This window comes from Xenopus laevis, chromosome 6L, assembly GCF_017654675.1.
Source record: "Xenopus laevis strain J_2021 chromosome 6L, Xenopus_laevis_v10.1, whole genome shotgun sequence".
Classification (NCBI taxonomy): domain Eukaryota; kingdom Metazoa; phylum Chordata; class Amphibia; order Anura; family Pipidae; genus Xenopus; species Xenopus laevis.
Window position 1 is genome coordinate 63,027,472 of NC_054381.1, and position 72,089 is coordinate 63,099,560.

Sequence of the window (72,089 nt, forward strand, 5' to 3'; positions counted from 1 at the left end):
CAGCTGAGATGAAGTGGAATAAATTGACAGAGGAATAGTGCCCAACCTTATTAAAGAATATTTCACTGGTGGGTGCCAAAATGTTGAATTCCATTAATGTAAATCAGAAAGTTTTTTCTCTGGGCTGGCACCGCTGGTTCAGAGAAAATTGTACCAGCCAATGGAAAAACGTAAGTGTTTAACCCTTTCACTGCCAGCCAATTTGTCTGATTTGGTTCTTTTATTGCCAGACCATTTTGAACATTTTGTGCTCCACAAAACTGCATACTTCTGATTTCAAGGCCAAAAAATCCATTAACAGTAGGTTTACCGTAGAAAACTACATTACTGGAAAGCACAAATTTTGACGAATGCAAAATGGGTTGCCAATATGCCTTCTGTGACAAAGCCTCCTGACTGCATATTATGTGCCACAAGACCCCCTAGCAGTATAAAGACTCCCCCAGACCATGCTTTTGGAAAGTACACATTCTGACATGAATCCAAAATGGGTAATTGTGTCTTTCAACTCCAAACTGCAATTCTGTAAACAAAGCCCCCTTGTTGTATATTATGTTCTGCAAGACCCCCGAACAGTACAAAGCCCCCCAATAACATATATGTTTGTAAAGTACCCATTCTAATGAATACAAAATAGGTAATTATATCTTTGTACGCCAAACTACCATACTGCAAAGCTAAACTAAAGGCATCGTTTTTTATGACATTTCTAAAAATTGCCTAAAAATATTGCAATTTGATGCATTTATTTCACACAATTTCTTACATAAAATTGGAAAAACACCCTAAATGTGAACACCAAGGGTCTACTGAACAGTTTGATGCCCAATATGCATAGATATACCAAGCAGCTGGCAGGTATGGATCCAAAGTGAAAATAGTGCATATGAATTTTCTTGGCTGCCAATTTCCCTTCTGTGAAGAAAGCTCCCTGACTATTATAATGTATTATGTGCTGCAGGAACCCTAACAGTACAAAGACCTCCATAAACCATATATTTTTGGGAAGTGCACATTCTGACGAATAAAAAATTGCAATACAAATATTGCAATACAAAATTAAATACAACTGATCAAAACAACAGACAGCATGGTTAGTGGTCAGAATGCTTGATCCAATAGTCACGCTGTGAAATCAACAGTTTTTGGGGAATAGGTAAAATTATAAAATGAAGAACTGTTCTAAAAAGTCTAAATTTGAGTTTGTAAATATGTGCAAAATGTGCAAGAGTGTACAAAAGGAAAAAAAAAGCCAGAAAAGCTACCTCTCTGAAATAAACACAATAAAAAGCTTTCACAGTTCATGCATTAAATCAGAACTGCTCATACAGTTCCACATATACACAATCATTTATCAAGTACAGGTATGGGATCCGTTATCCAGAAAGTTCCAAAATACGGAAAGGCCATCTCCCATAGATGACATTTTAATCAAATATTTCAAATATTTCTCTGTAATAATACAACAGTAACTTGTACTTGATCCTAAATAAGATATCATGAATTCTTATAAGAGGCAAAAGACTCTTATTGGGCTTATTTAATTTTGAAATGATTTTTTAGTAGACTTAAGGTATGGTGATCAAAATTATGGAAAGATCCCTTATTGGGATGTAATGCTAACTTGGCTAAGCAGACCAAAAAGGGGTTAATGTCCAGCTAGCGCTTAGAGCATGGGTTACATGTGACTCAAACACCCCAGGCTAGGGCCTTCGCTAAATGGAAGATTCACGGAGTGGTGTAGTGCAACTGCAACTACCACAGGCTACTGTGCTTAAAAATAGGAATAATGGGCGCCAGGAGGTTCTTGCAGTATAACAGAATAACTTTTATTTGTCCAAGACAAATAATCCACAGGTTTACTTACATCAGTACAATGGCATTGGCAGCATATATAGGCACACCCCGCTCACACACCTGCTCACACAGAGCTTCCAACGTAGATGCCGGGGAATTTCCTCCAGAGACAGCACAGTGGAACTCCCTGAGGCGATAGCGTCCACCTGGATAGAGCCACCCTCATGATCTCAGCACCTTGACCTGGATCCTCACACAGGGGATCAGGGAACTCACTAGACCTAATCCCTATTAGGCTGTGTCCCTATCTACAGGCCAGTCTTGCCTGAGAGAAGAGCTACCTCCTTGCTATCCCTCCTAGTTGGAGCCAAGCTGCTCTTACTATCTGTACTCTCTATCTCACTCTCCTAGAGAGTCTTTTACAGATATATCCCTGCCAATCACTAGCCAATCACAATCCCAGACTCCCTGCTCCCCGACTTATCTCTAGAGGTGCTGGTTCCTCTAGAGCACATGGCTTTTCTGGGTCTTGCTGTACATAGGCTCCCTTGGGCACACCCAGCTGGATCAGCAGCCAGCAGCCAGAGAGCCTAGACCCACCCCTTCTCTCTCACTATACCGGGTGTGGTCACAGCACCTCCTGGCCAATAGCACACCTATGCAAATCACATCTAGCTACATGGGCCTCTGCCCAGCAACTAGGGAAATGAAGAAGTCTAGGGAATTAAAGCCATAGGGGACACGTTAACCCTATGGGTCACTACAGGGAAAAACCCAGGTCCCAAGCATTTTGCTTAACAGGTCACATACTTGTATTATATTGGGACCATAGGGGATTGGTGGTCTTCTAATCCAATTGCATATGCATCCAATATCGTTACACAAGTTTTATCATATTTTTTTATCAGGCATCATTTAAAATGTTTATTGGAACACTCACTGAAATGTAGGACAATGTAGATCTCCTAATATGGATTTCCTTGGGTTGTTCTGGTTGCATTGTTTTATTAGCAGCCAGAGGATTACACTGCACATACTGGAAGTTATGCATTTCTAAATTAAACATTAGGCTGAAAGAACTTGAATTACAACTTCCTCTGTGTAAGAATGTGACTAAACAGTTCAATTTGTTGAATGGGAACATTCCCCACACTTTTAAGTGCAGACATTTTTTAGTTGCACTACTTCTAGATGCACGGCTAGTGCCACATCACATAATATTCCAATTTAAGTACAAAAAATGAAGTAAACCACTTACCTAGTACTTTTTAAAGTGAATTCTTCAGCAGTGAACAGAACATGGTTGGGGGGGGGGTTCCCTGACGAGGAGAAAGTTTTTGTGACCCCCTTAAAAGGTTGTTCAATGTTCACTGTGGTAAAAAGTGGCTGAATAAATCGCTTCAAGCTGTACTAGGTGAGTGCTTTACTTCATGGCATAGAATGTGAATAAAAGCATCATTAGGGAATGTATACCTCAGTGGAGTAACTAGTGCCATAACAACCAACCAATCCAGGCCGGTCCACCCTGCGAAAATTCTTTGAGGGGCCCTGGCACTGACTGTAGATAGGGTTGCTACCTGGCCGGTGTTTTACTGCCTATTCTGGTAAAAATTATGGTTGATCCCAATGTTATTAAAGGAACAGTAACATCAAAGAATGTAAGTGTTTTAAAGTAATGAAAATATCATGTAGTGTTGCCCTGCACTGGTAAAACCGATGTGTTTGCTTCAGAAACAATACTATAGTTCATATAAACAAGCTGCTGTGGAGCAATGGCGGAAATTGAAAAACGGCTATATGGCACAGGATAACTAATGGATAACAGATAACACCATTAGACAGACAGAGCTTAACTACTATCTGATGTGTAACCTAAGCCTTTTCTCATTTGAATGGCTGCCCCCATTGCTACACAGCAGCTTATTTAAACAATAGTAGTGTTTCTGAGGCAAACACACCAGTTTTATGAGTGCAGGGCAACACTGCATTATATTTTCATTACTTAAAAACACTTTTATTTTTTGACGTTACTGTTCCTTTAATAGAGAAAAAAGAGAAATATATAGGAAGGGCGGTATTTTTTTCCAGAATAGGTGGCAACCCTAACGCATATCTCCCAACTGTCCAGTTTTTAGAGGGACAGTCCCTCTTTTAACAGCTCAAAACGCAGTCCCTTGTTTGTACTGGAAAGTCCCGTTTTTCTCTGCACTAAACAGCCAGAAAAAGAAACAATGTTTCTAACTTAATTGGCTTTTGGCAGAGAGCCCAGAACAGCCAGAGCAGCAGACAATTTCAAGATAAGCAAATAAGTAATTGTAACAATATAAAATAACAGGTCACTTGGTGAAAGTTAGACTCACAGCTTAAAGGGCAATTCACCTTCATTAGCAAAACTGTAATAACTGAAAAAAACCACAGAAATATGTTCAAACTTTCATAACCTGACAAATTTTTTAAAATGAACATGGTAATTGGGTGTGGCCACAAAAATGGGCCTGGTCAAAACGTTTTTGCCAAGCTACGCGTGCCAGCTTTTTTGTCCCTCTTTTTATTTCCAAAATGTCGGGAGGTATGCCCTAACTGCAGGGAGCAGCTTCCCCAGCTCTCCCCTCATGCCCGCTAACAACTCTGGATCGCCCCGCCCCCTGGCAAAAAAATCATTGAAGTGGCCCATCGCTGACTGCAGGGAGCAGCTCCCTGGCTCTACAGTCCCTCCTGCTAACAACTCCTGGACGACACCCCCCATGCGCGACAAAATCTTTGAAGGGGCCCGTGCTGACTGCAGGCAGCAGCTTTCTGGCTCTCCCCTCCCGCCTGTTCAAGAGCACGCGTGCCAGGGCTGGAACTAAGGGGAGGGCAGAAGAGGCAGCTGCCTAGGGTGCAATCATTGGGGGGCGTTTGGCAGCTACCTCTTCTGCCTACCCCTAGACCGAACCCACCTGGACCTTTGCTTGCGCTATGCGCCCCCACATGCGCGCTCGAGTGACATTACGGTGCATGTGCTTGTGATGTTACTGGGTATGCATGCGTGAAGGGGGAAAGGAGGGGCTGAGCTGGCTGGCTGGACTGCCTAGGGTGCTTGGTCTGCTTGGCCTGTCTCTGACGAGTGCCTTCCATCGCAGGCTGAAGCTGACCCCAAACTATAGAGGAAGCTGACCCCAAGGTCTGGGCCCCCTTTTCTCCAGGCCCCCAGCGACTTCGGAGTCTGCTTCCTATATTGTTACCCCACTGGACATAACTACAGAGGAAGCAGGGGCCCAGGAGGTATAGCATCCCCATGAGCTCCTAATTAAAAGCAATTTCAACATATATTGATAAAACAGGAAAGTCTCTGGGTATATTGGGGGAATGAAATGAATTCGCTGTTGGACCCAGTAACATCTAGTTACACCACTGGTATACCTCAAGGAAATCTCAAAGCTATAGAGTCAGTACCAAGACAAATATTCATTCACATGTCTATGTATTTTTTATATTGATATTCTGATACTAGAATATGCTAACTACAGATTATACACTGATTATATTAGTGGTATATTTAGAACGTTTCTTTTTAATTCCCCGACCAACACCTAGTAACCTCAGTGACACAACAACCTCGCTCATTCCCCAAGCGCTTCTGGTACTGTACAACCATCTGTGACGCGACGTCACATAACAACAGAGGCCACCGAGGAGCTGCAGCAGTGGGACGTGCCGTACGATGGTGACCTGTGGGAAGGTCACGGCAGCTGTCAGATAGCAGAAACAAACGAACCACAATATGGCAACGTGATGTGCATGATTAAAACATTAGCATTATGAATGCAAACAATGCGTGGATTAATTGGTTCTTATCAGGGATGCAGTTGGCTGAGCTGTAGAGCTGCGGGACGTCACAACAAGGAAAAGGCAACACACAGCTGCACGTACAGTAAGTACATGAATGCAACCTTGTCAACTGATGGGACATTTCAGTGGGCGTGGTTTTCCCAGAAGTATCAGGGATAGGCGAACAAACACTGCATAGGTTCTGCCCTGTTACTACAATTCTGTGCGCACCGGGTGCACCTCATTCTTGTGACAAAACCGCCAGCCTCGCCCGGAGTACCTGCCCTGCCTGCTAGATAGTAACTACAGTACCGAAGAGCAGAGCCAGCAAGGAGGGAGTGGGAGTCGGCCAGGTAGCAAGTGTCCCCAATAGAACAGGTTTGGAAGCAGCAGCAGCTGGAATTTGACTTCCTTGAAGAAAGGTAATTTTACTGGCCAAGCTGTAGTGTAAAAAGTCCTTTCGTATCCTGCAATTTGGGACAGATATATACTGTTAATATTCATTGTTACAAACTGTAATTGAAATGTGTCCAGCAATACATATAAAATATCATTTTTAGTTGAATGGGGGGTAATAATATTTTACTAATACATATTTACTTTATGGTTTTTATGGTGTTTATGTAAAAGAGGTGCTGGATTTATATTCATTAAAGGTATTGATGACAAGCTGGTTATAGGCCATCACCACAGGCTGTAAATGGGGGGCCTGACTGAGGATGTGATTGGGGGACGTGCTTATTTATTCCTCTGGCTCCCCTTAACAGTACACTGACAGTTTATATATATATATATATATATATATATATATATATATATATATATATATATATATATATATATATATATATGTGTTTGTTATGAGCTATGCAGCCTCAAATGTTTCACTACAAAGGTACAATGTAATTCTCCTACCGCACACGTGTAGTTCACCAATCCTGCAGTTGGTGGTGCGTTCCTTCCGTTGACCCGGCCGGGTCCCTTAGCAACCAATGTGTATAAGAAACGGATCCGTAAACACACTGATTAATGCAGTCGGGAATATCCCCTTTTATTCAACCACCAAACATCATGATGTTTGGTGGCTGAATAAAAGGGGATATTCCCCGACTGCATTAATCAGTGTGTGTGCGGATCCGTTTCTTATACACATTGGTCACTACAAAGGTAGACTTGACTACCAAAGTCTGAAATCCTCACCTATACAAAGTTCTTGTAGCAGAAAATACTGTATTAGGAAACAGGCTTCTTTAGATATTCTGATATTTTTCTTTTTGTTTACACACGAACACAAAGATACAAATTTATGAAAAGGGTAACAGCAACACGTAGCCTTTAGGGCAATGGCAGACAAAGAGATTAATAGCCCACGATACATCTCCTGCAAATGCTTTCGCAACGGCAAAAAAGTAAATCGCTAGTGGAAAAATATGTGACACTTAATTTGTACAAAGTTGCCCGAAGCTGCCTTGTGAGCATTTACTAGTCATCTGTTTAGAATTTACTGCTCCTGGGCAAACTTGGCTCCTTTTATTACATATAGCGGTATGGGTGCGAAATCTCACCCCATGATGCTCATATACAAAGCACTTTCATTTGGGGTGTTGCTGTGCTCTGCATCTTGATTTGGATGAAAGGACAGGGCTCCCTTCATCCTGTACCCCCTACTTCTCCCTATATTACACCAGCACTGGGCCGCCAGTCGTGGCGCTGAATAGGTGCACACATGTATGCGCTAATAGGCGCTAGTCCAAGGACAGGTAGAGAAAACTAGGGGTAGGAGGCAGAGAAGATACGTGCGTGGCACCCCCCCCCCCCAGCTTTGCACCCTAGGCACGAGACTGTCTCCCCCTAGTTCCAGCCATGTAAATGAAGTACAGGTTAGGGGCAGATAGGGGATGGGGACACTTACACGCCTCCCTCAGCCTACCTCTCATGAATACAGCACTGCTCAACACAAAAAAGTGCTTTATTCAGGAAAGTGTAAGGAACGGAGAGCAATGAAAATGAAAAAAATATATATATTTAATCATATTAAAATACATTTTAGAAATGTAATCAAATATAAATTCTGTACTGTCTCTGAAATAATCACATTTATGTTCACTATCCCACTCTCAGCATCTGTTTCTGTTCATTCCGTCTCCATGCAGGATTTGGATGTCAGATTTTCATTGAGCGTTAGATCGAATATATATTTTCAGGGGCTCCCCTTTTCCTAGCAGATGTATTAGAGCTCAGTCAACTGATTACAGTACAAACAAAATCTAGCAAAATAAAATCTTTGGCACAACTCCTGCATGTAGAGATTTCTGGTGAGCTCTTAATACATCTACTAGGCATAAGGATTCCCCCTAAAAAGATATGTTGGATTTAGCTGTCATTCAAAATCAGACTCCCAACTCCTGCATTAGGAGAGACAGATTCTGAGAGGGGGAGAGTGAAGAGTAACTTGATTATTTAAGAAACAATTCAGAATTTTTAAATGATTATATTTACAAAATGTATTATTTCAGTATGATGAATCTTATATTAAGAGGCACGTTTATCAAAGGTTGAATTTTGAATTCATGTCAGGAACTCAAAATTTGACCAATCGAAATTTATTATTGAAATCAAATTTTTTAAACTCGGGTGAATAGGATCAATTTGAAAATTCTATTCGAGTTTTAACTCTGAAAAAAACTTGAATGTCAGGAAGGCTCCAAACAACTCAGAATTGATCCCTGGACATCTCCCTTTGACTTAAACAGCAATTTGGCAGGTTTTAGGTGGTGAATAGTCTAATTTGAGCTCTTAAGGGCCAGAGTATGATAAATCTTGTATAACAAATTATTTTTTTTTTTAAAAAACTCAAATCAAATTTTGAATTAAAATTTTCAATTCTACCCTTGATAAATCTGGCCCAAAATGTTCATGATAGTTCCCCTCATGTTTTCTTTGTGTGCAGTGCTATTGCTTAATCTTGTTTAGTCAATATGGCTGTCGATGACACATGTCAGGTGCGGCAAACCAGACCGGAAGCACCAAACTTTTTAAACAAAATAAGCACGTTAACTACACCTTAAAACAAACACGTTAACTACACCTTAAAACAGCTTTAAGACTAACAATTACTGTATTGCAAGACTGAAAATAATTCTAAGTGGCTTCATAATTGACTTTTGGAAATTGAATACTTGAAAGGTCTTTAACTTACTGCTGGAAATTCAAAAATGACAAAAGAATGGTTTATTTATAAAACTGTTTCTTTTCTTTTAAACCGTCTGACCACTGTATTTTGTGCACTTATTTTACACCGTTATATTATGGTGTACCCCATTCAAGTCTTTTGGAAAACTGTGAAAAGCAAGTAAATTCCTTCAATAAAAAAAAACACTATAAAAAGCCTTTTTTTTTCGCTGTAGGGTCACTCTTTTTTTACACAGCATTTTCAAGCATCAGCTGCTTTTAATGCTGGAATTTTACGTGGAATAACTTTACACAGAAAAAAGATGCCATTTTTTACATGGCTATGCCTGTTGGTCAAATGGTGACGTGTGGTTTATTTGGTCACAGTTTATTTGCACAGCCTGTGAAATAGGTGCCAACATGTCTATAGAGTTAATGTGACAAACGAAAAACATTAGTAGTCATATCAATTTATAGTGTATAATACCAGTTATTTAAGTTTGGTATTGTACCATAATACTATACCCTTAAACTAGGGAGAGCACAATGAGGGCATTCAGTTATATTGAATTTCAGCTTTTGTACTCCTCATTCAGCAGATAAATAGAAGAGGAGGAGTTGATGTGAGTGGTAGGCACCACTTGTTTAGTTCGTATTTGGCATGTGAGGCTCTTTTGCCATTTTTAACAGGCTTCAGTTTTTTTTAGTTGTAGCTGCTTTTCATGTTTTTTTATTCATCTTACCCCAGCTTTCTAGCATTCCACCTGTTCATATAACCATAGTGGTCTTCTCCCCTTGTTATATGTTTTAAACATTTCATTAAAAGCCGTGAGATCCCAATCTGAACTACTTTGAAAATGAAAATGTTATGCTCTAAATTACAGTAGGGCAATCTCCCACAGACTCCATTTTAATCAAATAATTCTATTTTTTAAAAAAAGATTACCTTTTTCTCAGTAATAATAAAACAGTACCTTGTACTCGATCCCAACTAAGATATAATTAATCCTTATAGGTGGCAAAACAGTTTTGTTGGGTTTAATTAATGTGTAAATGATTTTTTGTACTGTATACTGTACTTAAGGTATGGAGAGCCAATCTACCTGTCAGGAAAACCCCTGGATAACAGATCCCATACATGTATGAACTTCATCTCATGGAAAAAAGAAACTTTCTTTCTATATGTCAATTTAAAATTCTGTATCATTTTGAAATAATTAAATGTCTCTTAACTATGCATTCTCAGCAATCTCGCTCTGTTTTGCAGGAGAATACAGGAATCAGAGTTTGACTGGCAGTTCGGGCAAATATATCAGTTTGTTCTCTCTGCCTAGACAAGTAACTTGAAGTGAACTTGATAGTGAAAAATAACTTGATTATTTTAAAATTGGTGTAGAGTTTTTAACTGATCATTCTAAAGTTTCTCATTTTCAAGGTGAAGTTTATATTACATTAACATTTTTACTTAAAGTCTCTAAATAGCATCATGTGTCCATTTTTGAGCCAGCATCCACCCTACAATGGGAGACTGGGGACAAATGGTTTAAATAAAAAGTTGGATCTGTAGGCACTCACTGATATATAGTGATGCCTAATGTGATTTCCAAAAGTGCAGTGATGGGTCAGATTTGCAGTATGATGCAAACATCAGAAATCACATCTAGCTTCAGGTTAAAAAGTAACACATCTAGAGTTTTGGACTGCCCCTCCACAGAGGAAATTTTGTGCCCCCCACCTATCCGTCTTCTCGCTCCAAACTAAACTAACTATGCACTAGTTGAGAGGAAACAGTAGATCCTTCCTATCTGGCTCAGCTACCTTCCTATTTCCATTTGGGCACAGCCACAGACATCCGGACTCCAGCATGTTGCCATGGTTCCGGATGGCGGCTGATGGGTCTGAGCGGCAGGTGCGGTGGGCTAGGATCTGCTCAAGATCTGGGGCAGTAGGGGCTAGGGTTGTAAACCCAAATATAACATATATATAATATTTTAAAAGCAAATGTAATTCTAAGCAAATTGTCAATATGTATTAAATAATTGTAGTAGTGTTATAAAAGTTAAGTGTAAGTCATATTGGTATTGAAAGCAATGTCTGTCTGTGCCATATATTCTGTGCACTGCTGGTTCTCACTGAATCTTTTATGTTGGATCTCATGCAAACTCTGGTTCTTACCCTCAACCGGTGTCCTGGCATACTTAGTGTGCCTATAATGGCTGCCTTGATTGCTGTTTACGTGCCTTGAGTCCCCTGGAAGAAAAGAACTATATAAATGATTCCCTTTCCATTTACACGTGCATTTGCGTAATCTATGCAAAATGTTATTTTTTGATTGTTGTTTTATTTGATTTCAACACAAGTAGTTTCAAAATACTGTGATGATATCACTTTCCTTCAGTACCCACTAGGAGGATATTGGACTGGGCCGGCGGGACACCGGGAAAAAACCTGTTGGGCCCCGGCTCAGACCCGCACCCTGGATAATCTGCCTGCCGCAACCTCCTCTCTGGGGTGTGGCAAAAAAAGTGCACATGCGTCAAAAACACGTACACGCATCAAAACCCGCACATGATCGGCAGGCGGCAAGGGTCCGGAGGAAGGACCTGGGACAGCAGCACCAGTGGGCCCGTGGCCTCCAAGTCCGGCCCTGGGAGGATTTATTGTGTCAGGTGTATGGAGAGGTAGTAGTGAAGGTGTTTTAGTAATAATGAATATAGGGATGCTAGAATTTTTAAAGGAAAACTATACCCCCCAAACAATGTAGGTCTCTATTAAAAGATACTGAGTAAAACAGCTCATGTGTAAAACCCTGCTTTCATGTAAATGAACCATTATCATAATAATATACATTTTTAGTAGTATGTGCCATTGGGTAATCATAAATAGAAAATTGCCATTTTAAAAAATAAGGGCTACCCCCTGAGATCGTAAGATTCACTGTGCACACATAAAACCACATGTAAGGTCACATGAGCCAATTAACAGACAGAGTTCTGCCTTTTGCTTCCTCACTTCTTCCTGTTACAGTTAGTGTTGTAGTATTTCTGGTCAGGTGATCTCTTAGGCAGCACAGATAGAGTCACGAAATGGTGGTTCAAGGCAAGAGATGTAAAAGGGCAATATTTATGTAAATATATATTCCATTTTGGTAAAATTCTTTAATATGTCATTCAATTTGATATAAACTATCTGTTGCTTAAGTATTCATTTTGAGGGTATAGTTTTCCTTTAAAGAGATCCTGTCATCGGAAAACATGTTTTTTTCAAAACGCATCAGTTAATAGTGCTACTCCAGCAGAATTCTGCACTGAAATCCATTTCTCAAAAGAGTAAACAGATTTTTTTATATTCAATTTTGAAATCTGACATGGGGCTAGACATATTGTCAATTTCCCAGCTGCACTTTAGGAGAGAAATGCTTTCTGGCAGGCTCTGTTTTTCCTTCTCAATGTAACTGAATGTGTCTCAGTGGGACATGGGTTTTTACTATTGAGTGTTGTTCTTAGATCTACCAGGCAGCTGTTATCTTATGTTAGGGAGCTGCTATCTGGTTACCTTCCCATTGTTCTTTTGTTTGGCTGCTGGGTGGAAAAGGGAGGGGGTAATATCACTCTATCTTGCAGTACAGCAGTAAAGAGTGATTGAAGTTTATCAGAGCACAAGTCACATGACTTGGGGCAGCTGGGAAATTGACAATATGTCTAGCCCCATGTCAGATTTCAAAATTGAATATAAAAAAATCTGTTTGCTCTTTTGAGAAATGGATTTCAGTGCAGAATTCTGCTGGAGCAGTATCCCTTTAAAGACTGTAACAAGGTTCATTATAAGCAAGACTGAACAAAAATTGCATAGGCAAACTGCCAGTTCAGTGCTGCATGGAAAAAATCCTAATTCTTTATATTTCTGTGGATGTCACTTGTTTCCTCCTGTAGTGTCTTAATTAAGACACATATACTGATTATACTAATCTTGTGTTTTGTACATGTTCTTTATGATATTAACGTCTGTTCTAGGACATAAATTTCACTGTGCCTATGTAGATTTAATGCAGATCTTAGCAGTACTTAACATCTGTAGGTATAATCACTCATTTAAATGTCTTTCCCCTTTTCTAATACTAAGGGGCACATTTACTAAGGGTCGAATATCGAGGGCTAATGAACCTTCGATATTCGACCGTCAAAGTAAAATCCTTCGACTTCGAATATCGAAGTAGAAGGATTTACCGCATTTCCTTCGTTCGTACGATCGAAGGAAAAATCTTTCGATTGAACGATTAAATCCTTCAAATCGAACGATTCGAAGGATTTTAATTCATCGATTGAACGATTTTCCTTTGATCAAAAAAACCTTGCAAAGCCTATGGGGACCTTCCCCATAGGCTAACACTGATACTCGGTAGGTTTTAGGTGGCGAAGTAGGGGGTCGAAGTTTTTTTTAAAGAGACCGTACTTAGACTATTGAATGGTGGAATAGTCAAATGATTTTTAGTTCAAATCGTTCGATTCAAAGTCGTAGTCGAAGTTCGAAGTAACCAATTCGATGGTCGAAGTAGCCAAAAAAAACATTCAAAATTCAAAGTATTTTTTATTCTATTCCTTCACTCGAGCTAAGTAAATGTGCCCCTAACTCATGACATAAATTCTGGCTGAAATGCATGCTGAACATATGCCCATGAATCAATTAAAAAATTTACCTAAAAGTTGAACCCTGGTTTGTACTATGCTTTTCATAAAACCCATGGGATTATTTTTGTTGTATAATTATACTAATACTAATACAAAATGATGCTACTCTATGGCAGTTTTGTACAAATGGGACTTACATATTTTTACAGAATGACCCTGTAGGTAATTTGGAGATTTCTCTGCACAAATCTGAATATGAATTACACCAATCTGATGTTGTCTACATTTTCAGCAAACAACTGAGTAAGTTCACTGGAAACATAGTGATTGGATGTCTGTGACTTTGAATGATGGGGGAATTCACTACCATTCAGTTAAACTGAAGAAGCCTCTCAGATGAGCGGTGAAATGTTTAAAAAAAAACTCAGAAAGTCCAGTTGTTTTTAGACTTTAGTCTACTAAAAATTGTAGCTCATGACCTGAATGAATGAAAATTATCATACAGGTATGGGAGCTATTATAAAGAATGCTTGGAACCTGGGATTTTCTGGATGATGGATCGTTCCATAATTTGGATCTTCATACCTTTTCCTGGGATTTTCTGGATGATGGATCGTTCCATAATTTGGATCTTCATACCTTTAAGTCTAGAAAATAAATTTGTAAACATTAAGGGGCAAATGCATCAAGGGTCGAATATCGGGGGTTAATTAACCCTTGATATTCGACTGGGGAATGAAAATCCTTCGGCTTCGAATATCGAAGTCGAAGGATTTTGCGCAAATACTTCGATCGAACGATCGAAGGATTATCCTTCGACAAAAAAAAGTTAGCCAAGCCAATGGGGACCTTCCCCATAGACTAACACTGAGTTCGGTAGCTTTTAGGTGGCGAACTAGGGGGTCGAAGTTTTTTCTTAAAGAGACAGTACTTCGACTATCAAATGGTCAAATAGTCGAACGATTTTTAGTTCGAATCGTTCGATTCTAATTCGTAGTCGAAGGTCAAAGTAGCCCATTCGATGGTCGAAGTAGCCAAAAAAACACTTAGAAATTTGACGTTTTTTTTCTTCTATTCCTTCACTCGAACTTAATGAATGGGCCCCTAAATATACCCAATAGTCTGGTTCTGCTTCAAGTAAGGATTTATTATATTTTAATTTGGATCAAGTACAAGGTCCTGTCTATTACACAAAAATATGTTGTACGAAATGTGAATTAGGAGTTTAATTTAGTTAAATACCTATACTTTATACAACTAAGAAAGGTTCTGAGCATAGGTTTGGGAACCACTGTTCAAAAATGTTTGAACAGCCCATTTGAGAAAACCATATATAGTGGTATTGCAAAAAGTTTCTCTGTGAAAGATGAATACGAGACTAAACATTCAAAGGTTTAAAGATGTAATGTGACCCTTGTGGCAATCTGTGGCAGCTTGCACAGGTAACGTTGGGGGAATTAGTCAATGGTAGGCAGGCAGCATAGTATAAAGGAACAGAAAAACAGGGACACAGGCTTCTTTAAGGAAAACACAGGTTTATTTTCCCACTTTTAAACAAACACAGTCAATTATGCACAGAATCAGGGATGGCCATTGTTACCAAACAAACAAACCATAAAAATAAATCCTTGCCCACTGGGCACTAACTTCACACTTTGAAGCAGTCCCTGAGTAGACTGGGCTCCTTGTGGACGACCAGCACAACAAAGCAGTATTGTTTGGCTCACCCCTTACTCACAGGACTCTTTCCTGTTAAAGATTTCAGCTTTCTGGCTTCCTTCACTCTTGTAGCCAGGCTCACCAGCTTTACCCACTCACGGTCCCGGGTCACTTTCTGCTTCAGGCAGTCACAGGCAGCACTTCCAGCTCCTCTGGGAGTTCTTTACACAGCCAGGTTTCCTACCTGCTTTGCCCTGCTGAGAGACACACTCTCCCATTCTAATTAACTTTATATTTTAATTAACTATAAATAGTCTTTCCACAGAACAGTTTTCCTGTGGAAGGTGAACTCCAATGGATCTGCGGAATGGAGTCCCTGGTTACGAAACTCTTTAAACAGAGCACTGATTCTCTGTTTAATAACTCCCTTCCTGGAGCCTTTCTCAGTCCCTGGGGATAAACTAAAAGCTAGAGTGACCCTTTTCCTCCTTTTCCTTGTGACTCTACCACACCCTATATCTGTTATATGCAGTTAATCTTGGAACATGCATATTTTAACACATGTAGTACATTTTCTAAACACACTCCTTTTATTCAGACGGAAAATGGGCAGAAGCAGGTTCTAATGAAATGAAAATTACCCAATTTTAGTGATAGGATTTGTTATACCTTGTAATATATTTTATAAAGTGGTCCCTTAAGTAAAACATGATTGTGTGTTTTCATTCAGAGATCTAAAATGGCACCTGTGCATACTACCAAGAAGACCGAAAATGACCAAGCAACATCAAAGTAAGTGCTGTGTACCAAAAAATAATCATGCACTCACTTTCTCAGCTTTTATATTATAATATAGTAAGGCTTTACATCTTGTAATAGAGAGTTGCAGACGTATTTTCATTAAAATGTTAGAAATTATAGCATTTAAATTTTTTTTAAACAAAATATACAATATGGGAACGCTGGTGATGCCTTCAGCTTAAAAGGGTATGCACAAAGTGTCCAGCTAGTAGGTAGTTGCTTCTTATTTTTAATGGAACTGCTTCCCAAGGGGGTGGGTTTCTATATATGATTTTTGACTGGATTATAGAGCTACCACCATTCACTAGCCACTAGCCTATATTTATTGAAAATGCTGTTTAATAAAGGAACAGTCTATACAGTACTGAGTGGCATGCAAGTACATTCCTGGGCAAACAGTTTTATAGCTCATATTCCAGTTCATCTAGCAGGGCATGTTTAGAGGGGAGTAGTACCAAAAAATAGTGTAGCACTGTCTTCTTCTCCACAGTGCACAGTGGCTCATGCTATTGTAATAACTGGAGTCTTGACTCCAGGGGAGCTGACTACAACTATAAGGCTTCAATGTTACATATTTACATAGTTAACTTGGGTTGAAAAACTACAAAGTCCATCAAGTTCAACCCCTCCAAATGAAAACCCAGCATCCATACAAACACCCCTCCCTACTTTTAATTAAATTCTATCTACCCATACCTATACTAACTATAGAGCTTAGTATCACAATAGCCTTTGATATTATGTCTGTCCAAAAAATCATCCAAGCCATTCTTAAAGGCATTAACTGAATCAGCCATCACAACATCACCCGGCAGTGCATTCCACAACCTTACTGTCCTGACATGTAGTCAGGATAAACCCACAAATAATGCTTGCAGTAGTAATCACATTTACAAAGTATCATTGAAAAATTAAAATTATTGTAAATAGTAAAAATCCTTAGAATTATATTTACACTCACAATGCTAAACTTTATATTTGGCTCACAACCCCTTTGAGAACTTTTATGGTTTTCCTTGTAACTAAATACATTTTGATGTTCCTGTTGTGTTGTGTGAGAGAAACAAGTATTGCAAGGAATACATTTGTGCTAAATATGGCCCTTTGTCTGCTCTTGGGCATTTTTATTCACCAATGGGAAAGTTGAAGGGGTCATGCTATTTTTGTCATGAGAATATTTTTGTACAGTGACAGGAAAGTATTTTGTTGGCAGGGAAAAAAGAACATTTCCTTTTTTATACAGTGTATTTAAATGTTTTAATCATCCTAACTCTTCAAATGTAACTGCAACTTAATGTACCACAGAAATCAAAAAATAAGTTAGAAAAGTGGTCAGGTTGTTGCTCAGGGTGATGTTCTATTGTAACGTATAGGATCAGTGGAATAATTGTATGGCAGTGATAGTGGTCACACAGATGGTAAAATGTGGAACTGAAGCTTATCAGTTGCTGTTGGGGAATACCCAATAGCAGTCTGGTCTGTGTTAAAGGCTAAAGCTGTGTGTAGATGAACCGCACCTCTACCCCTTTCCACAGTTCTTCCTGCCCTGGTGGTGCAGATCTCTCTAGTCTAGACGGTCGGCACTCGTCAGTACAATGTAGAAGATTTAATGGCTAAAGCTGGCCATACACGGGCCGATAAAAGCTGACCGAAGCTGCCGTAAGTCGGCCAGATGTCGATTGGGCAGGGTTAAAATTCTTGTCGTATTGATCGGACCAGCCCGATATCGCCCACCTCAATGTGGGCATATGGGGAGAGATCCGCTCATTTGGCGAAATTGACAAACAAGAGAATCTCTACATGTATGGCCACCTTAAAGGAATAGTTCAGTGTGAAAATAAAAACTGTGTAAATAGATAGGCTGTGCAAAATAAAAAATGTTTCTAAAAATGTAATGTATAAAGGCTGGAGTGAACAGATGTCTAATAAAACAGCCAGAATCCAACTTCCTGCTTTTCAGCTCTATAACTCTGAGCTAGTCAGTGACTTGAAGGGGGGCCACATGGTACATTTCTGTTCAGTGAGTTTGTAATTGATCCTCAGCATTCAGCTCAGATTCAAAAGCAACAGATATGACCCATGTGCCCCCCCTCAAGTCTCTGATTGGTCACTGCCTGGTAACCAGGGTAACCAGTCAGTGTAAACCAAGAGAGTTGAAAAGCAGGAAGTAGTGTTCAGACTGACATGTTATACATCAAATCACTCCAGCCTTTATACATTACATTTTTGGCTAACTAACTATATTAGAAACATGTTTTATTTTGCACAGCCTATCTTATTTACCCAGTTTTTATTTTTACACTGAACAATTCCTTTAAGAAAACCTTTAAACAACTCTAAACAACCCCCAAAATAACATACTGATAGACCTGCCCCCTTTGCTACACTGAGGCATTCTTATCTTTAAAATAGGAAGTTTGTCAAAGAGCTGTCTATACACAGACTAGTGTCTTTGTGTGGTCATGGATCTTCCAACAGGCTTACATTTTACAACAAAGTATACACAATTCTCAGTATTCTCAGTATTAAATAATAGGGCATGCTAATAAATAATGGCTAACTATTTTCTTTTAGTCTTGTCCACATCAATAATCCACACCTAGAAAAAATGAAAGAAGACATTTTGTACCATTTCGATATTGGGACCGGGACTCACGACTTTCCAGCTATGTTTGGTGATGTAAAGGTAATTAAAAATGCTTTAAGATACAAATAAAACATACAAGGAGGTACACGAGTTTGGAGTGCAAGGTGTTAACTAAAAGTAGTAAGCAACAAAAGTAATGTAAATAAATGTAAATACATTTAATTTATTCATATTTGTACACTAATGGGTCATTTTATGGCTGGTCAAGCCTTTTGGCTTGAGCGATCAGGATGGAACCCCCACTATAGTTAAGGAACTCATTCAGGGTTTGTGGAAAAAAACCTCATTAGTTGAGGTATTTTTCCCCAAGCTGACTTTCTTAAATAAGAAAAAGTTTGTCAGTATTTAGGTATTTTTCCCTGTGCGGGCTTTCTTAAATAAGAAAAAGCTATTAGATGCAAAATATTGTATACATATTTTCAGCAGTTCACATTTTTCTCTTGCAATAAGGTCCAAAATGAAGCCCATCTGTAGTGTTGTTACGTTTACTTCCATGTTATAGAAGTTAATTTACAGGTTAAGTTGCTCTTTAAATATTCCTGATAAATCTGGATATGTTTAGCAAAATTGTTTTCAGGTGATCCATTTTTTATAGATGACATCTAAACAAGAACTTAATCTGGACGTACTTGCCCAGATTTGGTTGAGCAGTTTGGCTGAATTCAACCGTACTACAGTACCTGACAAATAGGCATTTATGGCAAATTTAGACAAATAATGCTGTGTTTCTGGTCGATCATGGATAATCTGTCATGATGGAAAATTTCTATTGGTCAGCAGAAAGTATGTGAAGAGCAGCTGATTGTTTGGGTTGTCAGCTTGAAAAACAGAAGCTTAACCATACAGCTGTATGGCCTCTCATATGGTATCTGTCCATTCAGCTTGCAGGCCAGATGGTCAAAGTATCATGTGGCTCAACTCATGTATGTACAACTTTATGCATAAAGGTGGCCATACACGGGCCGATAAAAGCTGCCGACAGACCGTGTCGGCAGCTTATTGGCCCGTGTATGGGGGCCCCCGACGGGCTTCCCCGATCGAGATCTGGCCGAAAGTCGGCCAGATCTCGATCGGATGGGATTAAAAATCCCGTCGGATCGCGGCCGCATCTGTTCGTTGATGCGGTCCCGCGATCCGACCGCCCATTTGGTGAACGCTAGGATCCGATCGTTGGGCCCTAGGGCCCACGATCGGATCAGCCCGATATTGCCCACCTCAAGGTGGGCATATCGGAGGGAGATCCGCTCGTTTGGCGACATCGCCAAACGAGCGGATCTATCCGTGTATGGCCACCTTAAGCAAGGACAAACCAACAAACCTGTTTCAATCTATTATTTGCTTAACCCAGTAGTTAACTGCAACTGTATTCACTGAACAATTACTTGCAATATCCTTAAATTACTGTGTCTTTAACCTGCTTTCAAATCTATGTATACTGTGTATGGGTATACTGAGGCTAATTTACCAACCCTCTGTTGTAGAACAAGTCTTTTTAAAATACATGGAGCACCTGTACCTATGAGGTTAGTAGGACAGCACTGTTTGGCAAAAAGGCCTCAACAGTATCTTTCTGTAGCTTGCAAATCTGAATGATGCACAAGTGAAGGGGCATTCGTGGGAATGCCCACTTGTACCCACCTACAGTACCCTCGTGCAGACCTGTCAAATTCAGATAATGCTGCACTTTTCATTGGTTCTTTGCACCTTGCTCCATCTTTCATTAATGAGGCTAACTGTATATCGTTCTTAAGAACAATATATTTTTTCATTTAAAAAATCTTTTTCACAAAGAGCTATTTTATTTTAATACTTTCGTAAGTTCTGAATTTGAGCTTGAAAAATTATTCACGTTCAGCTGATGCCATGGAAGACTTTTGTGTTTCTTTTGAAAGTAAATTGTAGGTGACTGCTGACTGATGAGAAGCAGTTTCTCTCTGGCAGCTCTTAGGTATAATTGCTATGTGTACTTTGGAACTGCTTTCTACTTTAACAGCTGATCAGGGCTATTCTCTATGTCTCTGCAGCCCATTTCTCTGCTAAAGAATTCTATTTTTTTGTCTTAATTATATATTCATTTCATGTATTCCAGTTTGTCTGTGTTGGAGGAAGCCCATCCCGGATGAAAGCATTTGCACAGTACATAAATGGAGAATTGGCACTGGGTGACCCCAACTCTGATATTCCCAATATATGTGCAGGAACTGATCGTTATGCAATGTATAAAGTTGGACCTGTCTTATCTATCAGTGTAAGTTTAACAGTATAAATTTAAAAAAAAGCAAGAAACAGTTATACAATTATAGCTATCATTGTAAGCAAGCCAGAGAACTATTTCATCATCATGTTATTTTTAATAAATAACTCTGTAAAAAAGGGTCTTTTCACCTGAGTCTTTGTTACACATTTATGTACTTATGTTCCTTTCCTTATAACAATAGCAGCTTTGTTAAAGGAAAATACCCTCCTTTTTATATGAGCTCAATTACCTGGGCTTCTGTAAAAAATGCTTTTTTCTCTCTGAACTGCCAAAAATAACTACATATACCATGTTGGAAGAGAGAAATTGTGCACTGCACATTGTGCAAAGCAGTGGGACCTCAAGTCAAACAGTCCACCACTTTAATATGGGAAAAGATAAGAGAGGAGTTGAATCTGTTGGGTGGGGAATTCTTCCTATGGGTCATACAGTCACGTGAGGAATTGTGCACTATGGGTCCATCGGAAGATCTCCGTTAAGATTTACCAATTGAGTCTAACTACAGTAGTAGTAAAAATATCTAAGCTAAATATAAAATCACAATTGCATATGAAAATGTACTGTATTTCAAAATACAAAACTTAATGAAAAACATCCCAGTTGTATAACAAAATGAATACATTTATGTGTTTCTTTTTTTATTTTTTTATAGCATGGCATGGGAATTCCGTCAATATCTATAATGCTCCATGAATTAATAAAGCTGCTGTATCATTCCAAATGCACCAACGTCACTATTATTCGCATTGGCACATCTGGTGGCATAGGTAATTTGTTTTTTTTCTAATATCACACCAAGATTATACATGTTAATACAGGGAAATGGGGTTCCTTATAAGAACACTCATTTGTAAATGAACTATATAAGAACATTCATTTTTAAGTTAAATTATTATTAAAAAAAAACATGTGGCTTGTGTGTGAGAGAAAGTGAACTTTTGTAATATCTATGGAACATGTCTACATAGTCTACAATGTCTACAAATAGTTAAATTACTAACTGATATGTTTTCAGATAAAGGGCCACATTCAATTCAGTTAGAAAAGTCATCTCCTGGATTATCACATGAAAACTCATGGACGGGATTAAATTCGAGGAGAAAAAACGTTTCTCCAAATTCAGTTCCAGTTTTTTCCCATAGACTTTAATAGAGTTTTCACGTGATAAACTGTAAGGTAAGTTTCTCTGAATTTAATTGCATCTCTCTCAGTCCATGACTTTTCACATGATAAACCTTTTTCTCACTGAATTGAATCTTGCCCAAAGTATGAGATGAAGAAACAAAAGGTTTATATATAGTGTAGTATATATGAAACATACCCCCCATGCCTAACATTAAATTAAGTGCATTTTGACATAAATAGAAGGCGTTTCATCCTCTGGGAAACTTAGGTAGCTGTTACACCTGAAATGCAAGGGCTCCATAAGTCAGTGAATTAACTTATCACATATGCACTTACTTGGAATCCTGAGCGCAAGAAACAGAGCAGCGCAGCGGAGTCCCTCAGCACCACCTTCTATCCATTCGCATCCTCTTTGGGTCTGCTCACTGTCACGGAGCCTGCAGGTGCATGTGCAGTTGGAGATAGTCAGGAATCCGCATAGACTGCGCATGCACCTGCAAGCTTCATGTTGGTGAGCAGACCCAAAGAGAATACGAATGGACAGAAGATGGTGTTAAATTATTGTAAGTGTTCTGGTGCTCTATACATAGATTATGATAATGCCGATGCCTAGTATAAGTAAACAAGGCATCATGTGTTGATCATGTTTGTATACAGAAAGGCCCCACATGAAAAGGCTTTATATGACAATTTGACCAGTATGAAATGTTGAGGGAGGGGAAAATACACTCAGATTCATTGGCAAGGGAATACAAAGATTGATTGGAAGTAAGCTAGACACTCAGATATAGAGCCAACAACCCATGCCAGTACTGCATAATTCCTGACATTCCCATATATAAAATCATCTTAAGTGAACTCCAAGTCGCTCCTACATTCTTACTGTCCTCATCAGTTTGGTGGGTATATACTGTAGAATGTATGACTTTCTTTGCGTTGTCTAATTGTGTCATAATTATTTTTTACTTCTCTTTAAAGGAGGTCACTTTACAATAAACATTTAGTAAATAATAGATGGACATATTCATATAAAAGAGTCTGCTTCATCATTACATATTTGGCAAAAGGGGTTTTGAAAATAGTATCAATATTTAAAACATGCTTCCAAATTTTGCTAATAAACATTGATATATACAATATTTTGATCTTTCATTTAGGTCTGGAACCAGGTTCTGTTGTAATAACAAGTCAGTCTGTGGATGCTTCATTTAGACCTCAATTTGAACAGATTATTCTTGGAAAAACTGTAGTTCGCAACACAGAGTTGGATTCTGAGCTGGCCCAAGAATTGTCTCAGTGTAGCAAAGAGATCAACGAGTTCAATACAGTCATTGGAAATACAATGTGCACCCTGGATTTTTATGAAGGTACTTTTGTCAAATTATATTTCCATGGTTTGCCTTAAAAACAGACATTTAAACTCATGTTCATAATATTGAACCAAATATGTCCAAGGTTAAATTGGCACAATATTAGGGAGTATATAGGATTTATTATCCATAAAGTAATTTCCCAGAAAACTGGATGAGCTGGTGCACTCACAGTTTTTTCCTGCTTGCCTGCTGATCTGAAAATCTCATCGGTGGCTAAATACTGGCAGTCTCATTGTGTGCCATTTCATCAATGGTTCATGTTAAGATAAGCAAGGCACCTAGGATCTGATAAATAAATCAAATGAAAAGTGCTGATATTCTCATGAATCCAGAACTGAAATCTGGATTCTGTGTATTCCTAGTATATGTGCAGTATTTAGGCTCCAAACTACAAAGCTGAAAATATGCGTTAACGTGTGCTTTTAAAAAAAATGTGAAAATCAACTCAAAAATAGCATTTTACAGCATCTTATCTCTGAAATGTTCTAAGGTACAAAAACAAAATATTTTAATTGTGAATTCCAAGGGGCTAAATATTTTGATACAACATGTGCCCTTGATATCCCAAATTATCCCAAAGAGTCTAAAAGAAATCTGTAAAATGCATGTAAAAATCTGAAAGTATTCTATTATGGACCCTGCAAATGAAAAACATTGTCTAGATTTTGGGTTGCAAAAACCCTTAACAGTACTTTAACGCCAAAAAACGATATAATTATGAGAACTACAAACTGTAGTAATATTAAAATCTGTAAATATGTCTGACAGTTTTAAACTACCATACCACAAATCTTTGCTAAAATCTGTTTGGGAATTAGCTTTTTCTGCATTTGATTTGCCTGACTACGATACTGAAGGGATGATAAATAAGCCCTTTAATGTAAGATATTGCATTGTTTTTTTAATATAGGTCAAGCACGTCTTGATGGAGCATTCTGTTCATACACAGAGGAAGAAAAAATGCAGTACTTGAAAGCAGCATATGATGCAGGAGTACGAAATATTGAAATGGAGTCTTCTGTGTTTGCAGCAATGTGCAATATTAGTGGGTTGCAAGGTAAGTACACAAGTGCTTCAAAAAAAGCTGAGAGTTTTAGTTACAGAATTTTGTTTGGGGCACTGTATAGGATTTTCACGTCTAGAAGCTAAAATGTTCTAGTAGCTCTTATGTTTGCAGTGGCTCTAAGCGTCCATCTTTCATCTGCAAGTTAGATGTTTGGATACAAGGTTGCCCAAACTGCAGCTTTTGGATGCCAAGAATGTCATGACTTTGAGACATACTACAGTATATACAGAATAAGTATTGATTGTAGAGAAGAAATATTACAGAAGCCTGTTACATTTTCTGAATGGAAGCAAGACTGACAGTGTAAGAGATACAGTAGCGTAGAAGTGATGTGCGGATTGACCCATCACTGGTTGGATGGGTTTGGGTTGAAATTGGACCAACCATTTTAGATTAGGGTTGGATGTGAGTCAGCCTGGTTAAATACTCTCCTCCCTGATCCCAAAGATTCCCTGTCTTGGAACCAGAGGTGTGCACCAAAATAGCATACAGAGCAAGAAGATACAGGTTGGGTGTGGGTCCTACAATGGCAACATTTTGCTGTTTAAGATTTTGCAGGTTAAGGTTTTGCAGGTTAGGGTCAGATGTGGGTTGAGTTTTTCTAGACCCACACATTACTAGTTACATAGCCATAGAAATGATCCTGCAGGATTTCATAAGAAAAAGTAGAAAAAAGGGCAGAATGCATTAATGCTGACCCTTGAGGTTTGAGGTAGGTGGGTGTCAATGGAGAAGATGACTTGCTTGTGCCACCCATGAAAAACTGGAAAATACAGATAACAACTTCAGAAAAGCTATTATAATAGGTTCTTATACCCCTGTAAAGCATGACTAAAATATGTACTACTGATATTAAGGTTCAGATTTATCAAGGGTTGAATTGAAAATTCTAATTAAAAAAATTAGAATTTTGAGCTATTTTTGTGTAGGGAATAGTCCAAATTTGAATCTAATTTGAAAAGAATTCAAAAATTCAAATATTGAAATGTATCATGTACTGTTTTTTTAAAACTTTGACTTCGACCATTTGGCATCTATAACCTGCTGAATTGCTGTTTTAGCCTATGGGGGACCTCCTAGAACCTATTTGGAGTCAATTGGTGGACTTTGAAAAATTTAAGTTTTTTGAAAATCCTTTGTATCGAATACGATCATCCCGCAGAAAAAAACGTTGAATTTTTTAATAAATTTCAGTTGGTCTTTTTTTATTCGAATTTCGAAGTTATGGGAGTTCAAAAAAACTCCCATAAATCTGCCCCTAAAATATATTTTATACACTACATAAGCATAGTTTGCCCAAAACTGCCACTATTAACAACACTAGCCAGTAAACTTCTGATATTGTGTTTCTTTTTCTAGCTGCTGTAGTATGTGTTACACTTTTGAATCGTCTGGAAGGGGACCAAATCACAAGCTCACATGAAGTTCTTGTGGATTATCAACAACGGCCTCAAAAACTTGTTGGTTTTTTCATCAAGAAACATCTGAGCAAAGACTGAAGCTGGACCAAAGACTAAGGGGTCGATTTATCAAAGGTCGAGGTGAAGTTTCAAAATGAAAAACTTCGAACTTCGAGCTATTTTTTGTGTACTTTGACTAGGGAATAATCATACTTCGATTCGAATTTGAAAAAACTTTGAAATTCGAAGGTCAAATTTTTTTGATGTACTGTCTCTTTAAAACTTCAACTTCGACCATTCGCCACCTAAAAGCTGCCAACGTGCTGTTTTAGCCAATGTGGGACCTCCTACAACCAGTATGGAGGCAATTGGGGGAGTTTGGGAGATCGAAGGTCGAAGTTAAAAAACTTTGAATCGAAGGACGAACGTACGATTCGAAGTACGATCGTACGATTCGAAGTAGCCCGAATTCGGGCCACTTCGACCCCCAAAAAACTTCGACCTCCATTCGATTGGTCTTTTTGAATTCGAAGTTCGAAGTTTTTTTAACTTCGACCTTTGATAAATATGCCCCTAAGGGTTGAGTTGTACTTGTAGACAGTAGTAAACTTGTGTAGATGTGAATTCTGCTTTATGAAAGTACTGTTCTCTTAAATGTTTGTGTTTTGATATCTCTTATAATGTATATCTTTCCCTGTCACAGATTATAAAATCTACAGCATCTGAAGTCAATCACCTCATAAATTCTGTAGATTTTATATTTCTGCATTCTTTATTAATGTGTGCCTACCAATATGCAATTCATATAGCAGCCTGTACTGCTGGAGGGCAAGAGGTAAAAAAAATATTATATTTATATATATATTTAACATACATATAGATTAAATTCATATTGTTGTCTTACTTTTTTCTGATTAGAAGGTTAATACACATGTACTCTGTCAGTTTATGTATGTACATATTCTAAAACGCTTAATTGAATACATCAGAAAGGCGTACCATTAAGCATTTTCAAGTTTTTATAATTACATACTGAGGCACTTACAGTCCAAGGGGCAAATTCCCTAACTGGCGAAAATTCGCCAGCGGGGGCTTCGCAGCCACCGCAACACTTTGCCAGGTGTAAATTCGCTAGGACGACACTAAGTCACTAAAGTTGTGTCCAAGGCACTGAACGCTGGCAAATTATCGCTAGCTCAAAGAGATGATGATGCGCTAGCGTTGCCTAATTTGCATACGGCAGGAAGGGATAAAGTTACATGGACGTATATGTTGCAGCAAATACATTACATTACACAAGTCCAGGGAACCTTAATAAATAAAACAGAGTTGTTATAATGTCCTACACATGAGCCCAGTGTATAGTTTATGTTCCATATGTTAGAAAATGGAGGGGGGAACACAGTTACCCAAAATAAATTTTACAGACCTTTGCAGGCTCTCTGAAAAAAGGAAAAGACGCCAGCATTTTTTGGGACTAAAAATTGAGGAAGTCCTATACACTCCATTGCACTTCGCCTGGTCTGAGCTGGTGAAGGCAAGTCTGGCGAATGAGGTAACGTTCATTAAAATCTGCATTTTACTGAATTTACGGAGTTACGTCCGTTCGCCAGAGCGAAAATTCGCCTGGTGTTTGAGTGTGAAGCAACGCTAGAGCCTATCTTCTTCACTAGCGAATTGACGCCTGCGCCCAGAAATCTGCGAAGTTCCGAAATAATGTCAATTTTCGCTAGCATTAGTCACTTCGTCCTTTAGGGAATCTGCCCCCAAGTATTTATTATGCTATAATAACAATGACTGAATTTTGGTTTGTAGATTTATTTTTTAAATTTTTTTTCTTCTGGTCAGTTTGTTTTTCATTAAAAATGTAATAATCTGGTGTAGTTTAATGCTTCCCCACTTTTACCATCCGAGTTTTCACCAAAAAGTATTCGAAAATAATTCTATACTATTGGCCAGAATTGGTTTTCTTTCCACTGATGAGAAAAAGTGACATCAGGGAATTTTTTCTGCCCTTAGATAAATCTGCTCCCTAGAGGAGGGATTGACAGTATGAAAAACATGGGCTGGATTTAAAATACATATTAATTTATTTTTTAGTGGGATATAGAATAATTTTTATAATTTATTAATTATAAATTATTTAATTTTTAAATGTGTTGCTGGTTTGATGTTTTTCTGTGACAGAGAGAACAGGTAAAATACTCATTATACTCTTTAGGTAGGCAAGATTAAATGTAACACAAGTGACTGTATACAGTATATTATCCTGTGTTGGGGATGTTTCAACATATATTTTTTAGAATTACTTCACTCAGGGTGTATTTATAATGATTTAACAGGATGTGAGCTTACAAATACCAAAAAATCTGGGAAATAAATACTTTTCTGAATATTGCCAAAAATCAATACATAAATTGTTACAGTATTTATATTTATCAAATATAACAATAAAGAATTTACTGTTACATTACTTTAAGGTTTATTGTATTTACTGAGAACACTAATATTAATTTTATGTAGTATATCACTAATATTCTTTAAACAGATCCAAAATTGTCAAGAACACCTGTTTGAATTTTTAAGTTATAGATCCAGAAATAAATACATTAAAATTTACAATGTCAATGAACCTTCAGTCAAAACAGGTCCCAAATAATATATTTCTTTGAATGTTGACATTATTCATACAAACAAAATATGATTTACTAAAAAAATAACATGCTTTTATGTATTTGTCATATGCAGAGTATTTTTGTCATTCTTCTCAATCATATTTAGAACACCTGTATAGCCAATAGGAATTGGTTCTTTTATATGAAGCCACAAACTGCAAAATTGTTTCAGCTTTCTTATTACCATACTCGTACAGATCAGGGCTGGGCCAAGCCGACCTGGCGCCCTAGGCAACCCGGTCTGGTAGCACCGCCCCCCGCTCATGCGTGCATGGGCACTCCATAACATCAGGAAGGGGAAACGTAAAGACAGGGAAGGGACAGAGGAGAAGGGAGGGGAGGAGTGTGGAGGGACAGAGGGGTGAGCAACAGGGGTAGGGATGGGTGCGGACGGGAGCAAATCAGAACTAGGGGTAGGCAGAAGAATCTTGAACAGGCACCTGCCGGCACCCCCACATTGTTGCACCCTAGGCAGGTGCCCTTCTGCCAACCCCTAATTCCGGCCCTGGTACGAAAAAAATAAATAAATAACAAAAGTGATCTAAAGGAGATTCTTTTATTTGCTAAACCATAGCAAGCTTTCAGAACATAACTGTTATATTATAACCAATCTATTTAGGAATTTTACAGTTTGATAAAGAGTGGTAAATGTTATTAATATAACAAAAAAAAACTTACTTTACCTTGCTTCTCAGGCTCAAATACAAAATATAGTTTTACAAAATGTGGGGGCTTATTTATCAACAGTCTTATTTTCGCGGTTTTAGTGGTTTTTGAAACCATGACTAAACTCACAAACTATGGTATGAGGCCCATTTATTTAACTTTGATTTTTTTCTTCTGGTCAAGATTTTTTGGGGGAAAACTCAACATTTTTTTGTGGAAAAATAAAACTCGAATTTTTAGAGATTTATCATGCCTCAAAGCTGCAAAATATGCGAATCCGAAAATACTCCATCTCAAACCTGTCAAGAAGTTAATGGCAAATGTCCCTGAAGTTGTTTCTTGACATGGTGATTTACTCTGGATAATCCAAAAAAGTTGTCTGATTTTTTTTTTATTACTGTTCCAACATTTCAGTCACATAATTTGAGCTTCCTCAGGGAAGAAAAGTCACGTTATGGGGGTTATTTAGTTTAGAATGTTAGAGTTTTAACTCACAACTCGAATGGGTTCTCATTTAAAAAATAACTGGAATGAAAAAAACTCAATTAAGCATGTTCGATTTGCGAACTAATCAATTTTTCTGTGAAAAAACCTCGAACCATCTAATTGATCGAGTTTTCTGGCAAAAAACTCTAACATCATCAAGGCTATTAACATCTTTAAATGGTTCACGGACCTCTGCCCATCTACAGTACATGATCTTTAGATGTTGTATTTTCGATTCAAGCTATTTCCAGGGCTAGGGTATAATTAATTCTCGAAATATTATATTTTTTTAACCGAAAATGTGAATTTTGACCAAAAAGTAACCTCGACAACTCGAATTATTGTGGAAAACACAACTCGAATCTTAATAAATAACCCCCTATGTGAAAAAAACTTTAGAAGAATGAATATACAGGTATGGGACCTTTTATCCAGAATGCTCGGGACCAGGGGGTTTCCGGATAATGGATCTTTCCGTAATTTGGGTCTTCATGACTTAAGTCTACTAGAAATTCATTTAAACATTAAATAAACCCAATAGGCTGGTTTTGCTTCCAATAAGCATTAATGATATCTTAGTTTGGATCAAGTACAAGCTACTGTTTTATTATTACAGAGAAAAAGGAAATCATTTTTAAAAATTTGGATTATTTGGATAAAATGGAGTCTATGGGAGACAGCCATTCCGTAATTCAGAGCTTTCTGGATATCGGGTTTCCGGATAAACCTGTACTACTTTTACCTGTCTTATGGAAAACTTTTGAGTACAGCATTTTGTTTATTTAATTTAACGTAGTTGCTATTAAAACCCAGGCATTTGACTACTCTAAAGAATGTGGAATTATGAAACACAGAGGCAAAGCCTATTTGCATGAGAAGGGATGACACAAGTGCTTTCACAGATACACTTACTGGTTCATCCTGACCTGTACAAGCAATATTCTGTCACAGTGCTGGAACTTAGCCTGAGCAGTTAGTGAAAGTGAAGTGAAATATCAAAATTCTTCAATGATTAATAACATATATAGGGCTCCAAGATGTGCTTTTCTGCAGCCGCTGAATGTCTACAACATATATAAATATACATTAGCAAGAATCCTCACTTATTTTTAGGCCCATTGACTTCTCCTGTTTCCACTATAGTGGCACAATACATTATGGAAAGCTATTTTTTCAGGGTCTGCTGTGTGGCAATTGCCAGTAAATCTGTTCCATTGTAACATGGCCCAGAGAATTGTGATAATGGAAAGTCACTGTCTAGAGTGGTATTATATTGCCCTTTTACCACAGGGAATGCTGAAGCACAATTTTAATAATGATGCGGGAGAGATGGCCATCTAACTACAAGAAAACCACTAGAAAGGAAGGAAGAGCCACTACTCTATCTGGGCTGTGGAAAAACTGCAGTAAGACTTTCTAGTCTAGTGAATAGAAATGAGACACCAGTTGTCCTGGGTTGATTACAGTAGAACTAATTGTATCATTGAATGGTTCTCAGTCAGAATATCAGCAATTTTCATGTGCAGTTTCGCTCTCCAAGTCATGTTTTCAAGTTTATAATACAGGTTAATACATGTTACAAACGTATCAAATACGTCCCTCCATTCCTGAGGATTAATTTAGAGCCCTGCATAATAATATTCAGGTTCAGATTGACCTCTTTTTGACTGTTGTGTGTAATATGATGTGTATTCTAACATTAACTAACATTGGGCAAAATTGCCTCAGTGCACCTGTCAGATATTTCCTTTCATTGTTCTACTTGTTATAGACAAAAGCTAATTGCTCAGTGGTTTATATGTATTACTCACTGAGACAATTGTTCTCGTTTTTCATAAAAAAAAACTCTTAGTAAGGTTTCCTTTTTTTTGTCTTATCTACCCTGACAAATGTTATTGATTTTTAAAGTGACTCTTTTATTTCCTTCTGTATGTGTCTTATTCAGTCACATTGATTTCTGTTCTTGCATTTTTATAAATGGATGGAATTTACTGAACCTGCCGCTGTATTTATCTACAATTGGTTTTTTAAAGTATCCCACTTTGCTTCTGTGCTTTTGAACCAATTGTTCTTCAATTAAAAGTTTCCCTGAGTTAAAGTGTAGCTTTCTTTTAAACTGCATTTGGAACTGTAACTCCTTCCTGCCTCTCAGGATTGCACTGGCTGTTTTCCTGCAAACCTGAGACCCCAACGTTTTATTGGGAGTGAATCGAAAAGTGGAAACTACATGCACAATGTCTTTAGTTGGATTAATGGTTTATACCGCAATATTATGAAAAACATTTCTATAAGAAAACAATAATGTTTGCCTAATGCAACAAGCGGCAAATGGCAACACACTGGGTCTACTGTGCTATCTATCTTAGCAAAGGCTCATCCATGAACCAACATCATCCATTTACAGCGCCCTCAGTATCTCCAGTTGGCCAAAGTTATGGCAGTAGTAATGCAGTAGCACCAGCATACAGTATGTGCTCATATAGCGGAAATATTCATAATATCTTTTTAAAATTCTCATGCTGGAGTCACAAAATTATTGTTCTGACAATGTCCTTCCAGTTGTGTCACAGACAGCTCAGCAAATGTATAGAGATCTGGCAACTTGGATGGCTGGCGATGTAATGGAGATCCAGGCTTTTCCTTGGCTAAAGCCAGCTATACATGCTCAGATCTGGTCATTCAGTGAACCATACTTCCCATCCCTCTGGGATTATTAACCCTGGAAGTAAAGAGAGGAAGTGAAGAGATGTCACACGTATGAAGCAAACCTCAGGAACGAAAAAATAGAAAGGGGGCCAAGAACACCTATAGCCCATCATCCAGAATCTGTATGTGTGGCCAGCGGAGCAATGGACCTGGATAACCGACTGAATTGGACAGTTTATTGCCTTATCATCAGTGGTATTTGCCTGACAATATCAATGGTTGGCTTGAAAGAGACTAACTAAATCAGAGATAAGTAACCTCCCTCAAGGGAATATATAATATACAAAAATCTAGATTACATCACATACTAACTAGACTAAGAATAACTAACAGACTAACTAAATCAGAAGTGAGTAACCTCCCCCTAGGGAATATGTAATATACAAAAATATAGATTACATCACATACTAACAAGACTTAGGGGGTTATTTACTAACTCTGAATGCAAAAATAACGAAAAAATTTGATTATGTTATGTTTTATAAAATCTGACTTTTAAAAAAAAAAAATCAAAACTTTTTTCGGAATTTATTAATCCCAGAGGATGGAAAAATCAGAATCTGAAAATCCAGCATCTTAGACCTGTCCAGGTTTCATATAAGTCAATGGGAAAATTCACAATGATTTTTTAATGTGTGCTGGGTTTTGTACAATACCCCTAAGTTTTATGAGTTTTTGGTCAAAAATCAGAGTTTTCTGGTGAAAAATCTGTAAAAATTGTGAAAATCTGATGAAAAATCTGAAAAAAATTTGAAAATCTTTTTTTTCTGCAAATGAAATTTTCGGGAAAATTTAATAAAAAATAAGCGCATTTATTGTAGCAGAAAATATTGAGATAAATTCAGACTTTTACATCACATACTAACTAGACTAAGACTAACTAAAAGATTAACTAAAACAGAGGTAAGTAACCACCCCCAAGGGAATGTATAATAAATAAATATAGATTACATCACATTGAATGCATGCATTGGTTTTTATTTTTTGTTTTGTTTTTTTTGCATTGGTTTTTAATTTATCAGATACATTCTGGAATTTCAGCATACCCTTTTCTACTTCAGATGAATAGAAAGACCTCACCTAAAAAAAAGATATCAAAATAATTGTTTTGATTTTGCAATTTTACAGTTTGCGCCCATTTTGTGCTCCTTGCTTATAATTGTGGTCCTTGGGAGGATCACTTGCAGTTTTGGCAAGGCACAAGTAATCTCTTTTATTCTTCAGTACCTCTTCACAAAACTGCCACTAGTGACTTATAACAAACACCTGTATCCCTATCTGTCATTTTAGCATCAATGCTTCATGGTTACAAAAGTCCTTAATTACTGTAGTAAAAGTATTTTAAAAGCTCATATGATGTGGGGAATAAATGAAAATACATGTATAAAATCTAAATGTTTTCTCTTCAAAAAAAAAAAATTAGGTCCATGGTTATATTGCTAAAGTTATAATACTAGCCTTGTAAATTGAAAAGGAGAAAAGAAACATTCATCCACTTGGTGGAGCTGATGATATGTAAATGTTTTAAATATAACAGCAGTATAGTCATGTTTTCAGTTACCACAGGAGCAACGGTTTCTGTGTTTTGTTTGTGTGTTAGAAATAAATGAGTTTTGCAATTTTTTTTCAAACGTGCAAAATTGCACAGCATTTTTTAAAACAGGCTTAAAGCGATACTGACACAATTTTTGAATTTCTATATAAGGGCTCTTACTCACTTGCGTTCTGACCTGCGCTCCCCTGCGTTCCATTTTTTGGCGTTCAGCCGCAGGGGAGCGCAGGAATAGACGCATGTCATTATTTCAAATGGGGCTGTACTCACTCAGGCGCGAGTAGGTGCCGAACGCATGAAAAATGCAGCATGTTGCGTCTCAACCTGCGTTGGGCGCCTACACGCGCCTGAGTGAGTACAGCCCCATTTGAAATAATGACATGCGTCTATTCCTGCGCTCCCCTGCGGCTGAACGCCAAAAAACGGAACGCAGGGGAGCCCAGGTCAGAACGCAAGTGAGTAAGAGCCCTTACAGAGATTAATCACAGTATGCAGCAGAGGACCACACTTAGTTTTGTCCATATTGCTATATTTTCAGAGCTACAGTATATATGGAGCATTGGAGGTTGCACTGTTGCTAGTTACTACCTACAGTATAACAGTGTGTAGCAACTTCACCCTCTCCATAAAGCAGTCAGGCCTGTAATTCCAGGCTGCGTTTGCTCCAAAGATGTTTTTGACAAAACTAAGGGCCCATCTACTAACAATCGAATTTAGATTTTTCCATGAATTTCTAACAATTTGTGGTTTTCCCCATTTAAAAAAAACTCTAAAAATTCAAGATTTATTAAGTGTAAAAACCACAAAAACCTTTAATAGAAAACATCACCAGGTAAAACTTATCTAGGTCCTATAGAAGTCAATGGGAGCTGCGCTGATCCTTTCAGACTGTTTTAAATTAATTTGGACTTTTTTACTAAATAATAATTGAAACATTTATTAAACCTCAAATTTATCTGGTCAAGGTTTTTATGGGGAAAACTCGATTTTTTTCTGCAAAAAAAAAACCCTTGAATTTTTAGAGATTTATTATACCCCAATCTGAATCCAAAAATACTCCATTTCAAACCTGTGGAGGTCATGTAAAAATCAATGGCAGGTGTCTCTGAAGTTGTATATTGACACAGTGATCTGCACTGGATAATCTAAGAATGGGGGTTTTGTCCAATAAGATGAAAAAGTCAATTTTTCGCAGCGAAAAAGTTAAGTTCTAGCATTAATCATATGATATGAATTGACCCTCGATTTTGTCACAACGTTTTGTCGCTCCGACTTTTTCAATAAAGATTATTGATAAATTAGTTCAATTTGTGGAAGGGAGTTCGGTCAACTTTGTTTTCATAAATAAACAGTTAATTTGAGTTTTAGTAAATAACCCCCAACCCAACAGGATTGTTATGCCATCGATAAGTATTCATTATATCTTATTTGGGATCAAGTACAAGGTACTGTTTAATTATTACAAAGAAAAAGGAAATCATTTTGGATTATTTGATTAAAATGGAGTCTATGGGCCTTCCCGTAATTCAGAACTTTCTGGATAACAGATCCTATACCTTTAGGAATATTAATACCAATAACTGCGAGCTGCTATAATTCCTAATTACTATTTTTACATTTAGTTGCATGCCTATACTGGACTTTATGCATGCAGTTGTTAACCATTGCAAGAGCAATTACATAGTTCACTTGTATTTTTACAGGCTAGCTCAGCAACTTATGTATGTTATTAAATCATTCTTATAGTTTAACAAGTGTTTTGTAATTCTTTTTCTTTTGATTACCCTTGCATGGACTTTACACTTTGTATTCTCAACTGTTCTCATGCACTTTCATCTCCCATAGCAGCAGTAAAAGGCTTTACTACCATGTAATTGGGGTGATAGTTCACCTGTAGCTACTTTGTCCCTTTCATTTATGGGAATAATAATGCCTTTGCCTTGTTAGCGTGTTTCATTAAACTGATACTTTTACTCAATTTTTACATTTTCAAGTAATTCGGGAGTGTTATACCGGAACCTAATGACCTGTGGAGGCCTATTTATCAAAGGTCGGATTTTAGTGGATTTAGAGGTTTTTGAAACCACGACTTAACTCACTCTCTCTAAAACTACAAATGCCATGACATTTATTAATAGGGATGTAGCGAACTGTTCGCCGGCGAACTTGTTCGCGCGAACTTCGACCGTTCGCGTCCGCCGAATGTTCACGAACGTCGCGCGACGTTCGCATTTTGAGTTTGCGTTCGATTCGAATACAAATCGTTCCACCATTCGAATTCCTTCGACCGCTAAAAATCGAACAATTTCCATTCGTTCGAACGATTGTAAGCATTCGATCGAATGAAAAGCATTCGATCGAATGCTTCGATCGTTCGATCGAACGATTAAAATCCTTCGATCGTTCGAATCGAACGATTTTAGCGGGTGTTCGAAGTTCGCGAACTGTTCGCGAACGTTCGCATTTTTTGCCGGTGTTCGCGAATGGCGTTCGCGAACACCAAATCGGCAGTTCGCTACATCCCTATTTATTAAAAGATCAAAAAAAAAAGTAAAAAACTGAAAATTATGCTGAATGATCCAAAAAATACGAATACCTTTTTTTCTAAACCTCCAATTTATCTGGCCGTGATTTTTGATCCAAAAACGTTAATTTTTCAAGACTTATTATACCCTGATGCTGCAAAAAGCCAGAATCCGAAAAACCTCCATCTCAGACCTGTCGAGGCAATACCTGTATAAGTCAATGGGAGAGGCACCTATCTCAATTTGCAGTTATCATGTCTGTGCTGGGTTTAGCTTGAAAATCCGGGGGTTTGGGCAAAAACGCTTAAAGAACTAGCGATTTGGAAAAAAGCCCAGGAAATTTTAGTGATTCGGGTTTTTACTGGATGTTATCGAGTTTTTCAATGATCTGTATTAATTTGGGTTATTTTATTAATAGATAAGGTCAAATCAAGCATGGGAGTTTGGTTATGGTTTTTTTTAAATAAAATATGAGATACATTCGGATTTTAGTAAATAACCCCCTAAATGAAATCACATTATGGCCACTATTGTGGCCATAAAATCATTCTTTATGTCTTCCCCCCCACCAGGTCCCAAATCTGTATAACTTTTTTGTGATCATATTCATTAACATACTGTACTTTTATATATCTGCCAGGAATAGAATTGCAAGGGCCAGTTAATTCCCTACTCATGGTACAGTAGCTTTAGAGCGCTTTATTAAATAATAATAAAAGCACAAAGATATTAGAACAATATATTTTTTTTAAAAAAAATGATGTTGGATTTTGCAGTAATTTTTTTTATTCTCTTCCCCCGATTTTAAGAACAGAGAGAAGGGAGGAAAGAAGGAAAAGGCAAATAGTATAGTATAGAAAAGTATTATGTAATATAGTGTAAGTCAAGATGGGTTTTAAGTAGTTTGGCATGTATGGTATTTCATAATGCAGTTCCGATGATAGTAATAGTTAATGAGAGGATTCTAGACCTTTAGAATCTGCCCAGAATGCAAAATGCAGGATCTGTTATCAAGCATATACCAGTAGTTTGGGTAAGATTTACTTTATTGTATCTGACATACCAAATTTTGCAATATTTTAAGATTGCACCTAAAGGTTTTTATAGTTTCTACATTTCTTTCCAATAAACAATGTTTTCTGTGAAATATCTACCTTACAACTAACAGCCTTTACTTTCTGAGAATCTTGGCAGGGCTTGAAAATCCTTTCTGGATATGTGATTATAAATTCTGCTTAGGAATTATAGTTTGTTCTCAGCGCACAGAAATCTTTAAGGTTTGCTCACACCTGCTGCTGGATGCGTGATTTCTTCTATTCTGTGCTAGTTATGTGCTCATTAGGGAAATCAAAAGGACATTTTGTACTTATAACAGTAGGTTGAGAACAGAAATGTATTTGAAGACAGCAAAAGATTTATTTTCTAATGAGGCACATTGGAATCATTTTTTTCTCCCATGCTGTTCAGTTTATCTGTCTTGTGTGTTTTCATATTGATTATTAATCACTGAGGCACTATTTTTTGAATGGAAGAAGTGGTCAGCTGGTAACAGTTAAAATCAGGAGAGACTTTGTTTTCCCCATGGCAGCTCATTAACATTAAAAAGCTTGTGTCTTAGGTTATCTTAAATATACGCCTTATTAATTAATGCTGATTGGAAACTCTGCCTGCTTTATGTTCATTATTTAATCGTTGAAAACAAATTACAGAACAACAAACAAATTGTTTCAAGGCAAACAAATAATGACTTGGCTGAAAGAAAAATGATGGCGGTTTCTGTTTCATTTAAGCAGTGGTTCCATCAGAGACGTATTTGCCAAATAGGTACATGTAGGGCTTGGATGACAGTTTCTAGATGGAAGTGCCCAAATCCATCACTTGCGGAAAAATCAAATGACAGAACTGAGGGGGTTCATTGCTGAACATCTCTGCTACTGGTTTAATGTCCAATGCTGCTTCGTTAATGTAAATGCACCGATTCAGTAGCAGCTGAATGGCAGCACACTTAATTCCACAATATTTTTCAGTTTGTGTGGTGGTTAAACATCTTACCACGAATCAAGTGAGAACAGAAAGTGAAAACGAATACAATTTTAAAGAGAGTCAACATTGGTTACTGCCACATACATACTGTAGTAGAACCACCTCATCCACTTGACAATTGAAGAATGTTCATACTGTATTAAGGACACAAGCTGGAAGTCAGTCAATGTTCATATAATTGTGCTACTATGCTCTAATTCTTTTATAATACACAAAAGCCATGAATATCCTGTAAATTATATCCTTATAAACGGTGAGTAGTGATGTCATCAGTTATAAACGGTGAGTAGTGATGTAATTTCTGTCACATGACTCACTAAAATTTGTGTATTATAATAAATAAAGTACCCCCAGTTGTAAAATATGAGGATATTAGAAGTTACCTCGGAGTTCCATGACCTGTATAAAAACACTCGGCCTTCGGCCTCGTGTTTTTATATGGTCATGAAACTCCTCGGTAACTTATAATATCCTTATATTTTACAAGAGGGGGTACTTTATTCACTATATATCTATCATTATCCCTCACATTTCCAATTGACTCAATATCCCTAAAAAAAGAAGCTGAAAAAGTAGAGGAGAAAAGATATAGTATTATTATATATATAGCTTTCAAGTTCAGAAAGAACATTAAGGGGCCGATTCATCAAGACTTCGATATTCGAAGGATTTTAATTCCCAGTCGAATATCGAGGGTTAATTAACCCTCGATATTCGACTGGGAATTAAAATCCTTCGAATATCGAAGTCGAAGGATTTTATCGCAAATAGTTTGATTATTCCTTCGATCGAACGATTAAATCCTTTGAATCGAACGATTCGAAGGATTTTAATCCAACGATCGAAGGATTATCCTTCGACCAAAAAAATTTAGGCAAGCCTATGGGGACCTTCCCCATAGACTAACATTGAGTTCGGTAGCTTTTAGATGGCGAACTAGGGGGTCAAAGTTTTTTCTTAAAGAGACAGTACTTCGACTATCGAATAGTCGAGTGATTTTTAGTTCGCATCCTTCAATTCGAAGTCGTAGTCGAAGGTCGAAGTAGCCCATTCGATGGTCGAAGTAGCCCAAAAAACACTTCGAAATTCGAAGTTTTTTTACTTCGAATCCTTCACTCGAAGTTAGTGAATCGGCCCCTAAGATTCACCATCTGCCAGGATATTAGGATCTACCCCTTTTAGATCTAATATATGAGGGGTGGTGCCATAATTTACTGCCCTCTATTCATACCGTATATGCATAGTAAAATAAACAAATTTATGGTGCAGAATACTCATTGCATCAAACACTCTGATCTACAGGCCGTCTCCCTCAAGCACTTTTGACGCCAATACATTTCTATATTCCAAGGTAATGCGGGGTACTTACACAAAAATTTAAATTTAACAGTTTATGGAAGTTTATGGAGAACAGTCAATATGCAAGTTTAAAATGTAATTTTTATCACTGAAAAGGCCCAACCCCCTCAAGGTCTCACTGGGCACTTCATCAAGAGTAAGTTCAGATTCAGAGTGGAAATGTTGTTTCAAAACCCATGTAATTAATACCAAATATGTTCACAATTAAAAATGATTGAACATCTATTACAATCATAGATATCACATGCTAGTAAAATGAATTAAATGTTACTTGTACAGGTATGTATTCCTTCATCTGGAAACCTGTTATCAAGAAAGCTCCAAATTACAGCATGACCGCCACACATAGGGGCCAATTCACAATGGGTCGAATATCGAGGGTTAATTAACCCTCGATATTCAACTGGGAATTAAAATCCTTCGACTTCGAATATCGAAGTCGAAGGATTTTAGCGCAAATAGTGCGATCGAACGATTATTCCTTCGATCGAACGATAAAACCCTTCGAAACGAACGATTCGAAGGATTTAAATCCAACGATCGAAGGAATATCCTTTGATCAAAAAAACTTAGGAAAGCCTATGGGGACCTTCCCCAGGCTAACATTGAGTTCAGTAGCTTTTAGATGGCGAACTAGTGGGTCGAAGTTTTTTCTTAAAGAGACAGTACTTCGACTATCGAATGGTCGAATAGTCGAACGATTTTTAGTTCGAATCCTTCGATTCGAAGTCGTAGTCGAAGGTCGTAGTAGCCCATTCGATGGTCGAAGTAGCCCAAAAAACACTTTGAAATTCGAAGTTTTTCTACTTCGAATCCTTCACTCGAAGTTAGTGAATCGGCCCCATAGACTCTATTTTATCCAAATAATCCAAATTTTTAAAGATGATATTTTTTCCTCTGTAATAATGAAACAGTATCTTGTACTTTATCCCAACCAAGATATAATGAATCTTAATTGGAAGCAAACCCAGACTATTGGATTTGTTTAATGTTTTTTTCAATTATTTTCTAGCAGGTATGAAGATCCAAATTACAGAAAGATCCATTATCCAGAAAACCCTAGGTCCCGAGCATTCTGGATAACAGGTTCTATACCTGTACATAAAAAAAATCAGTGTTGTATGTTGCATGCTTTAATGCAGGAGGCACAACTGCATCAGGTGCATCTCTCTCCACAACTTAAATAGAGTTATGCTGAAAAATGCTGCATTGTGGATAAAAAAAACAAAAATTGTGCACTGCATGATGACCCCTATTGTGCCATAACCTGATACCTTTTTGATAATGTTAAAAAAGTTATATAGTGACAGTAAGACAAACTTTCTTATTTTACAGGAAACAAATTTCAGTATTTATTCTTTTTTGGTGTAGAATCTTTAGTTCTTAAATCCATGTGTTTTTTTTTTGTTTTTTTTGATGAGATGATCTCGTCTGCTTCAATTTTTTTAGCCATATAGACTAATAAAGACTTAATCCTGATAATTCACAGTTATAAAAAGTGTGCAGGTATCCTGTGTGCCATTAAATCTTTCCTAACATTATTATCTATTCCAACGTTTCTGCTAGCCTGTCCTGCATACTGCAATCCACACAGGCAGTCCAATATTCCAATACACACATTACGCACATTATATTTTTGATACATTTTTTTTCTTTGTTATTAACTTTCCACATTTATAAAGACTATAAGGTTTGGTATTCCCAAAGAAATTAGGCAATTAGGAGCACTTAGTTAATTTAGTTTTGATCTTTTAGTTAATTCTGGTAATAAATTGCTTTGTTCAGCATTATTCGTTTTGTCTTTGGTTCTCTTAAATTCCTTCAAGCTGCGATTTTTGTCCTGCTCTTATTACTTCTGGTCTTTTTCATCATCTGTTTTTGACTACATATTTATTTAATTCTCACTCGTTGACTGTACGGTATGTTATCCAGGCATCTGGCATGCATTGCAGTCTGTTGTTTTCATATAAATTCTACTTTGTTGCTATCAATAAAAATGTCTACATTTTATGTTGAAATCGTTATTTTTCACTGAAATGAAGTGATACTTTCACATATAAACAGACAGTCATCTATATACCACTTCCTGAAGGTATGAAGATCCAAATTACAGAAAGATTCATTATCCAGAAAATGAAGAACCATATTTTCATACAATACTATGGTATATGAAAGATCCATTATCCAGAAACCTAGCTCAGAATTTTGCAAAGGCCCTCTCCCATTGAGACCATTTTAACCAAATAATATTAATTAAAAAAACTGCTTTAAGAATTTAGCTGTATGAATCCATATTGGTGGCAGAACAACCCTACTGGGTTTATTTAATCTTAAAATGATGATTTAGTAGAATTAAGGTTTGGTGATCCAAATTACAGAAAGAACCATTATCTGGTAATCTTCAATTTGCCCCAGCATTCTGGATAACAGATGCCATAGCTATATTAAATTTGAATTATTGATTTAATACATTATTGCTACCAAGTATTTATGGGAAGTCAATGCAGTATTCACACTATGCAACACTAAAGGTCCCCTAAAGATGGGCAAAAGATGTTTGCAGGGGCGTAACTATAGAGGAAGCAGACAGACCCTGCGGCTGCAGGGGGGCCCAGAAGGTAAAGGGGCCCCACGAGGCTCTAATTCATATACAAATTCAATAAAATTTGGTAAAAGGTCAATCTCTAGACATTTTTGGGGCCTATAAAATTATTTGCTGTGGGGCCCAGTGATATTTAGTTACACCACTGGATGTTTGTATTACTTTGAAATGGAGCCTGTTTCATTATAGGAAATTCTTCTAATTAACCTCTAGATGGCATACTTACACAACTTACTGGCTAGTTTGTGTGAGAGAGAGAGGTTTCAGGACTTAATATGCCCTAGTGACATGATTAGTACTTGCCAAAAGTGTCAGAGAAAAAGTTCAAAATACCCTTCATTAGGGGTGTTGGATTAAATAAGCAGTATATAGGCGTTCACAATTGCAATTATAAGTTCTTAAAATGTGAAATGAACAAGAGATGGCAACTGCAGATGTAGTTTCATTATTTTTCTCATGGTTATGAGTAAATAAAGCTCCAAAATGTTGCATGTACTTTATCTAATTGCATATAGTTGATTTAATATTTAATATTTAATAGTTTGTGATTGTTGTCCCTTAATGGGTTTGTGGGCCATGTACCATCAGTTTCATTGGAAGCTCTGTTTATACTCACATCTGATGTTAGGAAGGGGAAAGGGGGTTCCGTACTGGTATGGGACCTGTTATGCAAAATTCTCGGGACAGTGTCGGACTGGGACACCAGGGGCCCACCCAAAAACTTTGACCAGGGGTCCACCAATTAATCTTAGACCAGGGGCCCACTCTACCTCTCCTTTCTTCCTCTCCTCACTCAACCTCTATTCTCCTAGTCTCTTTTCTTTACATACTATACTCTTATTTTTCCAACTATTTAGCCTCTTCGTTCTCATAAAAATAGAGAATGGCCATAAAATAGGCCAAATGTTTAGAAGCAAAAGGCCCACTGACACCTGGGCCCACCAGGACTTTTCCTGGTATCCTGGTGGGCCAGTCCGACACTGGCTCGGGGCCTGTGTTGTTCCAGCTAAGGGGTCTTTCCATTATCCAACAGACTTGTATTGCCTCCAGTAAAAATTAATTATAACATTTTTTATCTGGCAGTTATGCAGATATTTAGCTGTCCTTTAGAGTAGAGCATCATTATATTATGAATCATTACCTCAGCAGGGCCCTAGTACAGGTGCTATCCTTGCCACTCTCTTTATCTCATTCACAGGGTCACTTAGTTGGGTTACCTTAGGAGAATTCTTCTTACTTAGGCCTAATACCTTCAGCTCTCCAATATCATCCATCCCCCTCCTGGAGTGGAGTCCAAAGAGAAAGAACCATGTGCTCCCTCCCTTATATAGTCATGAACTATAATCACTACTCTGAGCCTATGGGAACACATCTTCCTCCCAGGCATAAGTAAGTGTCAACACAGTAGGGATGGTTAACTAAATACATATTCTAGAATAAATCATCATTAAATTGTGAATCATCACCTCAGCAGGGCCCTAGTACAGGTGCTATCCTTGCCACTATCTTTATTTCATTCACAGGGTCGCTTAGTTGGGTTACCATAGGAGACTTCTTCTTACTTAAGCCTACTACCTTCAGATCTCCAACATCATCCACCCCCTCCTGGAGTGGAGTCCAAAGAGAAAGAACCATGTGCTCCCTCCCTTATATAGTCATGAACTATAATTACTGCCCTGATCCTATTCCCCCCAAAGCATAAGAAAGTGTCATGGCAGTAGGGATGGTTAGCTAAACACTACTTTACACTACCATTCTGTGCCATAATATAAATGTTTACACAAGTGAATGCCAAGTTGTGGTTTTGCCTAGGCAAAACCATTCATGGGAATAGGGTGGCAGCAAGGGATGATGGCAAGGAGAAAGCATTGCTGCATTTTGAGGTTCCATATTTTGTTATAGTTTGTTGGGCCAGACATGTTCTTTGTTTCTGTGAAGGTTTAAGAAATACAAAACCTGGGTTGATTTATATATCTTTATTGGTGGCCAATTTTTCTAACTTACAATATAGAAGCCAAAGTTTGGTTCATCTTACTGTTTCGTTTTTTAATTATTGAATACAGTGATCCCCAACAAGTGGCTCGTGAGCAACATGTTGCTTCCAAACCCTTGGATGTTGCTCCATTACCGCTAAGCAGGTGATTATTTTTGAATTCGAAGCTTGGAGGCAAATTTTGGATGCATAAAAATCGTGTATTACCAAAGACCAATGACTCTTGTAAGCTGCCTATCCATTTAGGGGCTAACAAATAGCCAATCACAGCCCTTATTTAACATCCCTAGGGATGTTTTCATGCTTGTCTTGCTCCCAAACTCTTTTTACTTTTGAATGTGGCTCACAGGTAAAAAAAAGGTTTGAGATTCCTGGTTTAACATATAGCAGGACACAGAGAGTAGGCAGAAGATTTTTGAATTTTTTGAATTTTCAAATGTTTTGCTTTTTTTGCTACCCAAGATTTAAATCTAACCAGCTGTGAGATAGCCAGGCTTTATCAACAAAAGGGTAGTGGTCTGGACGTCCAGCATAGAACTGGATGTAAGCAACCCTCAAAATATTAATAGGAATAGAATCACAATTTTGTAATCATGGAATATGCATATAAGAGAGAAAGCGTATTATTATACGAGTGCAATATATGCAATATTTTCACCCATTTAATATGGCTGCTGAATTTGTATATTACCCTTTTTGCCCAAAGTATACATATTAATTGGGTACTAAGTAAAGCAACAAAGCGTGTGCACCTATGGACTCAGTGGTCTATGCGAGCTCTGTACTCAATGCCTACCTATCATATGGTTGTAAGATATAATACAATCATTTATGGAAGCAAAGCAAGATACAAGCGCTATGTGAATGCCCTTTTAATGAATGTAGGAGAAGGGCAGATGGCAGGATTTAATGAGGCTGGGTCCAAAGACAGAAAATAGCTGGAGAATCTGAATCTAGGCACTGACCTGCTTTATTTTCTTCTGGTCCTCCAGCCCTCAAGATGTTTTACATACTTTTTAATGTCAAAGGCAAAGTTAATCATCCAGTTCCTTTAGGATATTCAGCCCAGGCCCAAATTCACTGCACATTTGGCGTCTGCCTGCAATATCCATTAATACACTGCAGTTTAAATGACTAAATGTATTTTAACTATGAAGTTTTTTTTAAAAGACATTTATTATTAAACTGGCATTTTATCCTAATAACACATTATTGCTTTAACACTATAATGTTCTCCCATTGCTAATATGTAAACACATTATTGTTAACTTTCTAACTCACTGAATGCTGAATTCCTATACTGATATTATTTATCTGTAGTTCTCTTATTATGTCTTTATTGGTTATATTAAAAAACCTCCATGAAAACTGCAGTCATTTGACTATGTCTTCAATGGACAATGTTAGACAGTAGCATCCAGTTAAAGCCTACAGGGATTCAAATTGTAAAATAGAAGTAGAACAGTCTTTGATCCACACAGACAATCATCAACACAAAATATCTTTGTTCTTTTTTGCTTTTAGCAACAGGAACCTTGCATCCAGCCGTCTAAGATAGATGATTTAGCATTCTAAAGCTGCTTGAATTAAGGCGATTGCTACTTTCTAATATTTTTGGGTCATAAAATCTTCTATCCATCTTTTTCAAAAAAGAAAACTCTATATAATTTTTTTGCTTGATGCTGTAACAGAGAATGTAATTGATATGGATCTAACCTGCTAACTCATTCATTAAGAAAGCTCCAAATTATTTCAGTAAAGTACAAAATCACATGCACAGGAGAATGCAATGAAACGGGGGAAAGGTCCTGTGTAGCATTTTCTGCAAAAAAAACTTTAGTTTTGTGGTGATAAATGTGACTGTGGAGTTGATCTATTAACAGTGACAGTATATTCATATTTTTAAAGGCAAAAGTAAGGTAATCATGACCGGGTCACAGTTTACGTTTTTGTGATCCTGAATTCTGTAAATGATTGTCAACTAAGATACAGCATGCCATTTAGTCAAAGTAATGTGGATCTTCTACATTTTGCCACTCAAAAATTGCATTCCTCAAATGGCTTGACAATGTATATAATTTGTGCTAGTACTGTATATGTATTCTATAAATGTATTCTGCCATTTAAAGAGATAGTAATTAATTGTATTTTTTATATTATATGATATTCTTTCTGTGCAACTTTTATTAAATTTTGCCATTAAAGATGGCATTTTAGTTGCAGATTAGTGGTACAAATTAATATGTAGTGGAATGGTGACCATAGGAGCCAAAATATTAGAAAAATGTGGCAGAAGCTTGGATTTAGGAAACAAACATTGTTGCAGATACTTGGGGTGGCATGATTTACTTCACCTTGAATTTGTAATCATTGGGTTTTTTTAGACTGAATTTTTATACTAAAGACAAAATAGTGACCCTATCGGGGGGCACAGCATGCTAATCAAGCTCTGTACTACTTCAGTTTGGCTTAAGAGGTAGGTACTGGGCAATGTGCATGATTATGTTAACAATTCTGCATACATGATTTTGCAGACAAATTTTCAGCAGCTAAATACAACATAAGTACAGCATTTAATTATTTTTATGGAAGAAATCTTGTTCCAGTAAAGAAATGACAGTGCATTAATAAATTAGCCTCTATCTTTTTGTATAAAATAATCTGGACTAACACGATATGGTGGTAAAAAAACAGACAGCGTCAGCCAGTGTATAAAGTGCAAAAAATGGGCAAAGTGCAAAAAACACATTTTTGCACTTTGTCACTGGCCCCACAGGATGTCCCTTTAAACTTTGCAGCTTTGTAGCGCTGCATCTAAAGTGGGCAGGAGGGAACACAAAGTTGTTCCTTGGAATGCTCATTAACATACGCAATCTAGGGATTGCTGGTGGGCAGAAGATGCTAGTAAGTCCTGTATTTATAATGGTGGGCATGAATTAAAATCTCTCAAGCCTCACACTTTGAACCACGTTTCAACCTATTTGTGTCTGTACAATAAGAAATTATTTTTAACAGGGCATTGACCTCACCCTGTAGCCCTTAATCTTAAAGGGATACTATCACGGGAAAACATGTTTTTTTCAAAACACATCAGTTAATAGTGCGGCTTCAGCAGAATTCTCTGCTCTCTCTCTATTGTCAATTTCCCAGGTTCCCCCAACCATGTAACTTGTGCTCTGAAAAACTTCAGTCAATCTTTACTGTTACACTGCAAGCTGGAGTGATATCACCCCCTCCCTTCTCCCCAGCAGCACATCAGTAGCCTATCAACAGGACAATGGCAAGCTAACCAGATAAGCAGCTCCTTGACACCTCTACTGAAGGATTCGTTTGCATTGCTAAAAGTTTTTTCCCTGCTTGGGTGCTGTTCTCATATATACCACTTGGTGCGGCTAGGGTCGGGTTGTATTGAAGTACAATGAGGAAGAGAGAAATAATAGCAGTTCCATTCTGTAATGCACGGAGATGGCTTCCTCCACAACAATATTACAGCTAAAATAAAAATACATTGTTGTTGGTTCAAGAATAAAATTTTAAATGGTTAAGTGAATAATTTGCAATGTAAGCAGTGTAATTTATAAACAAAAAGTAAACCATAAAAATCATGACAGAATTCCTTTAAATGTACATTTTGTATTTATTTGCATTTTTGTATTGACCCTGTCCTAGCACTATATATATAAAAATATAAATACATACATTTGTAACCAGATGTGGGGTGCAAAGCAGTGCCTGAACAGATGATTGCCCCGTGTGAAAGTGCTTCATGCACTGGCCCTAAGAGTTGCAATTTGGGGTAATGGTGAATGAGGCCAATTCAACCTGTATTTTTGTTGAAAGGTGTCTAAACCTTTTCTGAAACAATTATAATTGTCTGTACAATGCCTTTATTGAATTTCATTGAATTTTCATTGAATAAACTGTATATACTGCAAAAGGACAACTAAAGTTTTGGGGGCAGATTTCTGAAGGTTTGGTTGACTGTGTTTGGGCAAACATTTGCAGAAACCGTGAGTGACTTTCCAAACTCACTTAGGATTTCTGCAGTTGGTTGCTTTGGATTGTTTCCAAATTGGTTAAAAAAAATTACTTTTGAAAGGAGAAAACAAGCTTGCCATCTTAAACCTGGCAATCTTTTTAGAAACCCATACGTAACCCATGAGGAACTAATTTTCAGAACCCAGACCAAATTCTTCATAAATCTGCCCTTTATTTTAGGGGCTTAAGGGATAGGGCTTCTGATCAATTCCAAGTTATAGTCTAATGTACAAAATTAAAAATCACAACCCAAACTGACCATCCTTTGTCTTTATGACAAAACCTATTCTGACCATTCTTTGATTACATTTAATTGAATTAATTACTATTTGATAAATGTTTTTATCAAAGCAGCATAGATCATAAAATAACAATTTTAATATTGAATTCAAATCAAAGCAGAACTACCAACAATATATTTTCATGCATCTTTATCCTGTCTCTCTTGAGACTTAACTTAATTGAGGAAAGTAAGAAACAATGGCTTTGAATCCTTCATTTCTGGAAAAGGTCACAATTTAATTAAGTTCCAGCATTTCAGGTTACCTCACTGGGTATTTATTTTCAATCTTCGTGGTGCTTTACTTTCTGAGACTATGTCAGAAGAATTATTTTTCAAAGCAATCTGGCTCCTTGTTAAGAAAGATTGATTTCAAAAGTGCCAATAACTTAATTTAGGCTGTCAGATATATCTATTAAATGATCTCTTGTCAAGCAAAATCATTCAATCCCTTCCAGCTTCATCGAAACAAATTATGAATATTATCCGGTACAGTGTATTAGGAGAGATATGTTTTTAAAAATGTACATTAGTGTAAAGATATTTTGTTTTCTTCAAGATGAACAATATGTCTAATTCTGTTATGGCCATGTACAGTATAGATTTAAAATATATCCACACAACAATGACTATACTAGTGAAAATGATTTTTGTCAAATGTGGTCTAGTATCTTTTCTATTGTGGCACGTAGCAACATGATCAAAACGTTTTGTTGAAGCTGCAATTTTCTTAGCTCTGACCTTCTTTTCTTCTTATAAAGAAAAAAAAATGACCCAGCCAATTTGTATTTGTAGGGGTTCTTGTGCTAGAAATACCTTTATTTACTTAGCTGAGTTTTCTTTATTAACAGATGAGTGAATTGGTGCAGGCCCAGTACTGCTCATTTTGCAGGTTAATTAAGATATAAAGATTGAAAGTAGACACACATTCATCAAGTTCAACCTTTGTAAAATCCTCTACATACTGGTCTAGAGAAGGGCAAACAAATGCTTGCCACATAGAGATGTAATTTCAGCACTAGACCGTTTACATTTATATAAAGGTTCTGCTTATATTCCAGCATATTAATAATAGGCTAGCCAAAAAGACAGGCAGGGATGCCATCTTTTGTCTATGAGTGCTCTGGTCAGGGGGGTGGGTGGTGACATCATGGTGCTGGGTGACAACATCACGTGTGATATCAGGATGGCAGGGTCGGAACTAGGGGTAGGCAGAAGTGGCACCTGTCTAGTGGGGCGCCAGGCACGTACCTGTAAAACCATCTTCTGCCCACCTCTAGTCACTGGTCACTGCCCTGTGTCCTGCTCTCCTCCCTCCCCTCTGTTGCTCTCTCCTCCCCTCTCCTCGCATCAGACGATCTCCCCTCCAACGCTCTCCCCTCATTCCCCTGACTTCCCCTATGCTACTGCGCATGCACGGGCTGGTTGCATTCGGGCGCGATTGCGTTCAATCACACTCACGTTGAGATGCTTGCGGAGTGGGGAGCGGGCTGGCTGGCCGGGTTGACTAGGGCACCTGGGGCTATAGCATGGCAGTTGACGATTGTCTGTCTGATTGCCTCGTCAATCATTGAGAGACCTTTCCGAATTTCATCATCAAACCTGGCAGGCAGTTTTGACCCAGACAGACTCTCCAACAACCAGGCTGTCCGGGTCAAAACTGGAGTTCCCCTTTTGACTGCTGTAGTGTGGCTTTGTACTGGACCCTTCATTGTGAATAAAAGTTATTTGACAGATCATTCTATTTCCCAGAATTGCATAGTTCCTTTGTAAATTGTGGAACATAGTAATAAGTAAGCAAACTGTCTGTGTAACCAAACTATTTGACAGCCTGCCTATGTCCCTTAGAGCCTTCCTTTTTTTTGTATGTATGTACAGTATGTATAAACCTATTTGTAAAGCTATGTAATGACACACAACGCTGTACAATACATGAAAGTACACACAGGGAGGACACGTGACATAATAAATACTATAAATATATATATGCATGTAAGTACACAGAGCCTTTCTCTTACGTAAGAGAGACATTAGGAAGGAGGTCCCTGTCCCATAAGTGGATGGATAACATACAGGCGCAACTTGGAGGGGGAAAGTGCACAAGGGAAAGGCGCTGTCCCTTAAGTGCCAGGACATTTAACACTTTTGGGGAACTTCAGGAAACCTATAGCGATTGTGGTTGCATCCCTGCAATGCCTCTTTCTGTATATATAAGAAGAAAGGCATCTTGGAACTGTGATTCATGGCTAGCAGGACTGAAAAAAATAGGTCTACAATTTCTTCTCTTCCACTCATTTCTGAGCTCTTCTGTAATCCCCTTGCTCAAACTTGTTATTGTAATACTTGACATTGTACTTGATATTTTGTTTATACAAAATATAACTCTGCCTTTCTGAAGGTGTCTGGAGTAAACTTGACATCACATCTTCACTTGGGAGATCATTTCAGAATTGTATTACTCTCACACAGAAGAAAACTTGATGTTGCCATAGCAAAAGAAATTACTATTCAAAATTCTTGCTCTTTACCACTTACTCTGGCATGTTTGTTTGAGCTTTAAGATTTTTTATTGCCTTAAAAAAACATCTTAAATGATCTATTTACCAAGATTTAAAGAGATTTAACAGGATTTAAATTGAATAAAATATCCTACATACCATAATTAAGTGCATTACTACTTGGTTATCCTATGGAATCTAATCAGCCCTTTGCTGTCCCCTTTCTTTAGTAGAACAGAATATTTAAAGTAAAAGCAATGCATATCTCAATTCATTGCTTTGGAGCTTCCTGTAACAAGCTGGAAATAGCTTGAATCCGAAAATACACCATCTAAAACCTGTCAAGGTCATGTAGAAGTCAATGGAAGAGGTCCCTTGAACCATTTGAAGATGTTAATAGCCTTCATGAGGTTCCAGTCTTTTTTGGTGGGTTTCGCTTGAAAACTCAATCAATTAGAGTATTCCAGTTTTTCACCCCAACCACACTGGTTCGAGTTTTTGACATTCCAGTTTTTTCTTAAATAAGAAACCATTCGAGTTGTGAGTTCATTCGAAAAAAGCTCACAAAGCTCTAAAATTTGACAGATGATAAATAACCCCCCTAAAGTGTTTGTAGGGCAGAAAGGGACAGAAAAAAAGTGCACCACCAATTAATGCAGTTTATCACAAGGGCAGCTATTCTTCTATTAAAAACAACAAAATTGTTTAAAAACTCATTATCCTGGGTCTGATGTATGTATCAGCAGGTGAGTGGTGAAGACCTAAAAATCGTCTCTGTACCAGTTAATTTTGCCAACTAAAACGAGGAAAACCTCAAACAGAAAAATTACCCCAAAACCATACCCATATGCTAGACTAATTGAAATCGACTATGTCCCAATTGCACCCAGTGTGCTTATTTCACACCCACCATCCCTTTCCATCACTAGGGGGTTATTTATCAAAGGTGACGTTTTAGAGTTTATGTGAGTTTTTTTTTTACTCTAATAAACTAACTTACTCTGGGAGGCACATTTTTAAAGGTCGAATTTCGAATTCATGTGAGTTTTTTACAACTCTATTAAATTCAAATGTACTGGAAATTCCACTGGGGGATTATTTATAAAAAAAAACCGAATATCTAAAACTCGGATGAACTCTAGCGACTTGAAAATTCTAAACGAATTCGAATACGACCAAACTTGATGCAAGTTTTTTTCTCCAAAAAACTTGTATGTCAGGAAGGCTACTAACAGCATAAAAATGGTCACTGGAACTCTTCTATTGACTTACACATGAACTCGGCAGATTTTAGGTGGCGAATAATTTGAATTTGAACTTTCAATTCGACCCTTAATAAATCTGCCTCTAATTGTACCTTATTTATGAAAAAACTCGAACGTCTAAAATTAGAACAAATATTACCAACCCGAATGCAATTCGAATCGAGTTTTTCTTCGAAAAAAACTCTAATGTCAGGAAGGCTATTAACTTCCATCTCCAATATACTTTTTTTTTAAGAAGTTTTTATAAGAAACCTGACTGTATGCAGTAAAATTCTCCCTTCATTTATTGCTGTGGATAGGAATTGTCAGATGGTCCCTAACTGCTCTACAGGGAAACAATCATACTTATGAACAGCAGGGGAAGCCCCTGCTTGCTTCCCAGCCATGCAGAACTCAAGCAGCTTTGTTTGTGTGCTGGTAGAGCATTCATTGACTGTGTAGAGATTTGTATTGGATTTTATTTTTGCCTTTACATCCCCTTTACTGTTTCCAACTCCATCTGCAGTGACAAAGATCATGGAGCCAGATTTAAACAGATAAACTGGGATTCTATTTGGAGGATTATTTTGCTGCAGCCACTGGTTCTGCAGAGTTGGAGAAAGTTTGTATTAAACAATACAAAAACGATAAAATCCACATTAGATTACATGATAACACAGGACCAGTGCAGTCTGCATATTCTGATTATTAATCAGTCTTGCTGTATCGGCTTCTGGCAGATATTATTTGACTCGTGCTGTTTTGATAATTTATGACGGTCCCTAAGCAGCCCAGACCACACTGAGCATGTGCACAGTCTTGGTCTTGCAAAGATGTTTAACAAAATTACAAGATGATGAACCCCTGTATCCAACTTTGAAAGCATAAATCATTTGTTTGATTAGGCTTGTGGTACAGTATACAAAATACAGCATTTTGAGCATTATTCTATTTTAGACTTTACTTTCCCTTTAAACTCTGAATTGTGAGTTTTGACCAAAAAACAAACTCAAAAATTCAAATTCAAATGTACCATTTGAACCTTATTAAATCTGTCCCTAGGTATCGTGGAATGGGCGATAGCTGGATAATTTGAAAATGTGTAAAGCGGTTCTTTCCTTGTATCTCTTTCTGCCTTACAAACACTTTCCTATTGATTGTAATCTGAGATAGTGCTGCACATCCCCTGTGACTTTTTGGGATGTAGCGCAATTGATTTCTCTTGTTTTGTATATATTTATCATATAATTTACATGCATGCCACAGACTATCCTAGTTTGTTAGATTATCTACAAATCAAATATTTCTAAATGCCTTTAATTAAAAGGATAGCAAGTGACAAGACTTATTACATCATTAGTCATATGGTTATGCATGATGTATTCACATGCACGCAGGCCTAGTAACCCAGTTATATGTATATTTCTGCATTTACCTGTACTTCATGATATGTGGTCTGCGCCCACATCTAGTAAACCATTTATATATATATATATATATATATATTTTTTTTTTTCCTGCATGATGTAACAATGGAAATCATTGAGGCCCTAGCTGCTATAAATTCGATCTTTCAATACTGAATGTGTGTTTGACTTCTTATATAGATATGTTATTACAATTTTGCAAAAACAGCAATTTTCTATCATACATTAATTAAAGTGTTCTTGTTCATAACTATTTGTTTTTATATTACAATGAAGAAACTAAAAATAAAGAAGTACAATAGGTTACAAAGGATACTCGTTTAACCTGCTGATAAGAGAAAACATAATAAAAGCAAATTAAATACTCAGCATAAAATGACTGAGCTAATGAGGAGTTTTCACTAGCAATTAATTATACCTGTAAAAGATATTATAAAATAATGATATAGCACACAAAAAATGACAAAATATTTTTGTCATTTAATAAAAAGTAAACATGAAGCACCTCAGTGTTTTCTTTATAAAATATGAGAAAAATAAACAGAGAACTGTTCTTTTATACCCAAACTGTTGGTTGTAAACATGAAACATTTTTCTAGAGTTGGGAAATGCATCAAGACTTCATTTACATAATCCTGATATGTGGAAAATACATTGTTTTAAGTCAGAATTCATTGCATTCAAAGAGTTTTCATGTTGTCTTTCCACATACATTCCTGCATCCAAGGAAAATCTGCAATGTTACCTTTATAAAGGCAGAATAGTAGTTTAAGACAGAATTTGCAAAGATCACAATGGCAACAATGTTCCTATACCAATACAAAGTACTGTATAATTTTGGCAGTTGTTCTTAAATGAAGCACTCTTCCTTATATTAAGCTTCCTATTTTAGGATTAGACCATTTGCTACAGCATGTAGTTACGTCTCAAAAACAGAGCATATGTATTCTTTATAATTATATCCCTTTACCTGATATTATTTCATCAGGAAACAAGCTAGTAACCATTACTTTTTTATCAGAGGCATTCCCACCTGCCCCTAGAGACTGACCTATTGTGTTTTGGTAGCAGAGGATGAGTAGAGTATAACAGTGCTTTATTAGCAGGTTCATGCAGCCATTACACTTCAACAGTAACTTCAACTCTAATACTTTTAAGCAGTATAGAAAGGACTATGTATACACAGTATAACTCTTGTGCACAGTGACCCTACAGGCCCTTTGTATAAACACCACATGACCCATAGGAAAAGTTAAAATAGATCTCGAATTATAAAAACTGTCTGGTAGTGGCAGACTATAAGGGGCAGATTTATCAAATGTCAAGGTGAATTTTCTAATTCAAAGAATTCAAATTTCGAGCTATTTTTTGTGTACTTCGACTAGGGAATAGTCCAAATTTGATTCGAAAAAAAAAAATCAAAAATTCGAATATCGAAATTTATCATGTACTGTCTCTTTAAAAATTCGACTTCGACCATTTGCCATTGGTGGACTTTGAAAAATTTTTGGGAAAAACTTTGATTCGAATTTTGCACTATTACGTATTTGGCTGATCTATATGTCAGATAATCCATGTTAAAAAAACTTTGACTTAATTTCAGTTGGTCTTTTTGAATTTGAATCTCAAAGTTTTTCAGATTCGAAATTCGACCCTTGATAAATATTCCCCTTAGGCTTTTATAGAATTATGAATATTAAAGGGATCCTGTCATGATTTTTATGATGCCTTTTTTATCTTTAAATTACAGTGTTTACACTGCAAATAATTCACTCTACAAGATAAAATTTCATTACTCAACCAGCAAGTGGTTTTTACCAATTATTGTCCTGATTATGCCAAAAATGGCTGTTTGTCCTCTGTGAATGTTATTATTAGTGAAATTCAATTCAATATTATGAGGTCAATTCAAATTAGTCTGCACCTCAAACAGTCATGAACCAATCATTTAGAGGGTTATTTAGTAAACTCCAAATGCAAAAATCACGAAAAATTTGTGATTTTTTCTTATAAAATCGGACTTTTAAAAAATCACAAATTTTTTCCGAATTTATTAAACACAGAGGATGGAAATGTCTGAATCAGAAAATCCGGCATCTCAGACCTGTCGAGGTTGCATATAAGTCAATGGAAGAAGTCCCAATGATTTTTTCATATGCGCTAGGTTTCGTGCTATACCCCGAAGTTTTCAGGCAAAAATCTGAGTTTTTGGGTGACAAATCCGAAAAAATCATGAAAATCGGATGAAAAATCCAAAAAAATTGAGAAAATCAATGAAAAATCCGAAAAAATCGGATTTTTCGGGAAAATTTAATAATAAATAATCTTAAAAAACCAGAGCAGATTTGATCAGAGTTTGTAGCAGAATTCAGACTTTAATAAATAACCCCCTTATTGCTGTAGGTTATGCATGTGGCTGTCAGACAGGTCTTGCACATGCACCCCATAGTGTAACATTAATGCTGAAATACTTAAACCTTTTAATTAACACAGAATATTGTATTTCAGAGTAAAACGGACTCCTGTGCTTATTTCCTTTGCGTACTTGAAAAATAAATTGCTTTAACACATTTCCCTGATTTTACCTGTTTTCTTTTAAATGTTTTATACTCATTTTTCCTTGTCCCATAAAAAAACTTAACATGTCAATAATAAATTGCAGATGTATATATTTAGTTGTGCTCCCCTGTTATTGTATAGTAGTTAAAGTTAATATAAATAATTATATTCTTAAATGGGTTGCTCACCTTATAAAACTCCCTTTTCAGTTCAGTTGGTTTCAGATTGTTCATCAGAAATAAATGCTTTTATTTTTTCAATTGATTTCCATGTTTTATGTTTGACGGTTTTTCCAAAATTGAAGTTTAATGTTCCTGTCTCTGGTGTTTCAGTCTGGCAGCTCAATGATTCAGGTGCAGATTCTGAACTGTTACAATTTGCTACATTAGTTGATACATTTCTTAGCAGTATCTGTGGAATATTAGTAACTATTGTATCAATTATTAAAGCTGCCTGCCTTTAAAGGGAAACTCTGGCTTCCAAACCAACATTTGATAAAGAGGACCACATAACACAGAAACCCCTTATATATCCATCACAGTTATCTATTTCTTCAAAAAGTATGGATACATTTCTGAAATCCAGCTGTTTAACATATGACTATGAAGATTTTCATTCATCCAGGTCATGGTATATCTAGTATAGGTCAATCTAAAAACAACTGGACTTGCTGAGTAATCAATGAAGATGTTTCACTACTCATCCGAGCAGCTTCTTCAGTTCAACTGACTGGTGTGGGAAGTTTTCGGCATATAAACTCTTCCACTAATCCATTTACAATGGGACATTGTAACTCTTCAAAGAGGTGACATCTGAAGAAATTCACAGTGGTGTTGATTCTGTATAGTTGTCCACATTATCCAATGTGTCATGCAACTCCTAGATACAGGTGTTATTTGTGAGAGTTGCATGAATGGATGTGTGACGTGTTCTGAATCCGCTGGGGTAAAGATGTTAGAACAGCATTGTATGTAGCAGACAGGTGGTGTCGAAGGCCCCCTCCTCTGTTCAGAGATGGTCTCTCCACCTTGACATGAATCGCCTCTTTCACGCCTCGTTCAAACCAGCGGTCTTCTTTATCCAAGATTTGGACCTTGCTATCTTCAAAGGAATGTCCCTTGTCTTTTAAGTGTAGAAAGACAGCTGAGTTTTGCCCTGTAGAGTTCCCCTCCTGTGCTGAGCCATTCGCTTGCAGAGCAGTTGTTTTGTCTCCCCAATGTATAGATCTGTGTACTCCTCGCTACACTGGACTCCGTATACCACATTACTTTGTTTTTCTTTTGGTGTTGGATCCTTTGGGTGTACCAGTTTTTGCCTCAGTGTGTTGCTAGGTTTGAAAAACACAGGGACCTGGTGTTTGTTGAAAATCCTCCTGAGTTTGTCTGACACTCCAGCTACATATGGGATGACTATGTTTCGCCTACTATGTGTCTCCGGGCGGTTATTTCTATTGGTGTTCCTGTTGGGCTTGGTTGCTGCTGTTTTGACAAAGGCCCATTCTGGGTAGCCACATGCTTTCAAAGCTGTTTAACAGTTTTTCTCTTTCTGCATCATTTGAAATCCTGGCAGGAGGGACTAAACACTGATGTTACAAATTGTAACAACTACTCCACAGCTTACAGACAGCATGCAGGAACTACATAACCCACAATGCATTGCACTGTGATGTTCCTTTCCTTATTGAAATCACGTGTGCAGGGAATTGTGGAGGATGCAGGCAGACAGATGGCTGTTGATACAAAGTAATAATAGTCAGCCAGCTCAGCAAAGTAGTCAGACAGATGACCAGGAGAGCAGGGGGCTAGGATTAGGGAACTGTACCAAACCTTTAAAAATCATGAAAAGTCTGCCTATTTTTTAATTGATGTATATTGCATAGTTGCTTGGAATTATGTTTATATTTCAAAAAGCTTAAGTTATGTTTTTGTGGAGTTCCCCTTTTATAAAACTTAGAAATTCTGCTCAGGAGGGCCAAAGATAATAAATGTATCAACTAAATGTATCAATTTAGAACAGTTACAGAGTCGGTGACCCCCCCCAGAGCTGCTTCAGAAAGATATAAGAAGGTAAAAAAACATTTTTACACATCAGTATTAGAAAATGGTCACAAATAGAAAGTAGAAAGTAATTGAAATAGGTCTTTATTTCTGGAAATAATTGAACTGAAAAAGTGAACAACAATTCTTTCCATGGAATCAGATTTGGTGCAAACTCACCAATTTCCACAGCTATGGTGACCATAAGTCTATGGCAACTATCACCTTGACAACATTGTTCATGGTAATTGTTTTAATGGAAAGTGGCAGTTTTCTGTATGGTTCACTCCTCTGTTATAACATGCTCAGCAACTGTTGGCATGTCAATAGTTTCTGTTTCCAATTTACAGAGCAAAGTTGTCATCCTGTGACAATAATTTTCATGGTAAGTGTTACTGTGATCTAGCTATGTACTGACATAAAGTGATTTTTATTGGTAATTGTCTCTATAGTAACAGTATCCACAGCAATTATTTTTTTGCAATGATCCCTATGGTAACAGTTTTTGTGTAATATCTGCAGGACTGTATTTCTGTCCTAGTCCACCCTAGCACTGGGCATCTGACAAACCAAAAGGGGAGCTCCCCTCTGCTCCACTGCCGGATTTAGGCTCTAGTCTCTAGTGGGAAGAAACTCTCACATTGGTAACCCTGTTTTTGTCTTAACATTTTTTTTCCAAACATTTGAGGGGCATGCCACATTTGTTTTAGGGTGGGCTCATGTCTAGGGCATTAAAGGATCTCTTTTGTCCTTATTATGTTTCACTGGACATTTGTAAAATTAAGTGGCCACTTCAAGCATTTGCACCAATATCTCTAATAAAGCCATTTATATGACCTATATGTACCTGCCCTTTTCAAATTGACCTAAATATAAGGGGCCCATTCATTAAGTTCGAGTGAAGGAATAGAAGAAAAAAAACTTCGAATTTCGAAGTGTTTTTTTGGCTACTTCGACCATCGAATGGGCTACTTCGACCTTCGACCACGACTTTGGCTTCGAATCGAATGATTCGAACTAAAAATCGTTCGACTATTCGACCATTCGATAGTCGAAGTATTCGATAGTTGAAGTATTCGATAGTCGAAGTACTGTCTCTTTAAGAAAAAACTTCGACCCCCTAGTTCGCCACCTAAAAGCTACCGAAGTCAATGTAAAATTGACTAACTTTTTTTGGTCGAAGGATCACCCTTCGATCGTTGGATTGAAATCCTTCGAATCGTTCGACTATTCGATAGTCGAAGTATTCGATAGTTGAAGTATTCGATAGTCGAAGTACTGTCTCTTTAAGAAAAAACTTCGACCCCCTAGTTCGCCACCTAAAAGCTACCGAAGTCAATGTAAAATTGGCTAACTTTTTTTGGTTGAAGGATCATCCTTCGATCGTTGCATTGAAATCCTTCGAATCGTTCGATTCAAAGGATTTAATCATTCGATTATTCCTTCGTTTGATCAAACTATTTGCGCAAAATCCTTCGACTTCGATATTCGAAATCGAAGGATTTTAATTCTCAGTCGAATATCGAGGATTAATTAACCCTCGATATTCGACCCTTGATGCATTTGCCCCTAAGTGTAGGAATGGAGTTTCGCTAGGCAGAAATGAACGCTAGCGAAAGATCGCTATGAAATGCTTGTGCTGACGAGTTGACGCTAGCGAAATTTTGCAAGCGTTCAGCTACAGAGACGCAACTTTGAATTTTAGTGAATTAATGTAGTGTTAATGAATTAACGCCTGGGGAAGTGGCGCATTCACTGTGGAAAACTCGCCCTTTAGTGAATTTGCCCCATTGTCTCTATGGCAATAGTTTCCATAGCAATAATCTCTATGAAACTGTTTATATGGCATGGAACCATGGCACTGCTACCTGTACATGTGCAATTTTAGTGTCAACTGGTTTCATGGTAACATCTAAATTATTTATGGAATAGCAACTTTAACTATGACTACAGACTTTATGAAAGTGATCCCCGACCAGTGGCTCATGAGCACATGTTGCTCATCAACACGATGGGTGTTGCTCCCAGTGGCCTCAAAGCAGCTGCTTATTTTTTAATTCCAGGTGAGAAATGTCTCCATGGCAACAATTTTCTTAGCAATGGTTCCCACTTAATGTGTCTCTGTGGTTAAATTCTAACAGTTTTCAGTGGCAACTATCACCATGGTAATTGTCTTCTTGGCAATGATTTATAGATGGTCTACATGGCAAGAGTTATCTGTGGCAGTTATCTCAGCTAAAAGTCTGAGTGTCAACTTTTTCCATGCTAATGAACTCTATGGCAGCAGTTTTCATGGAAGATTTCTTCTTGTTAACTGTAAACTGTAAATTGATTTCTGGCCCCTCCCATTTGCTAAAAAACAGGAAATTCACAACAGCACCAGTAATGGTACTTTCAGCCCAAGAAAGACTCACAAGAGCATCTTCACACTGGAAAGCAATGCCAGCATTGTTCATGCAGTAGGGACAATCAATGCAAGAAAAGTCAGATAAGATGGCTTAAGACAGTGTCAACTATAAATTCATAAATAGATGCAAAAGTTAATCATGTTAATCTGCAGTTTCGTAAAAGTGTCAAATGATTTGAATGCATACTGAATAGTGATGGGCGAATTCGTCTCGTTTAGAAAAAAATCTTGCGAATTTCCCGCGAAGCGGCAAAAAATTAGCAAAACGCATTGAAGTCAATGGCCGTCAAAGTAATTTTGATACGCGTCAATTTATACATGCGCCTATATTGTCCAATTGGATCAAAGTCAATGAGAGTCCGAATAATTTTGACGCACATCAATTTTTATATAACTATTCATACGCACGTCAAAATTCTTTTGACCCATCGGCATTTTCGCTGGTGAATTTTCTTGCCAGTTTTACGTGGAGAAACGCGGACATTCTCTGCAAATTCGCGCTTTACAGAACTTCAAAACACTATAAGGGGGGTAAACTTTAAACAGCTGACAACTGATGCACCTTTGTACGCAGTATGACACAATAATTCAGCTGCATTGAGCAGCTTCTCCCCTTAGCCCATAGATGTATGTAATAAACAAAGTTAAATAAAAATATGCATAATATAAATAACTTTTCCTTTGTGCATACTTTTAAACACACATTGCAACTCAGCATTCAGCAGAAGCATGCTTTTCGCGATTTGTATCCCAAAATGGTTCTCTCAATACCCATTACAGATAAAGAATTGTGATTGGTTGCAGGGTGGTAGCCCATTTAATCTGCTAAACAAAATAGAAGTAAAGTGGATTTTTGATTTAAGAATGAATAATCTATGAATAGGCTGCCATGTGAAATTTGCATTTTTAATATTGCATACAGTATCTACCTTATTTTTAGAACTTCCTTTCCTTCTTCTGCCCCCCTTTTTCAGTTGGCTAAGAACTGGATAAGGGTATATATTTTCATTGTTGTCATTGTCAGTGTATGAGGCATATTTATCAAGGGTCAGATTTCGAATTGAAAAATCTTTGAAATTCAAATTAAAAAAGACCAACTGAAATTTAATCAAAAGTTTTTTTTGGTCGAATAGGTCTGTTTTTGATCGAATAGGTCCGTATTCGGCCGAATTCGAATCATACGAATCAAAGGAATATGGCATTCGATCGAATTCAATTCGAAGTTTTCCCCAGAGAAAACTTTGATTTTACAAAGTCCACCAATTGGCTCCAAATGGGTTCTAGGAGGTCCCCCATAGGCTAAAACAGCAATTCTAAAGGTTTTAGATGGCAAATGGTCGAAGCCAAATTTTTAAAGAGACAGTACATGATACATTTCAATTTTCAAATTTTTTTCAAATTCTAATAGAATTTGGACTATTCCCTAGTCGAAGTACAGAAAAAATAGCTCGAAATTCTATTTTTTTTTTTCATTTGAATATTCACCTCGACCTTTGATAAATGTGCCCCTATATGTAGCTTATTATTAATTTCCTGTGTGAATGAAACATGTAAGGCTATGGTGTGTCCTACATTTTGGAAATATAGTTCAATAATTCCTTTAAATCACTCTTCATGGGATCTCCTTAAATCTATTGTGGTAGTTAATAAAATATCTTACTGATTTCTCTGTTATTTTACCCCAGAAAAGTAAACTTACTGAACTTTTAATCGGGTATTAAAACAAAGTGAAAATTTCTATTGTTCATTCATTTACAGCTCACAATGTAATGAAGTATCTAGTTGCAATATTGTATTTATTTTGCTAATATTGATCCCTTTACTGTATTTTATTACATATTCTTAAGTGCCTGTTGGAGGAATAGGCTGAGATTTTGGTTAAAACAAAGTTAATTTCTATGCACTTATATTTGTATCTAGGAACAGATGTAGGTCCACAATTCTCATTAGTACTAGGGATGTAGCGAACCGCCGATAATGTGTTCGCGAACGCTGTTCGCGAACACCGGCAAAAAATGCGAACAGTTCGCGAACAGTTCGCGAACTTCGAACATCCGAAAATCGTTCGATTCGAATGATCGAAGGATTTTAATCGTTCGATCGAACGATTTTCGTTCGAATCGAACGAAAATCGTTCGATTTTAGCGATCGAATGGTCGAATGGTCGAACGATTTTGACGCGAACGCCTATTGGCGAACGTCGCGCGACGTTCGCGAACTTGCGGCGGACGCGAACAGCCGATGTTCGCGCGAACAAGTTCGCCGCAGAACAGTCCGCGACATCCCTAATTAGTACTTTTTCCAGACTAGCTATTAACTATATAACCATATAACTATTAGAAGATTTATTAGCACTAGCTGGTGCTTTTTAATTCATGGTCCATTACTTTGCCAGGGATATCACACTCAACCACATGCTCACAAACTTTTATGCTAGCAATAAACACATTTTATTTCATGTGTTATAATAAGCCTCTAATCGGTTGCTCATTTTATATTATAGCTACTATATACATACACCAACATATATTGCTTTTTTTAATCAAATAAGAACTTTCTTGTTAGTAACCAACCATGAACCTTTAGCATACCAAACTATTGCTTCTTCAGTTGAAAAATACTAAGTAGAATCCTGAAAGTACTTTAAAAGCATCCAATAACAAGAATGTTTCCATTTAGATGTAGCTAGCTAATAGTTGGAACATTAATTCATTCTATCTGCCTCCATCTAAATGCGCAAAGAGCCAGAATCATTAGGGAAAGATGAAATGGATGATTCATTCCCCTACTTCAAATCAAATCAATGTTTGAAAATAGAGGACACGGCCCTACTTACTTCTAATAGAAACCCTTAGCACTGTGTTTTGAACCTTGCCTACCATTAGCCATTTTTTTGTTTGTTTAAAAAAAGAATATGCCAATAGTTTGGAGCAGACTAAAGATTGTACAGTATGTAGTTCATTGCCTAATATTCAAAATGTAGAAAAACACAGAATTCATATCCTGGCTAAAGTAAAAGTTGTCAGAAAACTGTCTGGGCTACAAAACCTGGAATGGATGTTTGCCATTATGCTGCAATGCAAAAGAGGAAGAACACTTTGTTTAAATAAAAAGTAACTTAAAAATGTGGCCTTGTTTGCAGGAAAATTGTGCATAATTTGTATTGAAAGGGGCATCCAGTATTTACTGGAGAAAGTAACAAGGGTTAACTTAATTAACTTAGGTAACAGGGGTCTGGGTGCTCACGCCCCAGACCCTCAGCTTGGGGGAGGTAATGTTCTTGTCTTTAGATACAATCTGGCATGATCCAGACATCACATAGAGGTGGATGCAGTTACAAAGTAGTTGATTTGAGGAAAAAACTCATTATGTAGCCTTACCCATTTCATGCCTATGACTAGGTGCCCACAAAGTCTGAAGTACATATTAAGATGTTTTTTTCCTTAAATAAACTACTTTTTTAACGACACCAACCCCTATGTGATGTCCAGTTTGTGCCAGCTCGTATCCGAAGGCAAGAAAGTGCATGATTTGTCACAATTATTCATGGTTTTTACCCAAATTTTTTTTCTTTTTAGTCTTTTTTAACTTGTAACCCTTGCAATGCAGCTTCATGTGTGTTCATCAAATATACTGTAACATTGGTATCAGTAAAATGGGATTATTTTAACATAAAGGGGTTATTTACTAAACTCCCCTAAGGCTTTTTGGGGCAAAGCTCAAATTTTTCATTTTTTTTAAACTCGAATTTTTCAAGATTTATTTAAATCCGATGCAGCAAAAAGCCTGAATCTGAAATCCGCCATCTCAGACCTGCCAATGTTGTGTATAAATCAATGGCAGAGGTCCCTATCCTAACTGGAAGTCATTGTGGTCCACACAGGGTTTAGCCCAAAAATCTGATCATTTTGTGCAAACACCCGAAAATATCTTACAATTTTGGAAAAAAGTCAGAAAACTTGTACAATGCGATTTTCCATATGAATTTTTCGGGGTTTTCCCCAAACCGATTAATTAGAGCTTTTTAAATAATAAATAAGGTTAAATCGGGTATGGGAGTTTGGTTGTGTTTTTTTTTTATAAAAATAATGAGATAAATATGGATTTAGTAAATAGCCCTCAAAATGTTATCTTGATTTCTTTCACCAAAAGCTATTTTTATATTCTGGAGTTGTATAAATCAAACAACTAAATTACACGGAGAGGTAGCTGTAGAAAACAGAGGTATGGGTAAGGTCTGGGGTACAAGTGTTGTAAGCATAGATCTATAAATTGCTATTACTTATCTAAGCAAGAAAATAACATTTTACATTATTATATCAATTTGTATAACAGGATGAAACTTTAATCTGGACAAGGTTATAGAAACTGTTGGTGTCTGATTAACTACAGATTCCATATGGCTTAATACTTTTTTATCCTATAATTCAGCAAAGCAGTAAGCTTTACCATTTCAATTACCCACCGACTTTTATTTTCAATTCCTTGCATAGTGGGCAGAACGCTCTTTCATCTTTTAACTATTCAACATCTAGTTAACCATACACATTTGTTTACAAAATCTATGTTTGTTGGCAGTTATCTGGTTTGGTTAATTTAGGTAACTAAGGGTCAGGAGTCACCTCAACGCCTACATTGTACCATAGGGCTGCTTTTTTGCATTTTATTTAAAAAGAAAAAAATTTGCACTTAGTGACGGGGTGCAAGATCTTAGCAGCGGTGGCGTTTTGCTGCCCCTGGTAAACTGCTGCCTCAAGCAACTCGCCTGGATCAAAACACTGTTGACGAACCACTCTTTGCTAGAAGCTTTTAGACTTTCATTTTAATCACAAAATGTAATATCTTGAAGGTGATTACACAATTTCCATATGTAAGATCACAGCAAAAATACACAGTACTAGTAAGCACCATTCTCATTGGTGTTTTGATTAAACCTTCTTGAAACAAAATTTTTTATTTCTTTTGGCACATTTACCACTTTTCTTGCTACCTGATTTCTTTTTGGTGCTCACACTTTTTTTTTTTTCCAGAAGCCCAAGAGTATGGGACTTAGTCATGATTGATGACTACAGTGCAATTTTCCCACCAGAAGGTGAAAAAAAAAATAATGTCTATATTTTTCACACTGTATGAATATATGTGACTTTTGTTCATAGAAACCTGTAGAAAGAAATGATTGGCCCCTAGCAGGGAAAGTACAGACTATAATTCCTTCTTGTAAGTGTTCTTTTCCTTAATAATTATAATTATTATAAAAAAATAATGCACTTCAAACTGACTCACAAAAGAAAATTGTTCATTTTGTTCTGTGCACAAATTATAAAATCATAATTATTAAAAAGGTAATGACACCATGTTGCCCACGAATGTACAAAGGACCTTTTCAATGCAAAAATATTTACAAGATAAAAGAAATACAGTATTGTTGATAAAAATCATAAATAAAACATACATTTTGTAATTTGGATACTAAAATATTATGACCAATTATTAAATGCAAAACTGTTTTATTATCTCTTCTAGATAATCTTTATTTTGAATTGCATATTTACCAAATGTGATTGATCCTTCATTTGAACAGAGTCTGTTTGTCTTTTCTTCTTTCATAACTTGTTGCTTCATTTCCACAGGGAATGTAAAGTATGTAAGTATGAATTAAGATGTGGCTGTATTTTTATTAAACCAAGCTCAACCAAACTCCAAACCATGATTTTATCTTATTTAAATAGGCAGATTTTATTTAGACAAAAAAATGGTAAACTCATTTAAAGTATGTCTAAGGGGGTTATTTACTAAAACGTAAATGTATTTCATATTTTTATTAAACCAAGATCGACCAAACTCCCATCCAAGATTTTATCTTATTCATCAATAAAATAACTCGAAAAAATCGGTTTGGGAAAAAATTCAATAAAATAGAGCAAAAATCAGATGAATGTTTCAGGTTTGATGCTCAAATTGTTTGATTTTTCCGGGTTATCGGCCGTAAACCCTGAATTTTTTGATTATCAGAAGAAAATCCTGCGCGAATCCTGATATATTCAAATTGTAGAAGGGACATCTGCCCAAAAAACATCAACCAGAAAAAATCAAGGTTTAGTAAATAACACCCTTAGAGGCACATTTATCAAAGGTTCAATTTTGAATTCATGTGAGTTTTAAAAAAATCCCATATACTCAAAATTCTGCCAATCGAAATTTATTTAAAAAATCTAATTGAATTAACTTGGATTAATGGAATCGACCTGAAAACTCAAAAAAAAGTTTTTTTGGTCGAATAGGTCTGTTTTTGATCGAATAGGTCCGTATTCGGCAGAATTAGAATTGTACAGTTTGAAGGAATATCGCATTCGATCAAAGAAAACTTTAATTTGACTCCAAATAGGTTCTAAGAGGTCCCCCATAGGTTAAAACAGCGATTCGGCAGATTTTAGATGGCGAATGGTCGAAGTCGAACTTTTAAAGAGACAGTACATGATAAATTTCGATATTCAAATTTTTTAATTTTATTCAAATCGAATTTCGACTATTCCCTAGTCGAAGTACACAAAAATAGCTCAAAATTTTAATTTTTTTCATTCGAAAATTCACCTCGACCTTTGATAAATCTGCCCCTTATCAAGAGTAAAATTTTAAATTCAATGAGTTTTTTAAAACTTCAATAGACTGCTTTGTGAGTTTTTTTAAAACACCCCTTTTACAAACCAATGGCAAAGCCTTATATTGAAAATGCAATGTTGTTTTGTTCTCTATTGTCCAAAAAAGATGTAATTGAAATAGAGAAAGTTCAGATTAGTTTTTTCCCCTTACTCTATATCGGCTAACAGTTAGACATATTTTAATGGAGTTCAGTCATTTTTTTGTCTTAATAAAATCTGCCTTATTTTTTCAACCTAATAAATGACTGTGTTACTATGTTTTGTAACAGTTTATGAATCTCTTTGTGCTGGTTCCAACTTTACAGGTAGACATTTGGGGTCATTTATGAAGTGGAAGGCATGGTTTTTACAATTTGTACCTTAGTTCTCAGTAGTCCGTTACGGAATGGTCTCGATGAATACAGTGCGGTCTGCATTCAGTAACCGAAGTGATGCTGCCCCTCTGCACTTACATTTTTAGCATCAGAGCAGTACTAGGTTTGGCTGCATCACTAGGGCAGAAAGCACAAATGTGCAAAAGATTTAAAATCAGGTCATTTGGAGATGAAGTTTGATTAAAACCTGTGAAAACTAGGCTACTGTGTTTGCCTTGGCTTGTCAAGCTTGATTTTATTTTTAATAATATACTGTGCTGTTTTGTTGCATGAAGGAGCTAATATTTCTTGTTTAGCAAGGAAGCTGCTTTTTGTGCGAATGTTGTTATTACAGGATATTCATGTCAGACCAGAAAATATTGCCTATGCTTACTGTTCTACATAAAATATTTATTTAACTTCCTGTATTCAGTAAATATGCTGCATATTTGAAAATGTACTTTCAGCTTTATTTCTAAAACATACTTATGACATGCAGCAATATGTACAGTATGTGGGAATACTAGAAGCTTTATTACAAACAGGCTTAATTGTAGAATCTGTCAACACCTACACCCTTTTTTACCACTGAAATAAATGGAACTTTACTTGCACAATATGCAGATGCGTCATATGTACTACATATGGCTTAATTTCTAGCAGTTTGTTTGAATGTCTAGAATATAATAATATAACACCATCCTACATCTTTAGAAATACTGAAAGATCTGTTGAATTGCGTACTGTTCTTATAGAAATGAAACTGTATGGGAAAATGGAATGAGAATAGCAGTAGAGTGATGTTCATATGGATATACAGGGGCTTATTTCTTAAGAAGGTGCAACATGCCTGCTTAGTCATACTCTTTTGCAAAATTAATAGCCAGCACTCCCTTCTTAAAAAATATATTTTTTACCTAATAAAACATAATTTAAAGCTTTGCAATATACATTAGATACACATTTGTTTATGGTTTTTAAAGGAGAACCAAACCCTTTATATTAAAATCCCCTACCCCCTACACTACATAGACCCCCCCTCCCTGCTCCACCCTGCCTAGGTGTTACCTTTGGTAAATGCCCCTAACTCTTTACTTACCTTTCTTGCAGATTCAGTGCATCAGAGTTCACAGGCGCCATCTTCCTCTCTTTGGTAATCTTCTGGTCTTCTTCCGGGGCTTTGGGAATTTCCTTGACTTTTGGCGCATGTGCAGTTGCTAAAAAACGGCAGACTGCCCCAACTGAGCATGCGGCGATACGGCGCCTACTTCACGAAGATTACAGAAGAGAAGAAGATGGCGCCCGTGAACTCTGATGCGTTGAATCTGCAATGAGGGGTAAGTAAAGAGCAAAGGGCATTTACCGAGGGTAAAAGCTAGGCTGGGGGGGGGGAGCAGGAATGGGGTCTATGTAGCGTAGAGGGTATGGGATTTCAATTTAAAGGGTTTGGGTCTCCTTTAAGTTATTTGTATATGTAATGCTATTGAAAGCAATGTTTGTCTGTCCCTGTCTATTCTCTACCCTGATGGCTCAGACTGTTGCTAGAATGTAAGACAAGGCGGCTGATTAACAGACCTGTCTTTGCTGGGGAACTAAGCTTTTGCAACATTGTTTAAAAAGTAACAAGTTAAGCAAATGCTGCTTTCAATAGCGATTATTGTAACTTTAAAAGCACCGAACATTTTTAATAAATGTATATTGGAAAGTTGCTTAGAATTGTGTTCTCTTTTAGGCAAACTTTTGGGGTTGACTCACCCTTTAAGCATATTTAGTTGCATGCCTTTATATTTGCTCCATGTTCTCTAATCTTGTGCCTTCTATATAAAGAACCGGACAGAAGAGTAGAACCAAGCGATCAACAAGCGATAACTTCCCTACTTGTGTTCCATTAAAAAGCGAGTATATAACCTTGCTATACAATTCAGTAGACAAAGAATTGCTCTCAATGTGAATTAGAAAACTGATGTGCATTCAAGGTAATAATGAAAAATACATTACATTGTTTTCAGTCATCTAACAAACTATAGTCCCTTTAAAAATAAGACAAGCCCTACACGCATATCACAATGAATTTTAGAACATTGTTATATCCATTTGTTTTTTGAAATATCAGTGTAGATTAACTAAAAACTTTTAGTTACTAAATTTCTCTAAATACTGCAGATAAATGCAATATTTTATAACACTCGAAAAAAAGCATAGTCCTTAATAAACAGGGTCACCCAACAAATGTACACATTTATGCAACACTTAACACTGTTGTGGCATGAAGAGGTATTTATATCAACGACTTGTTTAAGCTACAGTTGCAGTACATTAATTAACATTTGATTCGTTTTCTTGGCTCAGATGCAGTCAAGTCAAATTAGAGCCATCTTTTCATGCCCATGAACTGCCTTGAAACATTAGTGGATCCAATGTGACTGTATGCCAAATGAATGTAATTAGTTTTTAGCTGTGATTTCCCAACTTCAGTCTCTTGTTAGCACAGTTTATCACAGTTAATTTCACAGCAAGTATGAGGCATATTAAAATATGTTCCATTCACAACAAACCTCGTGCCAAAATGAACGATAGTCAGTACCTTGAGGAAATGAATGCTAAAAAAAAACTATGTATGAGGAGAGGTAATTACCCTTTGCCAATTGTAACTTGTTAGATAAATAATTACATGGTAGCGTGGATACAGTTCAGTCTTTATACTTAAACATGTTACTGTCAACATAAATGATTTTCTTAAAGGGGCAGTATACAGTACCCAATTTTTAATAAAAGTTGAATTAATAGGATTTGTGCTGAACATACTTTTTGCCTATCCTTTTAAAGGAGAAGGAAAGGTTAAAACTAAGTAAGCTTTATCAGAAAGGTCTATAAAAACACACCAGTAAACCATCAAAGTAATGTTGCTCTGAGTCCTCTGTCAAAAGAAAAAACGCATTTCTTTCCTTCTATTGTGTACACATGGGCTTCTGTATCAGACTTTCTGTTTCCAGCACAAACCTCCAGGGCAGGGCTTGAGCATGCTCAGTTTGCTCCTCTCTCCCTCCCTCCTCCTATCTCTGCCCTAATCTGAGCTCAGAGTTATGAGTGTGCAGGGAGAGACTCAGGCAGAAAGTGATGTCACATCAAGCGAATATGGCAGCTGCTATCCTAAACAAACAGAGACCGCATCTAGAGCTGTTTACTCAGGTATGGTAAAGCATTCTGCAGAATAAATATAGTGTTCTAGCTTGCACTATTGTGGCTAATCTATTGGCAATAAGCGGTCTTGGAGCTTTCCTTCTCCTTTAAGTAGGAGTTATGCATGGTTTTAATTTTTTGCACAAAACAAGGCAAAATCTGGAACTGAAAGTGAAGTCAATTTTCCATTAGAAACAAACAGTCCACTGAAAAGTCTGACTAATGAGCTGCTCCTTCGTCTAATTTGAGTTGAGGCATCACACTTCCCCCACTGGCAGAGCAAATGTCAATTTGCCTCATGTTCTGTGAACTGAACCTGCCTGTCAGTTCTCACTTAGGGGTATATTTATCAAAGAGTGGAGTTGGAGATCGCCGCAGTCCTCTAGAGTGAAATGCCACCACTCTCCATTTTTTCATATGGGGTTTTTAAAAGAGTATTTATCAATGTTTGAAAGTGAATGTTTATTCTTTGATAGACACGCCTTTCAAATTCCCATAGAAGTGACGGAATTTCACCTTTAGCAGACTGGGCGATCTCTATCTTCACTCTTTGATAAATATACCCCATAGAGTGGATTTCAGCCTGAAAATGCTCAGTTGCCCATTTTAGGGAACAGTACATACTCAAGCAAACTGCTGTTTCTCCACTGGCAGAGTAAACATTTCTTCTGATATTAGCCTCATTAAGCAGTCTAGACTTTAGCTAGGGGAATGTAGACGTTTGTTTATACAGAGGGCTTTTCAATATGCTCATATTTGTCTGAAGTAAAATGTGACTTTATTTTTTCTGGTGCAAGCAAATAAAGTATAAAGTACATATTTCCTAATTGAAACAATGGTCATAAAGTATGTTCAGCACCAGCCCTAATACTGATGCCCTTGATGCCCTTTTAATGAGAGCATTTTAGTGCTGACAGTAATATGTTTTTAAGTAAGAAACGGGGGGATGTAATTAAAATCGCAAGCGATATTTAAATGGCATTTTTGCTCTCAATGTAATATCATTCACTGGCAAATATTACATCACTCATTATTGCTAAGCAATGGTTAGTATTAAAACCTGCTCT

General features: G+C 37.0%; 1 protein-coding gene across 3 annotated transcripts; it reads left to right on the forward strand.

Moving 5' to 3' along the window:
• Positions 1-5,460: 5,460 nt before the first annotated feature.
• On the forward strand, positions 5,461-25,932 carry upp1.L (uridine phosphorylase 1 L homeolog). 3 transcript variants are annotated; one of them, XM_018267553.2, is made up of 9 exons: positions 5,768-6,029; positions 13,616-13,709; positions 15,796-15,857; positions 18,441-18,552; positions 20,603-20,761; positions 21,423-21,537; positions 23,053-23,262; positions 24,179-24,325; positions 25,694-25,932. In XM_018267553.2, exons 3-9 carry the CDS (start codon positions 15,805-15,807, stop codon positions 25,831-25,833), a joined length of 936 nt encoding a protein of 311 aa, XP_018123042.1. In that variant the 5' UTR covers positions 5,768-6,029; positions 13,616-13,709; positions 15,796-15,804; the 3' UTR covers positions 25,834-25,932. The 3 variants fall into 3 exon arrangements, with proteins under 3 accessions (XP_018123043.1, XP_018123042.1, XP_018123041.1); XM_018267554.2 differs by lacking the exons at positions 5,768-6,029; positions 13,616-13,709 and adding an exon at positions 5,461-5,710; XM_018267552.2 differs by lacking the exon at positions 13,616-13,709 and having other exon boundaries at positions 5,769-6,029.
• Positions 25,933-72,089: the final 46,157 nt, after the last annotated feature.

Excerpts from the sequence above, each read along its gene's own strand:
- upp1.L (XM_018267554.2), top strand. The coding sequence starts at position 15,805 with ATGGCACCTGTGCATACTACCAAGAAGACCGAAAATGACCAAGCAACA. Across the intron at positions 15,858-18,440 it reads AATGACCAAGCAACATCAAA|TCTTGTCCACATCAATAATC; the intron begins GTAAGTGCTGTG and ends ATTTTCTTTTAG. Across the intron at positions 21,538-23,052 it reads TGGCACATCTGGTGGCATAG|GTCTGGAACCAGGTTCTGTT; the intron begins GTAATTTGTTTT and ends TCTTTCATTTAG.